This window comes from Stegastes partitus, unplaced genomic scaffold (genome assembly GCF_000690725.1).
Source record: "Stegastes partitus isolate 25-593 unplaced genomic scaffold, Stegastes_partitus-1.0.2 Scaffold204, whole genome shotgun sequence".
Taxonomy (NCBI): Eukaryota; Metazoa; Chordata; class Actinopteri; family Pomacentridae; genus Stegastes; species Stegastes partitus.
This window is the reverse complement of record NW_007577935.1, coordinates 2,982-75,070: the sequence shown is the minus strand read 5'-3', so window position 1 is coordinate 75,070 and position 72,089 is coordinate 2,982. Positions and strand designations below refer to the sequence as shown.

Here is a 72,089-nt window from a genome sequence, read left to right as displayed (position 1 = left end):
CTGGAACAAAAACGAGTGTCTATGTTTAAGTAACTACATTTTTCTTTAATTCTTTCCATTATTCTGTCAAAACACAGCCTGCAGTTCATCCCAGTTTAGCTGAAAAGTCCCAGACTTTTTTTAACGTAACTATCGGTCCCAGATAAGTCCGTCATGGCCTCATGGTTTTTACTGGTTTGCGTGAAAAGTTTACTATTGGCTTTTTTTTTTTAATGAGACTTGTAGAGAAAAGGGATTTTAATGACGCATCACAATTTTAAGCGTAGATTTGGCTAATTTTTCTGATGTAACTAGACATCATGGATGAGTAGTTCAAAAACCTTGAGAAAGTTAGAAACACAATGTTTTTTAAGATTTTTAGTTCTTACATTTTCTGTAGTTTAGCACTTGTTAAACTTGTTGCCTTTTAAACCTGCTGACAGGTTTTGTGTTCCAACAGGTTAAACCTACCTAGATGATATTGTGTAGATGCTCCTCATTGCGCCCAAAAACATCTAATCCATGGAGATGGAGCATGGAGCCTCTGGGTCCTGTGGGTTGTGAGGTGCGTCCCAGAGATGCTCGGTTGCATTGGGATCTTGGGAGATTGGAGGTTGGGTCAGGGTCTTTGGCTCTTTGTCGTGTTCCTTGAGTCCTTGCTGAGATGTTTTTGGGGTGTGGCAGGGCACATTGAAGGCTGTTGTCATGGTGCTTGATCTGCGACAGTGTTAAGTGGGTGTCACAGAAACATCCACATGAATGCAAGCATCCGGCAGATCTCTGAATTATAACAACGTGACTCATGTTATTCACGTTTTCTGTCACTGGTTTTAATTCTCTGGTTGATCGGTATATATATATATATATATATATATATATATTAGCAGTTTCATTTAAACAAGTCTCTTTATGCCGTCAAATGAAGTTCAGCTCTCCAGGATAATGATAACACTTCATCCTCTGCAATAATTGAGGTGATGCACAATTCATACAGTGGCATTGAGATCAGAGTAACAGTGTGCATATTAAAAGGAAAAATCCTCAGTGGTGAAGTGGCATATGTGTTTAATGCTTGTGAATAACAAGCATTAAACAAATGAAAGAAACATCTCAAGAGTGATATAGAATAAGTGATAAAGTATAGTAAGATACCCAGCAGTTCACAATATAATAAGTATGACCTAAAATTAGCTCCACCTCGACATCATTAAAATGCCTCTGACATCAAGTCCATTTTGCATGCTGACGCTGAGAGTTGATCTAAACTGCTGTTCAGCTGTAGTACTTAAGGTTAAATTTAGCATCTTCCCATCCTTAAAAATAGATGCATAATGAAAGCCAATGTTTCAGCAAAAAAAAAAAAAAAAAAAAGATAAGCAGAAGACTTGAACTTTACCTCTCGTCATTTATTTATACAGCAACACGGACCTCTTTGCCGGCATACCGTTTGGAGAGGGAAGAGAGTACATTACATTAATCTGACTAATGAGCTATCACATTGAATAAATAAATCTACAAGAACAATAATGTATTTTAATAAGAAATGCTAAAGGCCACTCAGATGAAAAATTACCTCTCAAAAGTCTTAGCCTATAGAATAAATCTGACTTCCCCGTTTTGTTGACACGTGGTGGCCATGTGAAGTTGATTTTAATAATTGATCACCACAAAGTGCTGGGAGAGAGCTTTGCTGATAAGCAAAAGAATAGGTTTTTGTGTTTGAATCACAGCATCCTATCGATCCTCTTTGAATAACGCTTAGTGGAAGAGTCACAGACTTAGGGATTATTTATGGATCTTTCTTGACCTTAGTATTTCCCTGGGAGATTGTGTTTAAGGCTATGAAATTGACTGCCAAACCTGCACACATGCAATGGATAAATCTAAAGTGACAGCAATAATCAGAGTGGAGAGATTAGCAGTTCTCCGCTTTATTTTTTTCCCATCCTACAAAGACATACATCATCATCAGCAACAGCTAAGGTGGCGCTGCCTCACCTGCAGGCAGGGTGGTCGCTCTTAGCTTGCATGTTTTTTGCGACACCATTCTCATTTGTCACCTCTGATCCATCAGCAGCTATTTGCTTAAAAATAGCGACGACACAGGAATATTTTGCAGATTGATTTCAGAGGAATTGGGTATAATACTAATGCAACATCCAAATTTAAAGTGATGTGTGAGACATTTCTGCATCCTGATTGTCTGCAGTTTAAAAAAAAGCCAAACCTTTTTCGTGCAGAATACCAATCTGCAGTCAGGAGGCATTTTTGGATGTTTGTAAAAATCAATAAATAAAACAAATTAAAAAGTAAAATTGTATTAGCTCTTAGGGGCCTATGGAATCCTCTCCTGTATGTGCTCCATAAAGGAACTTATATTGCCATTATTTCTTAATTTCCCTTGCTTGCCTCGCTTGTCTTTTTGCACAATCTGCTGATTTTTTTTTTTTTTTTCTGGGTCGAAGTGAAGATGCCCAGAAACAAAATGGTTTAAAGATTTGTTTTATAGAGTGGACTCTATCTGCCCGACGTGCCAAACTAATACGCAGCAGTTTGAGAGAGCAATCAAATGGAAATGGAAATTTGAGCAGCTTAAAGATGAAGCTCATTTTTCCCTTAAGAGCTCGAGAGTGTTCTGCCAAAATGTGTGATTCTCATCTACCGAGGGTATACTGGCTGCGTTCACAGCCTCCTTCTGTTATACATTGTTTATACTTTTCCTGTGCCCGAGGTTAGTTTACAGAACAGTACTGCTCGTGTGTCTCTGGTGGTTGTCCAAAATGACACAAATATCATTTAACACTTACTTTTTAAATATGTTTACTGAATATTCCCCACAATAGCACAGTTTAAATCAGCTAAATTAACTATATCAGCTTATATTACCGTCATTATAACATAATTAAACAATCTTTAACTGTAATTATGTTGTTGATTTATAGCTCTGTTATAAGAAACCGATGTTTCACTGAATTCTGCTTCCATACAGCCGTCGTTCAACCATAGTTTAATGAATTATAAACATCTGTCAAGCTTTGAATCTTCTCATAAAAGTAATGAAGAGCTTTTTTTAAAAACACTTTTCTAAAACCAAAAGCACAAGAGTGAAAGTGTAATGAATGGATCGGTAAATGTGCATAACATTAATTAAACGCTTGCATTATATTACATTTAATTCTGTGAGTAACAATATTCTGACTTATATTGACATCGGTTTAATGTAATTAAACAATCTTTAATTGTAAGTATGTTGATAATAACTTTAAAAGGCCAGTTAAAAATGATTTACCATTTTCAGATGACAAATAATCAGCAAATATTTGTAAATTATGGATGTTTTTTGCTGATTTATGAACTGTAAAACAGTGTAATTTTATATTCAAACATTATAAAAGCACAAATTACTGTTTACAGAAAATGACATATATCGGACAATATTTACAAATGTTGATGTTTTTTTGATATTTTAATGGTTAAAATGTTCATTTTTCACTCTGTTGTCTGCAAACTTTGTCAAACTAGTACAATACCTCCAGCAGTAACCCAGTGCTACATGGTGTTATCAGCTAACTGTGTTAATACGAGGTGTGTCAGAGAAGTTCCAGGACTGGTGTCACAAAAGATAGATTTCAAACCCAAACTACAAATTACGAATTTTCCCCATCAGACGATCAACCAGCAGGTCAACAAAGACATCCTTTTGCTTTATTCAGTACACGAGAAGAGACGAGAGTTGTGGCAGGACAAGTCGTGGCTGCTTCACCATGACAACCTGCTCACAACGCCCTGAGCATCCCACACTTCCTGGCTGAGAAGAACATCACCTCCCTACTCACCTCACCTGGCTCCGTGGGATTTTTTTCCTCTTCCCCAAGCTCAAGGGGGTCATCAAGGGGACCCGTTTAAAAGACATGGACGACATTAAGATGGCTGTGACGACGGAGCTGTGGAGGATCCTGGAAGAATCTTTCCAGGAGTGCATGGCAGCAGAGAAGGCTGGGGAAGTGTGTTAGAGTCTAGGGGGGGTACTTGGAAGGGCAAAACTTGTAGTTTGGACTTGAAATCTATCTTTTGTGACACCAATCCTGAAACTTCTCTGACACAGCTCGTCTGTTATTATGTGGGGTCACCGTGACATTAGCAGCACTGTCCTGCTGTTTGCTTGGATTTGTGAAGTTTACACTCCAGCACTTCCTGCCAAAATTGTTTTAGATAGACTTACGCTTGCCAAAATCATTGATTTCTCACAATAAAATCCTTCTCTCTAGTAAAAGTGACGCATATTTTATGAAAATATGACAGCCATCGCTGGCATCCAGTTCCAAGTAATACGTACCTCCAAACTTCAAACAGCAGATTTGCACGTGTGTCTACAATCAGCCATACGTGTAGCAGACCTGTTCCACACAATACCAGGAAAAGAGCTGCTCTGGTTACTGATTTTGGCTGGACAATGGGAAAAAGTCAAGAATGATGAAATTTGATTACGAAATTTGTGTCACGCCGACCCTAGAGATAAAATGACCCAAAGTTGTATAAAAAAAAATCATGTTTACTGCAAAGACGTGGACCAAAATGTAATTATTAACATCTTTTTAACATTTACAACTGCAGACAAGATGTATTAAACACATTTTATGTATAATTTGCCAACATTTGTACCTATATACTTGATTAAAGTGGCAAATTGGTGTGAATTTATTAAACAACAAGCAACATTTATATGTTTTTTATTATCACCACGCAGAAAGGATCAACACGAGAGAAGTCTTTTTTCACTAAACATCTACAGCTATACAAACTTTTTACAAAGCTCCTGTTGGAATGGCACTCTCATTATTTGCTATACATCTAAAAAAAAAAGAAAAAAAAAAAAGAAACGCCACATATGTTATAGTTTCACTTTCAAAGTCAAATATCACCCACTACTGTGATCACAAACGTTGCCGTTAAACGCTTGTTTGTGCTGCATCAAAGGTTCGGCGGCGGTTTGTAAAAAAGTTTCCCAAAAAAAAAAAACACAACAAAAAAAAAAAACTTTTAGCGCCTCTTCCGCGGTAAAGAACAAAAAAAGACATGCTTTGAAGATACATTTCCTTCCTCGCTTTATTTAGAAGTAAAGTAGTTCCTCTTTTTTTTTTTTTAAAACTATACCTTTCAACACGCAGAATGTGGAGGCAGAAACAAAGAGCTGAAGTGATGAAAGAACGAGACACCAAGAAGAAAAAAAAGAAGCAGACGCCGGCTAACAGGATAGTTGTCACTGTAGCTCAGCCGCTTATGGGTAATGACACTGATTTATTCACCAGATAATCCACGTGTATGTGTACAGATCCGGCCGAATCAAACATCTACGTGAGAAATTCCTGCAGCTGTACATTTCTCCCGGTTGAATATTAACCATTCCTCGCATCCATACAATGAATCGGAGTTGATATGCGCTTGTGGGGACCAAGTATTAGCAGTGGATTACAGGTGACTAGCAGGCTTTTGAATCTCTTTCCTGTGATACCCCTTTGAATGTGTTCGCTCCCTTTGAAGTGATGTCAGTTTTAAAATATCTCAACCCTTTTATGTTTAACCACGGGTGTTTGCATTCAAGAATTCTTCTTTTTTTTTTTTTGGGAGGGGAGGAGATGAAAGCATCACAACAGTCAGCATCCATCAAAGAGCGCCAAAAAAAAAAAGTCTGGGAAAAGTCCTGCAACATAACGAAGCATGACTTGTTAAAAGGCGGGAAAAAAAAAAAAAATGAACCCGTTGTTTCTGTCTGGGTGATTGGGGTGCAGCGGCGGGTTAAAGAGTTGAATGACAGGCGGATCCTGACAGAGCTCGCCTGCTCGCCGCCGCTGAATTTGATCGACTGATTGTGTGTTTTGCAGCAGTAATGAGCTTTACAGTATGTGCGTAATGTGCCAGGAGCCTGATTCGTATGCTGGATGAGCTAGCTAATTGTTCACAGTGCACATTCCCCCCCACACTCGGTCCCACGGCTCCTCTGATTTGGATTCATTTAGCCTTTATTTTACCTCATTATACAGGCCCCCGTGTTATTGCCAGGTTGCATGTGAGGTATTTTGTATTGTTGAAACCGACTCGACTAATTTGATTTAAAAAAAAAAAAAAAGAAAAAAAATCACCCTGCACCTCTCTTCTTAAATACCGAGCAGGAAGGTGCAAATTTAAACTGAAAGTGTTTATTTCTTTTTCTGTTAGATGAACTCAATACAAAAAAAAAAAAAAAAAAATCACCCTGCACCTCTGTTCTTAAATACCGAGCAGGAAGGTGCAAATTTAAACTGAAAGTGTTTATTTCTTTTTCTGTTAGATGAACTCAATACAAAAAAAAAAAAAAAAAGAATCCCATCTCTCACCTTGTCATTTTATTTTATTGCTTTCAACAACAATCCACAAAAAAAAAATACTCCTTTTATTAATTCTTCATATTGCAACAAAAAGCAAAACTCCCCAGCTGAACTTTGCAAGTGAACCGTGCCTCCTTCAACCTTGTGCACAAAATCGAACGTGAGGAGCGCTTGTGGGGGCCACTTGTTTTTTCTTTTTCCGAGGAGTTAAAGCCGGGCTCACAGCAAAGAGCGGCGAGGCTAGGGAAGAGGATGTAGAGCTGCAGTTCAGTAGGTTTGTAAGCCGAGGGATGAAAATGTTCTCTGATGCTGATCCTGCGGTTGCTCTGGATCCCAAACAGCAGCCCAGAGAACTGACAAAAGCGGGTATTTACACTGGCATTCCAGTGGCGCTCTCTTCCCAAAACAAACAATACCCTAAGTATAACCTCCATCTTTTTCTGGAAAACACACTCTCAGCAAGTGTGTTTGGCAAAAGTTCCCCCCGAAAACACCATTTTTCCCGCTCGCCAAAGCTCCGGGAATCTGCCGTATGAGAGGCACAACCTGAGACAGGAAAGTTTGTATTTAAATGTGAAAGAAAAGGAAACTCCTGAGTGATGATTCACGACTGCTGGGGAGTTTCCACCACTGTGACGGCGCTATCAGCCCACGGAAAGCTTCAGATGCTTTCTGCAGAGATTTCACAGAATTTTCCTTGTTAATCATCATATTCGATTCATCTTTATCTCGCGCAGTGTGACTGCGTGAGCGAAAAGTGCATGTGTGTGTGTGTGTGTGTGTGTGTGTGTGTTTGACTGCGTGTTCCTGCTCTGCAAGCTTGGCATCCACCGTTGTGTGGGCAATACACCCCTGAGGATAGTACCCCACAAAGCAAGTAATGGCACTAAGCATGCAGATAGGGGACTTATTTAGACGGAGAGGCATCTCTAATCTTATGAGGTGTCAGCAGTGTTGTGCCACAGCTAAGCTGACTCTTTCTCTTTATTTCCTCAATGATCATCATCTCTTCTGTGTTCATCACCTCCTCCCGGCAAGAACCACTGTGCAACATCTTACATTCACATTTTATTATTATAAGTAGCGCTGGTAGCGATAGCCGCTGGATGGCTGCTGTTATGGCGGTTGTTGTGTCATAACTGTGAGTTTAGTATTATTTCTATGGAGTGTGGAAGGAAATGGCAAACACTGGAGCTCAGTGTCAGAACTCATTGGTCTTTTGGTACCGGTGTCAGAATAAGAGTGTGAAGTTGTACAGTGATGGACTCAGTGAATGTCTGGTCTTTACTGTAATCTTGGTTACAGCTGCTTTTTCTCTTTAACTGAAATCAAAATAATGCCGATTTAAGCTGAATGATTTGCACAGCATTACCATTGGACCATGTTGGCATCATTGTCGAATCTTTAAGCCCACTATTAGTCTATTTCAATGTGTTAGGAGTTGTTGTTAGAAGTATGAGCTTGAGACACCTGTGCCTTCCTTGAGGATTTTTACATTTTTCATTCCATACACTACCCACTTAGTCTCCACACTAAGATTTAGAGTTACATGACACACACATATATTTATATTATGCATGTAACCAGGGTTTTTCCTGGCTCAGAGTGAACCTCTGGGGGGTCACTATGCAGGGCGGCAGTCTGAGTCTGTTTATGTTATTTGACAAAATGCATTTTCTTGCTATTCCAGAGTATTTGGTGAACAAAAATGCAAATTATGCTTAAGTAAATAAAGCCTAGAAATATATTTAAATTATTTTCATTTTGGCCCTGATGAGTTTCTTTTGGCACAAATTCAAACCTCTTTAGGGGGGGTGCACTAACATCCCTCCATGCCTGAAAAACGGCATTAAACCACCCAGTTTAGAGTATTAAATCACTCCACAGTGCGTAAAGCAGTTGTTTTAACTGTGAAAATGGGGATTAATAGTCTTAAATATTCTTGGTTATATTACTGCTTTATGCAAAAGCCTTGATTTATAAAGTGAAAGTTTCTAAGTAGACTTTGCACATCCAGCAAACATAAAGCAACATTTGCACTCTTAACAGTCAAGTTTCCTGCTACGTGATGAATATTCGCTCTTCCCCTTAAGCTTTTTATTTGTCTCCACAAGTTCCTGAAGGAAATATTGACTGTTTAGCTGCTAAATGCTCCGATCTGTTCGCTCTCTAACTTTATCTGACTTGTTCGTTGCGGTGGCGGCTCGGTTACAGTGCAGTTTTAGAGGGTTTTTTTTACCTGCTGCAGCTACAGCCACGTTTAACAGTCAACAAGAAGCTAAAAGACAATAAAGCTGAGGGGCGCTGCTGCTTCAGGTGATCATTCTCTGTAGGCTCATCACTACAGGCAGCAGGATACATTATTTATTTAACATAATGTCAGTGAATTTATGTTCCAGATGAACACAGGTGGAGGCAGTGACAGATTCACGTCTCTTTTATCTGAGGTGAGAAGTGCAGGCAGACATGAGCCAACGTTCTGTGATATGATCATATTAGTGTATTTGCCGGCTTTAGGGTACAAACGCAGTGTGCTGTAAAACCGCACAGAAGCAAGAAGCGCCTGTGAATACGTGTGAGCCTATATCACGCCGTCGGACTCCGGTTTGCGTGGCGCGCTCTTGATTGGCGAGGGGTCTTTGATGTTGTTGCTGCCAGATCTGAAACTCTGATCTGGTGCATGACAGAGATGACATTACCGCATCAGGAGATCGAGCGTACACAACGTTTCTTCTCGAATCCGCGCGCTGCATCACAGCCACATGTTTCCTCTGTCATATTCCCCCTTCCTGCTCTCAAATCAAATGGAATCATTCCCATTAGAATAAGCCGCAAACGTTCCGTTTAAATTGACAGAACAATGCATGCTAATGGTGTCGGTGCCGCGGTCGCACAATGTATTCCCGAAGTAGTTACAGAGGTGTCTTAGCTGTTTCTGAGGAAGATGTGGAAAAGCCATTACAACTTAAACTGTGTAAATTGCTGCAACCAAATGTGACCACCTTAAGTCATGTGGGTGGTACACTAACAACGGAGTCCAACTCGCCTGAAATAGAAACACAGGCGAACACGGCTCTGCATATAAATTTGTTTATGCTGCTGCATTATATTGTTCATTTGTTTACACTGTGCGCCGGTGGGGGCAACGCGAAAGATTAAAGAGGTAACTTTAACCTATAGAAGCTGGAAACAGTGGCGACAGAAAAATGAGAGAACAAGAGCAACGGGGACGGTGGCGGAAAAGCGACAAAGGCAGCAAAGGGTATGAGGATTTAGAAACTATTTGATTGATCATAAAGGTGCTGATACTCCCCCTAACAAGCTTTGCAAACCGAGCCTCAGAAGAATTTCTTTTGAAAGTGATGACCAACTGTTGTTAGCCCACAGATACACACAAAGACAACACAGCCAGATCGAGATACAATACAAACACTTTCAGACAGTTTCACTTTGGGAGCTGCTTAGCAAAGTTTAGTTTCGTCAAAGCCAGCCGGTCTCCGCACAGTATGGAGCCGGTTGTACTGCTGATGTCTTCGCAGCAGTAGCAAAGCTTTAAAGGGTCAGAATATCCAAATTCTGATCTGATATCTCACTTTGAAACTTTTTGCTTTCACTCAATAACAGTTGAACTAAGTAGTGGTTTGTATGCCTCGTTCACAGAAATATTCCAAAACCAGTCGGTTTATCAAGAGAAAACAGTCGACACCAATTTGTCTGGATGAGGAAAGAACATTTTATTCCGGTGTTATTTTATTTATTTATTTATTTTCATCTTTTCCAGCTCAGTATTCCTAGTAATTACATTACTATTAGTCTAATCCACAACTCACAATTTACTTTCAACGGGAAGTAAGGGTGTCTTTTATCTAGCGAGACAGATTGCGAAGGCTTAGAAAGTGGATTAAATGCTAGATACACGCAGGAGGTTGGAGTTTGCATCTGATCAGAGACCTTTTTATTAATAATAATCCTTGTTGCAGTTGCCCGCCCCTTAAGCACACATTAACCATAGTTTATTTGCTACAGCCAAGATATTTTTTCTAATCTTCACAGGTGTTGTAGAAACAGCCACTGAATGTCCCTGATGTGAATATTTCGAAAAATCTTTCCAATTACTGCAGGAAACTGAGAAACTGCATGTTTTTATAACTTAGTTGAAGCAGCTGATTAATGGTTCTTAAATAGGAGAAAAAACCTGATTATATTATCATCACTGTCATATAAGGTCGTATATGGAGGCCTGGATTCAAGACAAAGCAGCATTTTTTTTTTTACAATCCGTACTGTCATAGAAACAGAGTCAGGTGAATAGGTTTATTGACTGGGTGGCACAATCACACGAGGAAGGATTGGCGCTCACTTCCCCAATCACGATGCCGTCTATATGTAGTTGCCATGTCTCCCTGTTTGTCTGCAAACATTCTCAGCAGGTCGCAGGATATCCACAGTAGAAGCAGTAAGTCAAACAAATGAACTTGGACAAGTTTGTTTGCTTTTGACTCACTTCTAGATATGCTCTCCCTTTGATCACATGGGTTTCTTGCTTGTTTCCTCCCACATTCAACAAACATACAATCACGAGGATTGGAGGCTGAATTGCTCCGACGGTATGAATGTGAATGTGGACCCCAGCAAGCCTCGCAGTCACTGAGGCTAATTGGAATCCAAATATAGAATAATAAACCTGTGTTTTTGCCCACACTACTGGTCGTCATGGTTATACCTCCTTGGGGACGAGTCTGAATGCCGACACCAGTCAGACTCATAGCGGCGCTGTGGTTTTTTTTTTTTGTTTTTTTTTATTTCTTGATGTGTTTGCATGTGTGTTTCTGGCCTGTCAGTGCGGCGCATCAGCAGTCGTAACAGGCGGTCCCTGTGGAGGGCAGACTGACAGGGAGGTAATGATCAAAGAGGCCGTTTCCTGTGTTTCATGTTGGGTTCAGAGAGAGACACATCTGTACTGCCAGTGCTTCTGCTTTTTTAATGGGCTCAGGTTGCAGAAAGCTCATCTCCTCACCACACACATGTGCATGCGCGAGCACAAACTTTTGTCATTTTCCAGACTCCTCACATTAACAGCTACATTTCTCAGACTTGGCCCTCACTCTCCCCTGTGCCACACTCCCTCCCTTTTAATAAATCGCTGAACTCTCGCCGCCTGCATGCTGACTCTCAGTCATCTCGAACTGTCATCTGAACTGTATCGCACATCCATAAAATATTAACCTGAAGGGGAAACACAGCCAAAGCCACCCAGTCTGCCTCCAGTCTGACCCCCACCCCGCCTCCCCAAGTAAGCAGGACTATCTCTCTGACTCAGGTGCCAGGCCGCTCGCAGATATCTTACCCTCAATCTTGTGTCCACACTTGCCAGTGGCTGTGTGGACGGGTTTGTACTCCGCTCTGCTCTGTTCAGCCTGCCAGTTTCTGTTTAATCAATTGAAGCAATTCAGATTGTATTTGAAGGAGGCCAAATCTCATCTCAGGTTGGATGTTGTTGGAAATGAAGTGCATCCTTGAGGATGGGTGTAAAAACAGCTTCACTTTATCTGGAAGATTAAAACTTCAGGGTCACCGTAATCTGTCTTAATGAAACTGTCAAGTAATCCGAGAATCTGTAAACTCTATGTGTCACACGGATGTTTTCGGGTGCTCGCTCGTGTGCGTGTGTGTGTGTGTGTGTGTGTGTGTGTGTGTGTGTGTGTGTTTTAGCTGGCTGAATTTGTACACGATTTTTAAATTACTGATTGGCAGACGAGAGGGTTATGTGATTGCTATGAGAGGTAAATTAAATAGCAATTAACCAATGTTAAGGTAATTGCGTAGCCAATCAAATAAAACTCAAAGCAGGTAGGGGAAGCATGGAGAGCTGATTTAATCATCTATAAGAACTACTTCTCTATGCACTCAGGTTTGATCTCTTAACACTCTTAATTTTGCTGGAGACGTATTTAATTTTATTTTTATTTTTTTGTTTGTACAAAGGATTTTATTTATTTGTAGTATTCATACCTTTACCGGCCTTGGCAGCGGTCAGAAAGGATGTAAGCCTTTGTAAGCTTTTCTTTGCAGCCCCATCTCACAAAAATGATGTCCCCATACAGCTAAAACGCCTCTTCAATAACATTTTGAGTGAAACATATTTTCTCCTGGATTACATTCGTTTGTGATCCATCAGAGAATGCATTTCTAAACAGTGCATCTTTGCTGTCTCTCCTTGTTGGCCGACCAATCATGTACTAGATGGTACAGGACCAGAAAATGGAGCAGAAGCTTCAAACGTGTTGTGAAAAGCTGACTTTTAACCTGAAACACGCGAAACCTCACCAAGTGGTGCCTGAATCTAGTATAAGTGACAAATGAAGCTAAAGTCTGAGAATGATGCTCATCTGAAGAGATTCAACGAAATAAAACTGGACTTCTGATTTGGTTCTTGAAGGTGTTCAGGGTGTATATATTATCACATAGCAAATGGCACGTTAACAAGTCAAGATTCACATGTGTTGAGGTGTGAATGGCTGTGAAACTTTCAGGTCAGTGATGACTGATGATGTTAATCGTAGTGAAAATTTCTAAGGAGAAATGTGAAGATGGGGCTGCAAGGTGGAACAGTGGTTAGCACCGTTGCCTCGTAGCAAGAAGGTCGCTGGTTTGCGTCCCAGTGAGGACACTTGGGATCTTTCTGCGTGGAGTTTGCATGTTCTCCCCGTGCAGCATGGGATCTCTCCGGGTTCTCCGGCTTCCTCCCACACAGTCCAAAAACATGTTGAGGTTAATTGGTGATTCTAAATTGTCTGTAGGTGTGAATGTGAGTGTGCTTGGTTGTCTGTCTCTAAGTGTAGCCCTGTGATAGACTGGTGACCTGTCCAGGGTGTCTTCTGTCTTCGGCCTAAGTCGGCTGGGATAGACTCCAGTCGTAGGCCCGCTCCTCTGTTTGGAGATGGTTGTTCCAGTTTAACTTCCTCTCTCAAACCGTCTGTCTCCTCGGTCCAGAGTGTGAATATTGTTGTCCTTAAAGGAGTCCCACATGAGACACAAACCCTGTCTCCTGTTGCTGACTTATGCCTGCATCCTCCTTATGCAGACTTTGTGGCTATTTCAAACTCAAAGCCTTTCTTCCTATGTCTTAGTCTTACCTTTTAGGGATGTTTTTTTCTTAAAACAAAAAAGAGAATGCAGTTTAGTTGTATTCATACTTTTGTGAGACAGTGTTGTTATTTGGGACAGACATCATTTTAAATTAGTTATGCAAATGATAAATAACCTCAGTCTGAACGTTCCCCGTACACATGATTTAACACACATCCTATTCTTTTCTTTTCATTGACCGTTACCTAAAAGCTGCTCTGGAAACAAAATTCTCCTACATCTTACACAAACTCCTTATCAGGTAGACTTGAGATTGAAAATAGGTCACACAGTTGCTGAATCATGCTTGATGTGATACCGTCATCAGACACAGCATACTGACCTAGTTGAGCCTCTTCAACATCCAGTTTTATTTAACGTCTCCTTTTTCTTTATAAGGTTGGAAAGAAATCGCTTATTGCACATTATCAGACAGTTTATAATCATCATTGAAGCTGCATGACATTTACATAGTGTCCCTGTTTTGTGTGTATGCACCGATCGATTGGACATATCCTAGTCCTTTTTTCAATAATTGCTTTTTACCATAAGTGCTGAGCAGAAATGGAAAAAAAATATTAGCATTTTTATGTTTTGTATTTATTTGCGGTCTTTCCGTTGGCAGGTTCTGCATATATGCTGTATTTCTGTGTTTACAGAGAGCCCTGAGCACTATTAATTAGGAGAAAATGCACTGCTGGTGTGACTGAGAAAAAGGAAATCCACTTTGTATTAAAAATACCTCCAAAAAAATCAAAATCTGGATGTCCTCTGCATCACTTTATAGACGTTTCTTCAAAATTCAGCATGACATGCAGTAATTGTTACAGTATCTTCAGAAATGCTGGAATCCCCACTCGTGCTATGAGTGTTTTTCTGCTTAGCATGAGTTTTTCTTCACTCTCCCAACAGTGGAATAGTGGGATTTAAGAGGTGAGATAGTTCAAGCATCAAGCATGGTTTGATCATTGGCTAGACGTGGATCTGGTTGGTCTCCTTCCATTTTCGGTGGATGCTTTCCAGAGTTAAAAATCGTGAGGATAAAACCAAGCCCACAAGATGTACTAGAGTCTGTGCAAGACTAATTACTTTACTCAGTTTGTATTTGACCTCAGTTTTTTTCTCTGTTGCCTCAGAATGGTTTATTATCACAGCCGATATAGTTAATGTCTCCTGCAGACTGTGGGATGGTAGCCGTTCGAGTTCATTATGCTGAATGTCACACTGTGTGAAATGGGTCTTATATAAGACTTGGTCACAATCTGAATCGCACTGAATTATCAGTTTAGAGGCATTTTACATGATGCAGTGGATGTGTAATGAATTGTGCTGCTTCGGTACAGTGTAAATATGAAAAAAACACAAGTACTAAAAAAGCCAGAGAAGATGGAAATTTAGATTTTACAAAGTGAGTTGCAGGTAAATATTTTTTTTGCTTGTTTTAGCAGCAGCACTGCACCGGCTCACCAGAAATATATCTACAATTTTATTTACATTTACTCAAACCTGCAGTTGGACTCAGTCCGTCTCCCTCTTCCAGAAAGTGCTTGTCAACAAACACCAGTGAACTCAAGGTTGACCCTTTTTTACACTCTCAAGGCTGGCAGCTGATCCCGCTGAAAACCAACTGAATCTCTGAAAGGTGGTGGGTGGGTGGGTTGGACGGGGGGGTTGGGGAAGAGATGCGTGGCTGGCAAGCATGGAAAGCTTCAAATGATTGATAGCCATTTGTTTTGCCTGCTTAATACAACATAAACTCTCCAGCGATTCATCACCGGAGTGAGGGTTTTTCACGGTGCCTCTGCAAAGCCCACTAAAAATAATTCATTTTCTGCGAGCTACGAGCCAGGCACTAATGTTAAATATTCATGCGGGTCCAGTCTAAATGATGTGGCCATTGGCACACAGTTAGAGCACACTCTGTGGAAGGGAGGAAATGTCAAGCTGTGAATAAATGAAAGCAGTGAAGCCGTATATTACCCTGCCATTGTGAATTTACTATAGTTGCCATTTTGTCCAGCCACTTCAAATAGATCTCTTTTATAATCAATACACTCGGTAAAACATCGAACATATTGCCACGTTGGCAAAAAAACCTGCGCTCGTTCTGTTTGCTCATCCTGTATTCACTGTTTGTGTTTGTTGCCTAATTTGTGCCTCATGAATGTTAACAGAGGACTTTGTGCTATTTCTGTTGCAATCATCGGCGTGTTCAGTGCTATCAAAGCAACTAAGTTGACTCTCTTCAAGGATGTCGATGCACTTCGAGCTGTTCTTGTCACGCGAGATCAATATAGCTTGTGCCCGTGCAGCTGTTATGGTTTGATTCGTATTGACTGCCACATCAGTCAGCTGCATTCATTTTCTGAGATGTTTTCGCTGCGCGGTGGTGCCGATATGGAGACGATGTTGTCATGGTTGCACAGAAATTGTTTCGAGACGTTATAGGTCATCTTCTGCCATGATATCAGTAAGCACAGTGGAGGGAAAGGGCAAAATATAATAGAACTTACTGGGTTGAGTATCCATTTAGAGGAACTCAAATAGAGAGCATAATGTCCGCTGTGCATCATTTGGATGGAATAGGAAATGCTAAATGGCCTCATATTGACATACACACTCTACCAGTATTCATTTTTATCACATGCACACACATCCACACATGCGCTCACACTCACACATTTCTTCCTGCAGTCTCTGACTAATGAGGCCTGGGGCTGGAGATGGTTCCATCAAGGAACTTCCCCCTCTCTCTCTCTCTCTCTCTCTTTCTCTCTCTCTCTCTCTCTCTCTCTCTCTCTCAAACACGCACCTGATTGATAGCAGTGATTTGACTGAGAAAAGGGAAATGGGAAATTGAAAAATGGTGGAAGAAGATTGGAAACAACGTGCTGATTATAAACTCTGTGAGGAAACAAAAGGCCTTCCCTCTGCCTTTTCTCTTAGCTCTGAGGTAGCAGGTGTGTGTCTGACAGGTGCCTGATTGAGGCGCACAAAAGACATTACAACTGCAAACAAATGGACGTGTTTAGCGTCCCCGGATGCAGTTAACGTTTTGGGCTGATAGAAGTGATTATGAGTATATGAGCAGAGGCAGCCAGAGAATGGGCACAGGTGTTTGGGAGAGTGGAGCAGGAAAGCAGCCATGTTATTGTTGTGATGATAATAATCCATCTATACAATTAATGGTATGTCATCGCCAAGGTCATCAGCCTTGGGGGATGTATTTAATATGTTTCATATTGTAATAATAGAGCGTTTCTCTGCTGGAGACAGATACACAGGAGGTGTGAGACCACACAGATTCATCATTATAAAAAATAAAAAAAAATGGGAAAAAAAAGGGCGAGTGTAAAAATGAGAACAACAGTCATCCTGTTCCAAATTCACTGATTTACAAAATAACCTCAATTACCTCGATGCCATCGCCATTTATTTTGGTCTTTTTATGTTTATGTTCTCATGTTTCAGGATAAAAAAACAATCCCACTTTTATAACAGTGGCATAAATTAGTCGCTGCCTCCTTGTGAAAAGGCTTTGTGTATTCCATAAATGAGGGAGCGTCTTGGCCAAGGCCCAGGTGGTTTAATATTCTCTGAGAGCTTCCAGACAGTGAGTGGTGGTGCAGCAGCTGTCTCTTGACCCTGCTGGACCCCCACTTACCCCTCTGACCACCTCCTTTCCACTGGGCAGGCTGTGGCGATGACAAGCCTGTCAGAAGCTTCTCCTAATGTCCTAATTACCCCTCACACACACATATGTACAGGGGCGCTTGCTGCAAATGTACACACATTCCTAGTGTGAGTAAGCAGATATGCTGGCAGACAGGCTAGAAAGCACACCCTCACATCCACGGCATCGCCTCTGTGAACATTGCTCATGTGATTTTTTTTTTCCTGGCAAGAGACCACACTATAGGTGAGGCATTACAGTGTCACCAGAATAGCAAAGATTCCTCCCTCCAGACTCTTTGGGGGCTTTGATTCGAAACCTTGTGTGCGCGTTTTGATCCGGGCTGAATCAGAGCGTCGGTTTCTCTCCTGTGGTAACAAAGGCAGCACTCCTACCGCAACTTTCTTTAAAAAAAAAAAGAAAAAGAAAAAAACGAGACCGGGCTAAAAGAGATTTCTGCTGCCTCTGAGGTGGGAAAAAACACAAAAAAAGTTGCAGCGTCACCCGAAATAGACAATCTGAATGAGATGTGATGTGTCACTTTGCCAGAGGTTAAGCTTTGCCTCGGCTTTAAGCAGGAATCTCTTCCCTGCTGCATGGTTTTGGGGTGCTGCTGCTGCTGCTGCACTTAAGTCCATGCTCAGTCAACCAGTCTTGTTAACATAACAGAGTGGATCATAGTGCCTGGTAGGAGAAGAAAATCATTGTACCTCCCAGCAAAAGCAGTTGCTTGGTGATTTATAGGCCTTTATAGTTACTGCATTTGTCACAATCAGCATGGCTTAATAGTGTGCTACTGTAACGCTCTTCCTTATGTTGACGTGAGACGTCCTGCCGAGTGAAATAGTGTTGTTTCCTTGTCAGATTACCTTTTCTGATAGATGTGCCCGCCATAATCTTAAGCAACTGCTGCCTTTTTTTTTTTTTCTTGCACTTTTATTTTCCGCTGTTTTATTTGTGTAACAGGGAGAGCTGGGTGCCTATCATGTGAGTCTGTGCGCAACAGCAGCCTGGCATCTACAGTCGTCAGAAATGTGTTAACGCTCGCTTTTTTCTTGACACGACTGCAAGAGATGAACACTACCTGAGCTGTGCAGAGTTGTCATTTAAGTGGCTGGTTGCTGTTTTTTTTTGTTTTTTTTCCCCCCCACTCTTTTGCATTTTTTTTTTTTTCTGCAGAGACATTTTTATGTGCATTGTGAATGACAGGACCCAGTCTGGTACACAGCGAGACTACACACCTCTTTTTGTTTTCAAAGTCATCCAAATGCTGACATATCTTAATTTTAGCCTTTTATTCACAAAAGCACCAATCTTTTTTTTTTTTTTGCTGTTTATGTGCAATTGTAGATACCCGTAGCACTTTGCTAAAAGGAGACAGGGCACCAAATTCAATATATCACCTTTTATCTGCCAGCATTTCTGAAGGATTACTCCTTAATCTGCCGACGTAAAAGCTCTCCCCAGCTACATGTGTCCTCCTGGCTTGCACGTACATTCAAGCCATAGATTGGGGCGTTCACAAAGCATATCCCATTAACAGAGAGCAATTACCTACCTCTTTAGGGGATATTTGCAAAAACCTCTTTTTTTTTTCTTTCTTTTTTTTTTTGTTACAGTTTATCAAGCAGAAACTTTGCATCTCCTGTAAGCCTACCTGATTAATATGTCTCAGTCGACCCTGGGGAGAATTAATCGGAATATTCCCAGTTGTGTTTACAGGTGAGCGTTTTCTGATATCTTGCTGGCTGGATTAGGCTGCACCTGGGAGCTGATAATAAAAGAAGTGGGTCAAGTGTGTAGAGAAAATGTAACTGAATTAGTGCTGCTATTTTTAGAAGAAAGGAAAAATAAGCAGAAAACATAGATTGTTTTTTTTTTCGCGCAACAAGATCACACCAACCTTCAGAGGCTTGTGTAAATACATGATTAGGGACGTCCATCGCAGATTCCAGCTTTAAGTCATGCATTTTTCATTGCTAGATGGAGTTTGCTCTCTTGCACACTCAGCAGCTGTTATTATTTCATCCCCAGAAAAAACTTTAAAGGCTCCTCATGTGTTTTATTTAAAGTCAGGGCCCATTTATTAGCTTTTTTTCAAGTGCTTAACAATCAATTAATGACTTTTTTCATTACAGATTAATTACTGGTTGCAGCATTTACTTGCCCGATCAATGAAGTAATGAATTTATGTTTAAAATAACTTGAATGATTAGTTTTTACAGGTATTTTTTGGGTATGTTGCCTTGATTTTGACAGTCTCAAGGTTCCTTAGTTGGGTATTAAACCGTGGACATGGCGGTTATGTGGTACACAGTTTAGCTGTTATCAATTAGGAGAGACATCATTTCAGCTCCAGTGTGAAGTTTGCTTAGTTGTCGTGATACCTAATATTTTGTAATACAGCCATTGCCTGTACTGATGAATGCTGGAGGAATGATATGGCAGAAAACTCTGAAGAACGCTATTAGGTGGACAATGAGTTAGGATCCGCAGCACTAGTTCAAAGCAAAAATAAAGGCCATTTATGCGGTATATCTGTAGGAAAATATATGAGCTGTTTAATGTGGATCTGAAAATGATTATGCCTGACAACAAAGACTTGCGTCAGGTGTTGGACACAGTTTTTTTTTTTTTTTTTCCTTTCCTCTTCTGTCTTTCGATGAAAGCTGAAACTTTTTGATCTCTTTCTTTTGTGAAAATCCTGACCTCAAAAGTCGTCCCTGTTTATTGGGTCCACTCTGCAGGAGCTCGCTTCTCCATCCGATTTCCTTGAAGAGAAAAAGTTTGAAGCTCACCTCTGATCCTTCTAATTAAATGAAAACACAGTGGGCTACCCGCAGTAAGACAGCTTTTCTCCACACACACACACGCAGACACACAGTCACGAAGGTAACCGATGTGGGTGTCTCTATGGGGAACTACACAGAGCTCCAGCATCCTGCTCTGTTGTGTCCTCTTATGCAGTACGATCACACACGAGGTTGACATGCAACACGCTGCAGATCATGAGCATAAATAAGCAAGGGAATGTTTTACCTGAAAGGAAGAACATTAATTCAAAGGCATCACACTCGTACTGAGAAGAAATGTTGCCTCATTAGTGTTACCCCACTGCTTTTACTGAGCAGTAGCGAAAGAGAGAGAGAGAGAGAGAGAGAGCGGGAGAGAGAGAGGCTATGTGCCACTCTTACCACACAGACATCTTGTCTCCAGAGCTCTCAGTTTTCTCAGTGATGAAAAAATAGTGCACAATAGTGTATTATGGATTCATCGCTGTGGCAATGGGTTGAACACAGATCCATGAATACCAGAGCGTTTAGAGGCTCTCCTCTTATGGAAAATGTAATGTAAGTGCAAGAATATGCCCTTTGAAAGGCTCGCGACGAGCAGGAAAAGTAGCCTCGCTGTAGGTGGAGAGCGCGAAACATTCCACTTTTCCCTGTTTCTAAACATTATGCCGCTCATCGTGCAGAACAGGAGGATGAGACTCGGGATGAGAAGGAGAAAACGGGGGTGAGGAGACAAGGACAGACATTATTTGGAGGACGGCTGGCCTGCCTGCTCTCATCTCGGGTGATTGACAGATTGGTGCAATGGGTGCACTCGCACGAATGCCATCGCACGCGTTTCCCCCAGAAATCTGTCTATCAGCACTGTCTAAGCAGAGCGACAGCCATGACATCTAATCACAGGCGAGCTGGCACCTCATAACTTCTACCTAATGTGCTGCAGGTACGGAGGGGAGACGGGGGAGCACGGCACGATGCCTGCCGCCGCCGTCGCCGACACCGCAAACGCTATTTATAGCCCCTTCAGAGGCCACCAGCAGGAAGTGGATCATACTGAAGGGTTAGGGAAGGTGTCACCACACTATATCACAAGTCTGTGTGTGTAGATATAGGTCTCTGTTGACAAGATTAAACACTGAGATGCTCCGGTATCAGGGTGATACATTTTTCTGGGTTACACCGCTGACAGAGTAACATAAAACGAGGGCAGATATACTACACATACAAGATGATAATGAGTCATTTACATAATGTTGCTACAACATTATAATTACCTGGCAATTAAAGCAGCTCAAAAGCCTCATTATGGGCTGTCCTGAGGGCTGGTTGGACTGGGACACATACGGTGTGCTCATTGATGCTCGAGTCTGACTATCAACCTCCATCACTCGCCATTTCTGTTTCTGCTCAAGTCACCCAGAAGCCTCATTACGCTGAATTACCACATAATAAGGATAAAGTTCTGACTGACACTCCAAGTTTTTCAAGAAGCGTAGGCTTAAGCTGGCGAGATATCGTAGCGGGCTCCTGGACAATGTTCAAAATTTGTTTCGCGTCGTGTGTGATTTGTCACTCACACTTTTTTTTTTTTTTTTTTTTGTCCTGAGGGAAATGCTGACACGTCGAAAATGCACAAAGGAGCATAACAAGGACATGTGTCATACCTTACACCCTTATTACGGCGGCAATGACAAGCGAGACAAGCAGTCACTTCAACATACTGTACGTTTGGCACTGAAGCCTCTATTGCTCACAGCCAGAGCAAAGAAGCCCCAAAGTCTGTGTGAAATGCCAATACAATAAAAGGTGGCGTGTGAAATATAAAAATGTAGATGTGGATGTGCAGCGGCAGCAGCAGAGGGCAAGGGGGGGGGGTGAGGTGAGTGAGGAGGAGGGGGAGTTGTTTATGAATAGCAGACAATGAATGATGGGAGCTCTCCCGAGGGTACGGGCCCTGAGCAATGCTGCAGGGACTTGGGAACACGCCAGTCTCCCATGCCCTGCGAGATGCCAGTTTGGGTGGGCACCGTTCCGAATGGGTGCTCTCTTCTCCAGGATACACCGCGGGTCCCTGGGGAGCGTCTCCAGGCAGTGGCTGCTCCACAGCGGGGCTGGCTGGAATCTCAATCAGGGACATGAGGGGAGGAAAGAAAACAAAGTCCACATATTCCCTCTGTTCCGCCATATGAATATGGCACTCAGGAAAATGAATGAAGGGAAGGAGGAGGTGGGGGGGGGGAAGCCTCATTATGTCGGGATCGCACACACACCTGTGGAAAAATAGAATGGCTGGATAGTAAAAAATTACTCATTATGAAGGCTTTTGTATTTTCCTTAATTGGTGGGAAATTACACAAATAGCATATGGAGCTTGAATTTAATGAATTTCAGAATGCCTATTTAGAAATTGTGAATAAGTTTTTTTCTTCTTCTGTTACCAGTGGAATATGGCTCTCTGCTTGCTTCCTGTCTGCTCACAACCTGTCTGTTTTTCTCTCCTCTGCTCTCGTCCTCGCCTGCGCTGCAACAGGAGCTGCTGAAACCGTGACAGGTACTTTTTCTTTTTGCTACCTGCTGTTCATTTGGACGCGCTCGCTTCTGTCTGTGTCTGTTGATTGGCTGTCCATCGCAGTCTGTTCATCTGTGCATATTTACATGAATGGCTGATTATGTTGGTATTTCCTTTCAGGAAGGAGAAGATAGCCATGCTCTCAAAAGCACTGATCCACTGCCTTCATTTGTAAATCTCAAATCAACATTTCGCCACATGCAATGGCAGATTGCAGTTTTTTGTTCATACTATTTAATGTCCCCTCCCTCTTTTCAATTTGTCCATTTTGACACACTTCCTCCTGACTGTTTGCTAACCTCCTCCCTTTGTTATTTTACCCTTTCCAAAACCAAAAAAACACAATGGCAAAATTGTAAGGATTGGATTAGACAGCGTGTTTGTCTCCGCTGCGAGCTGCAAGCGTCAGCATGTTCGGCTAACTTGCATGCTGGCTGCTGCTACTTCTCATTCCCAAGGACCACATCATCAGCTATTTTGCGAGGTTACATGTTATGTTAAGAAAAAGACCTCTCATGACAGGAACATTCAGTCCATAGCATTTCCCAGCAGCTCCTGGGTGCTACCATTTCAGGGGGGTTAGATGATGTCCTGCTTTTTTTTTATTAGATTTGGGGATGTTTACACTCCAGCGATCACAGTCAAGCACATCAGTTAGTTGTCGTCCCAAAAGCTTTTTTCTTCTGCAAATGTTAAAATATAAAATTTGGAAATACAAACTCTTAAGCATAAATGTAACCTTGTCGCAGCTAAACAGAGTTAAAGTGGAAATATTGCACTTCTTTCTATGTGTGACTAACAAAATGCTGTTTGTTCAGGCTACATCACATCTTCTACATACATTATTAGTTGTGTTATGTGTTGCTTCAGCTTCAGCCTATTACATGATATCAGGAGTGTTTAGTGTCTATTAGCTGCAGCTGATAAGATCTGCTAAAGGCGGCTCTTATTTCAGTAAGAAGAAATGCTCAAAATGATAAGTTTGATTTTTTTTTCGCCTCTGTGTGAAAACAATGCTGGATTGTTTCGGAAATTACAAAAGCATGGTGAATCATTGTAAAATGCACATGAGAGCCCAGAAAGCTTGAGAGGCGAAAAGGCTATAAAAGCCAAACTAACAAACTGCAAAATTATGAGCTTTTTACACCTGACTATGACTAACCTGGCCATTCGAGTAGATGTACAACATTTGGCTCTTAAAGCACCTATTGCCGTCTTAGAAAACCTTCCAGGTAGATGTCTGTTTCCTCCTTCCTCTGATCTCTTCACTTCAAACTGCAGCTTCGCCTCAGCAGCTGTACTAACCCTTCATTTTCTCTTTAATATAACGTGAAGTTACTGTGTATTACGGAAAGCAATTATCAGGTTTCAGCTGGTGTTGCTAATGAAGCCAAATGATTCATAAAACCAAAATGCACTTTTTATTATTTGAACCAACTTTTAAGAAATAACCAGTGTGCAGAGTACAGTTTAGCTGTAAACACTAAAGGAGAACCAGTACCATGTTTCACTTCATTGCGTTCGTAATTCTTCAGATACATTCCTCAGTAGCTGACGAATTTGGAATCCAAACTTTTTCTAATGGTGTAAAACATTTAATTAAGAGGGGGTAATTTGGTTAGAAATTGTCATGTGAAGTTTTGGAATCCAATCGCAATCCACTTAATAAGTTTTTAATAAGCTGCCCCTTTCTGGAAAGGAAGTGAACATCATTTAAAGGGATTTTTCACAACCTTCACAACCTTATTAATGGCTTAAAACTGTTCCTTAAAGCCACTGCTAAAGCTGTTAGTTGCCCACTCATTAGCTATGCCCGCTTTATTCTGCAGAGGATCGTCGGGGGGCTGGATGCTGCTCCGGCTGACATTGGGCGAGAGGCAGGGTGCATCCTGGATCGGTCGCCAGTCCATGGTTCAATTTAGAATCACCAATTAACCTACAGTGCATGTATTTCAATACAAGCTGGAGTAACTGGAAAACATGCAAACTCCACATAGGAATACCCCGTCCGATCAGCTTTAGGGCTACGGCGCTAACCGCTGTGCTGCTCCACCGTTAGTTGATTTGTAAATTTCCTACACATCAGACAAACAACACCTTGTTATATTTCCTTTGGTAAAAGATGCTTTCTCAGGCTGAGCATCCTTATTTTCTAGTTGTGTTGCAGCATCATTATACAAACAGGCACACTGAGCTTCTAATAGAGCTTATCTTTAGTAAGAAAAGAAAAAAAGATGTTCAAATTAGTGGGTATGAAATTTTTGAAACCTATCCATGCAAAGGGTCTAGGAGAAATGGCACGACGCTAATTATACCCTGAGACACAGACCTTCTTACTTGTGATGTCCTTAAAACAGCATTTCATCATAAGGATCAGGATTTAATGACTGAGGGGGATAAAGAGTGGGAAGGCGGCATCAGAGAAGGAGAGGCAGAAACTTTTATTGTTAATGACTGTCTATAGTCCTGGTTGTTCCTTGAAAGGACACGACTGCTGCAGACAGCGGTGACTCAAGGGAGAGGAATTGGGGGCTGGCTGTCCTGCTTTTTGCTGCCTCTTTCATGTCTTTTGATGTGAAAACAAGAGAGAAAAGTTCAAAGCGGGAGCCAGCTTGATTCAAAAGGTACCTGTCTCCGAAAGTTCTGATGGAGAAGCCGGTCCACTAATATTTCCTGATTTCGTCAACTTTTGTTAAAATTGGTCCAGGTTGGTGCCGTTTTGCATTTTGAGTACGGCTGATGAGCCCGAGCCTCCATGCCAGACACTCGATGCCAGATTGTACATCCCCTTGGAGAGCGCACAGACTTTTGAAGGTCTGTATTTCCCTCTGACTGTTTCATTCAGTATGTTGTGATGCAGGAACAGGAGGGCAGCCATGTGTAGAGATACAGGCACTTTACTCTCCCAGACAGCTGCTGGAATGAGTGTGAATTTATCAGCCAGTCATCTGTGCCATGCCTCTGCCCACTCCCCCTCCATCCCCACCCACCACCCAGAATTAATGACTGCCTCTCCTCATTTGCACCCAATCATGACCAGGATGCCGAGGCAATTGAAAATGTTTACTTCAATTGCGAAAACCCTCCATGTTCCACAAAGTGGCCTGTTTTCACTTTGATGGGATTGCTAATCACAGCGACGTTATTTATGTGTGTTTTGAATTGGAGATGAGCCTAGGCTGGGATATTGGAGGGGGACCAACCTTGCTTGGGGCTGCTAAACCTTATGGAGAATTTATCTTTTGCGTTCCCTTTCTCTCAGTCCAACAGATTGGGAGCAGAATAACCTTGCTTTGAGGCTGCTCTATGTTGCTGTTTTGACTGCCAAATATATTACTTTTACAGCGATGAAATAAAACAGACATCAAAACACTTCACATTACTTTCGCCTCGTCTTTCGCGGCGCTCAGAACATGTACAGAGGAGCTCCACTTGATTACACTCATTACACACATGAAGACTATTTTTGATTTGATGCTGACGACTATCTTCCTTTTATTTATTTTATTTTTTTTCCAGACGGCGTGCAACTCACGCGGCGAGAAAGCAACTAATGGCTCATTGTAATTATTCCTTAATTCAGTGGTTCCCAATGCAGCACTGGACCTGGCTGCTAACGGGTCAGGAGCAAATTATATGATTCAGGAGAAAAAGCTGAGTTGTTGTAAAAGCTATTATTCAGGTTTATAATAGGCTTTTTGTGCATTAATAACTCCCTGTGGAGCCCACAAGAATAAGACGCTGATTTTAAACTAATGTAGATCATCAAAACTCACACTAAATTACATCCTAATTCGGTATCTCACAATGCGCGGTGCAAAAGTAAAGTGAGGATGCTTTAAAAAAAAAAAAAAAAAAAAGAAAAAGAAAGAGTTCTTATTGATCAATTAACAATCCACAGTTTTAAAGTACTTGGCAGGCAGCTTTTTCCAAGCTTTTTGAAGAACTTACCACAGCTTTTTTTTTTTCTTTTTTGTGGACTTAAGCTGCCGCAGTGTCTTCTGTCTCTTCATTTAATCCCAGACTGACTCTATGATGCTGAGATCAGGGCTCTGCAGGGACCACAGTAGCTCCCCGTCGCAGGACTTCTTCTTTTCACCGAAGATAACTCTGGCTCTGTGCTACTCGAACTCCTGCTTTAACACAAATTTATTTGCACAGTCTTGCCCTGTGTGCAATCTTTGTACAAAGCAAGAAAATTATTCAGTACGAAAGTTCTTGTGTGAAAATCAGAACACGAGGTCTCGGGTTCATTAACACTCGGTTACCTTTTGAGTCTTGACGTGCTGTCTTGCTCTCACTGAATAAACTCACATAATAGTACTACGAGTGTGTGAGTTTTTAAAGAGCAGGTACATAAAATAAAAAGGCCACTTGTGTGTAATAACATCCAGATAATAAACCTTCATTACATATGTGATATAACAGCTGTTGAAAAAAAAAAAAAGATTGAGGACCTCTGCATTTCTATCTATTCTGTACTCCCTTATTAGCATCTAGTGTTTGTTTATCTGCCCCTAGTGGCTACTTGGAGGTACGACCTAGAATCATGAATATCACCGTCTATAATTCGGTTTATGTCTGCGTACAATTCACCAGTATTTGATCACATTATGGTCAAGCATATTAATAAGCAGTAAATATAAATCGCATTAAAATCTAGCGTGGATTTGCTATCAAGCTTTAATTGGCTGCATTGTGTACTTTTTGGACATAATCTGTGTCTGTTCTTACCTATTACCGTCCTTTTGTCCTGAACCTGAGCCCTGGCAGCAGAGTGGAATGAAATGGGTAGTTCATTGCATCAGACAGGTCTGAGGAGCTTTTCTCCACAGGAGGTTAATTTCTTATTGCTTGCCGCATTCACAGAGTTCATTTTGAATCATGTTAGTTTGCCTGTCTATTCCCATTATCACTATCTGAAAATGCAGGCGTTTTTTTTTTTCTCTCTTTTTTTTTTTCCTTTTTCTGTTTCTTTTTTTTGCTTTTTCTCCCCCCCTCCACTTTGTAAATGTCAGAATGCAATAGAGGTGTCTGACAACTCGGGCATGCAAATGTGCTTTTGATGTTTTCTTGGGGGCTGTGGCTGAGAGTGTTCCTCCACTGGTGTGAATCTGAGGCATTAGAACGTATTCTTCATTCTCCTTACGCTTTTTTGGCTCCTGCCAGATAAATATAGCACAAGGTGACTTTTGATTCTCTTCCTCTTTCTCTCTAAAGACGAGGCAGGAAGGTGGGGGTGTGTGGGGGGGGAGACAAAGCCGGGCTTTTTGTGTCGGGGGTTTGGTGTGTGGTGTAAGTTACGATGACAAGGTCCAGGGTCTGTCGGTGGCAACAATGCCAGTGTACAGAGAGTGACTCAGATCCTTACAGCACTTTTATTCCTCGAGATACAGAACAGAACCGCTGAGCACACTGAGCACACATTGGTCACATGGAACCTCAGATGGAGGGCTCTGATAAAGCTTAACCATAAACAGCATCCAGCTCGGCTCATCTATCTCCTCTCTCTCTCTCTCTCTCTCTCTCTCTCTGGTCTCTCGTGCTCTGTTTAACTCGCCCTCTCTTCCTCACCTCCTCCACCCCGCCCATATCTACTACTTGCCACTTTCTTACACTCGCTCTTTGTCTCTTTTTTTTTTTTCTTCCTCTTCCTACCCTCTCCTCGCTCTCCCTCTACCTTCGTGGGCAGCAGAGCTTACAGCCCATCTGGCACTGACTCACAGGGCCCACTCTGAGCTGGGGGAGATCAATAGTGACAAACATTGCACATGGCTCTTATATTAAAAGGATTAGACATGGCTGCAAACAGACAATCTACACAGCCCTATTCACGTATCTTCACTCTGTGCATGTGTTGACATGCAGTCCCGGTTGTAAGCAATATAAATATTTAATAGACTGTAAATATCCCGACAGGAATGTTTGCTCCTCGTTTGAAATTTCATTTCTCCTTGTGTGCTTTCTGCCTGTGCTGCGAAGTCGAAGGTCAGAACCTGGCAGCCGACAACGTGTCGGTGATCGAGGGGGAAACGGCCACCATCAGCTGCAGAGTGAAGAACAACGACGACTCCGTCATCCAGCTGCTCAACCCCAACAGACAGACCATCTACTTCAAAGATGTTAGACGTAAGTGCCTCAGACACGATGACAACCACGGCTCCTGCAGTTTTAAGTTCATCTAGTCTTGAAATGCAAAGTCATGGTCAGTGTATAAGAACTGAGAGCAATGTGGATGGAAATGTGGTTTTCTGCCAATATGAATGCTAATCTGGATTTGATTTCTATCTAAAACCAAGAATATTTCCATAATGACGTCAGTAAAAAAAAAAAATAAATAAAAAAAATAAAATTACACATAATTTCTTGCTTTTATAGTTTTTTAAATATAATCCTGAGTAAGCAAAAGGATGAACAGCTTCTTCACCATTCTTAGTCTGTACTGTAAAGACTCAGCAGTTGACCTCTGATAGAAAACACTTACTTTACATTTCAATTTACACACAATCAGAAATGTTACACTACAACAAAATGTCAACAATTACTACCAATTAGATCATGCTAATTTTAGATTTACTGTGAGATAAATCTCACCCTACCGTTACCTTTTCCTCAGTAGCATACCAGCACAGAACTGTATGTTGTAGGCATCTATTATTTGATAGTTAAATTTCCTATTTACATGCCAGTGATGAAGCCATAAGACAACAACACGAGGCATTCTGCTTATCAACCACTCTTTCCCACAACCTAATGTCATCATTTCTGCCATCCGCACTTTTTACACAACATTTATTATGTATGCTTAAGTAGAGCAGAAACCTGAATGAAAAGGAATAATCAAGTAGTGTTCCTCAAATGTGACGACCCCAGACGTTTTCACAGTTTTTCAGATCAAACAATTAATTGATTGTCAAAGAGCATAATTTGCGGATTAATAATGAATAGCTGCAGGCCTCAACAGTCTATGTTATTACAGGAAAAAAAATGGATAAGAATAGCGGTGCACCTCTATATTCAGTGCCTTTTTACATCGCTGTGTCCACAACATCTACATGTCAGACTGTGTGCTTGTTTCAACGTATTTGTGCGATTGTGTTGCACGAGAAGAGCTGCTACAACTGTCAGTGCATCCTTTGCAAAGGAATCACTCTGGTTGTTGCATTACAGTGGAGGTATCAGATATCACTACAAGATCCAGCTCCAGCTTTACGTTAGATTTTCCGTGCAAACATGATTCCATCTGTCCTTGACTTTCTGGCTCTTTTACACAAGTCATTAAGCTCAGAATGCTGCAAGATTACTATGAGATAATTCACAGTGCTACCATAATGGGAATACTTTTGTGTCCTTGTCACTGTTCGATTTTACGATAATCTCTTAGATTAGGATATTGAACATTATGATTATGCATGAGCATATGGGCTACTTCTACTTTGAACCGAGTTTTTGTCTCTGCTTTTTTACTTGTTTATATCTGGGATCTGAGCCAAGATTCAAGGTGAACGTGAAACACCCTTCATTTCAGTCTATATTGCATCCCAGCTGTTATTTCACAAGTCTAGGTAGCGAGACGTGTGTTCCATTTTCTCACTTGCGAGAAGCATCAGGGGAGTTTGAGTACACATCGTCGTCATATTTGTACAAAATACCCAAAGCTGCCTGAGAGTATGGCAGAGAAGAATGGACTGATGTAAAGCAGAGAGTGTGTTGTGCTCTGCACCTTAAAAAAAATAAAAAAATGTATTCTGACACCCCGGAGTAGATAGAAAAGATATGAAGTAGATAGAAAACAATGAATAATTCGCTCTTACATTGTAGTGGCAATCAATATTAGCTCTGTACTGTTAAGGAAATCTTTCCACGAGGTTAAGACAACCTTTTTTCCTCTTCAGTCGTTATTGAGCTGCTCCATGTGGGCCTCTAAACATGTCATTTTCTCTGCCTAAGTCAATGCAGCGCCTTTGTCAATTACAAAAAACAAACAGTTTTGTTTCTCTACAATTAGATCTGACTATATGTCAGACTTTGACAGGCGGCCGAAGTGTTATTGGGCTGCTGCTGCGTATTTGTGTTTCTGGTAATGGGGTCTAGTGAACCCCATGGCAGCACTATTCTAGGCTGTGTTCCTAAAGGACCGCTGGTTCTGCGGGGACCCCCCTCAGCCAGTGGCATTGTTACCTGTCAACGGGGCCGCCCGACACAGTGGCAGATCTTTGTATACAAGGAAGTAAACAGCAGTGACACGGAGACACACCAGGAGCTACAAGAACAGCAGCAAAGAGGGAAGCGGCAGCCACAGAAACAGATACGCACACAAATACCGAAATGATAACAGCTTTACAGTACCAACGCAGGCCACATAAACAAATTTCTGTTGCGGCAAATAAAGATGAATTATGTCACAGGTAGAAGCCGAGCGAGTCTTGTTAGGACGAGGCATTTATTCTGCCAGATATATGCGAAATGACATGCAATTTGGCAGAGTTGTCATCTGAAATGGGAAAAATGAGCCTTTATCAGCGAAGGTGGACCTCTTGGATGGTGATGCAATAGAACACCATTATTTATTCACTGCATCTTTCCTCAGGAGTTGTCTGACTTTGTGCTACAAAGGTTTAATGTTTAAAGTGATACCCTGTCAAAAGGCTTTCCTCTCAGCATTAAACCCCTGCAGGTTTAAAGCCTCTGAAAACCCGAGCAGTTATAATCATTACTTTTGTAGTGAAATTGTACAAGCTCGACATTGTGGGAGAGTTCGTTCGAGTTTCAGTTTATCGTTTAGCTGTCTGGCCGCACCTTTACGGTTTGCATTTGCTTTCACATGGCGCCGTTTGTAGCCGCAGCAAGCTGGTGTTTACAGCGGAAAAGACAAAAGTGAATTTTCAGGTGTCCAACCAGACCCCAAATTGATGACAATGTTGCTCCATGCCAGTAAGCAACTATTGCTATTCTGCTGCGTCCAAGTGGCCAGAAACGTCGCTGCGGGTTTAAATAATTCTTCACAAGGTTACACTCATGGCTAAATAAGACATATTAAAGATATTGTTTAAAAATAGAGATAGTAGGACTTTAAAACACATTTTGAGCCAAATGTTCCTAAATTGTGACCGGTGCAAGGAAATACATGACATTACATCTTTAAACTGGTATGAAAAGTCAAACTAAAAGCACAAATACAGAAATTGCTGATTTAAAATAACCACAACCATGATGAAACAATAGTATTCATTCCCATTATTTGGAATCATGGTGTTTCTGAGCTCCTGGTAAATGGAAATCAAGTCCTCATTTTCTTTTTTTTTGCGTGTTTTTGGGCTAAAATAATTCCAGTAACCTTACGTTAGCAGCAAGAGGGAAGCAAATTGGTTTTATTGTTATTTTTGAATGTGAACTAGCTACTTTGGTGGAAATCTGTAGAAAGTTTAATGTGTTATTTTGATGGAAATTGTTCATTATTTTCTGACATTTTAAAGATCAAATCGTCAACTTAGAAAACAATCAGCGGATTAATCACCTATGAGTGTCATTTTTAGACGTACTTTGATGAAAATGTGCACATTCTAATGAAGACGAGGCACTGTGCACCCTCCGTGCTCTTACGTAAGCAGTCAGTCAGTTATGAAACAGCCTCCTATAAACTGCATTCAGCATCTTAGATGTGAAGGGTTTCCCTCCCGAGCAGGTGCTCCGACACTCAAAGTGCATCAGTGTCATTGTTTCCCTTTGAGGAGAGACTTCCAAAGAGCTCTCAAATTATATCGGGGGATGAGGTTTCATGTTGGAACTGCCCCGAAGACCTTGGGTAATGATCATGATGCTAAGTGTAAAGCCTGATGGGAATAATAAACTCCCCGTGCTTTAAACAGAGGCTGAATATAGTTCGTTAGCTCGGCAGACGCAGAGAGGACTTGATAAAGAAGGCAGGTCAAAACATCAAAAGGGCTCCCAATCAAATCAACCGAAGCTGTTTATGTAAAAGAGTGCTCAGGGATGAGGGCTGACCCAAATGAAAAGCACTGAGTAAAAACTGAGAGACAGGGGCTAACCCAGTTTGATGACATTTATAGAAAATTCAGCCAATCTCCACCCGCATTAGTATACAGATTCCTGGCTACTTCTGATTTGGAGTCTCAGACATCCGAGCCTCTCTACCTCCACACTGTGATTTAATTCATTATGTATGTTTGAATGCTTCTCCTTTTTCTGGAATATGTGAGTTTGATGCATCCATCCATGACCAGCCGCAGCCCATTTTAAGAGTTCCTAGCTTGTTAGGAGTCCTCATGAGCACTCTTCACACTTTCCTGTCTTTGCAAGTGCTCCGTGGACTGTAAAGCTACTTTATAAATCAACTTGTATGAATCATTTTGAAACTCACTTTTCTTTTACTCAATTAAGGAGAAAGCCCAGAAAAAAAAGGGCAGCACTCACCCCCACTTTCTCTCTTCCTCCTCCTCCTCCTCCTCCTCGGTCTCATTTTCTCCCGGTGTCTCCTTCCTCCATCCATTCTCACCACTCTCCACTTCCCATTCTCCCCTTTCCCTTTCCCTTCTCACCCCTTGTCTCGTGTTTGTGTCCCTGTACTCTGTATCCTCACTGTCTCTGTCTCACATGTATCCCCACAGCTCTCAAGGACAGCCGGTTCCAGCTGGTGAATTTCTCTGACAACGAACTGCGGGTGTCTCTGTCCAATGTGTCACTCAGCGATGAGGGACGCTATGTGTGCCAGCTCTACACAGATCCTCCTCAGGAAGCCTACGCAGACATCACTGTCCTGGGTAGGTGTGAGGACGCATGTGTGAACCTCACACACACACACACACACACACACACACGCATGCATGCACTTTTATTGTATTTCGCTCCATTATAGATAGTGAATGTGAAATAATAGTAATCTTTGATCCTGTTATCTTTAGCAACTGAAACAAAATGTCAGCCAATTAGGCTCTCGCGGTGCTCAACAGCATAACGAAAAGGAGCAGATGCTGAAACTGATGGCTCAGACCGCATTGGTTCTGGCAGCTGTGTTGACTCTGTGAATCCCGGTGAATGTTGACTTGGCTGCTCCAAACGATTCCCTATTGAGAGTCAGCTGTGCCACACTTTGATGCTTTGGAGTGAAATTATTCTAGTTAAGCTTTATTATACATGCAGACATCCTGGGGGATTGAAAGGAATTAAAAGCACTTTAAAGTAATTACTCTAGTTGTACAATTGAAACCTAGCTGCAGTATTTCTGAACCAAGGGTTGCATTGAAGAGTCCTTGAAATAAGCACCCTGCTGACTTTTTTGCTTTCAAGTAACTGGAGTTCAGCAAGTTTGCTGTGATGACTAATACAAGGGGAAGAGAGTCGGGGGGGGGAACCGTGACTTATCCTGCTTTTGCACCCGTGTCAGCATAGGTTGTGATCACGTATACTTCTGGGCATCAAATTTTTGGGTAACTAATGCTTAATTATGCACAACTAATTGATGATTTTATGCATGAATTATTGAATGTATCACGGATTCCTTTTGCTCACCTATTAGAGATGATGACTTGTCCAAACATGAGATATTACTGATGGATTGCCGTGACATTTTCTGCAAATATTTGTGATCTGGAGCCGACAGACTTTGGGGGATTCCTAGAATTTTTCTATCACACCATTATAAGGTTGGCATTCATAGTTTTTGATTGAAACATCTAGACAACCTTTGGATGGACTTCCCAGAAATGTAGGATGAACTTTAATAACTTAAAGTGGCTGTAAATGATATTTTTCACGAACCATTTATCAAATGACAGAAAGAAAGAGATCTAGTGATTAAGTCTTTACCCGTATCTGCTGCCCGCCTCGGCTTTACAGCAAGTTTGAGCTTTTTGTTTAGTTTGGCTCACACGCATCAGCTTTTATAGTGTGTCATTTTCAGCCAGACGTGGAGAATTAGGTTGTGTTTACGGGCGAATGGCACAAGTAAAACACGCTGCCTTTATACACACCTGCAGGAGCTTATCTGTTCCTTCAGACGGGTCTGAACAACTGAAAATTGCATGTGAGACGCTTTCTGTATACACAAGTCGAGAACATAGCGGAGCATGTAGCAGCTAAAGAGACAAATATTTCCCTCAGGAGTTGATAGAAACCATGGATGCCAAAAATAGAGCTAACAGAGAGAGATACTGGCCCTGCATTCACCTGGTGGCATATCGTGACCGTAGCTGCTGCATGTGTAAGTACGAACGACTTGTTTGTGTTTCTCGTAAGTGATCAGAATGGTAAATGGTAAATGGTCTGCACTTAAATAGCGCTTTTCTAACTCAAAGCGTTTTACAATGTTTCTCATTCACACATTCACACACACATTCACACACCAGTGGCTGCCATGCAAGGCGTTAGCCTGCCACTGGGAGCAACTTCGGGTTCAGTGTCTTGCCCAAGGACACTTCGACTGTGGAGGAGGCGGGGATCGAACTGCCAACCTTACGATCAGAGGACAACCGCTCTACCACCTGAGCCACAGCTGCCCAAACAAAACAAAAAAAAAAGTGTAACCTAATGGTTGAAATAGTAAATGAAATGTATACTTAATTGATTGCAGTATCAATTGAGTGTGGTCACATTTATTTCAACAGAAGTTCCAGCCATACATTATCTAGCCTCCCTGGAGTCCCCGGGGGGGCTGGAGTCTATCCCAGCTGACTCATGGTGAAGGCAGGGGACACCCTGGACAGGTCACCAGTCTATCACAGGGCTACACTTAGAGACAGACAACCAAGCACACTCACATTCACAGCTACGGACAATTTAGAATCACCAATTAACCTCAACATGTTTTTGGACCTTGTGAGAGGAATCCGGAGAACCCAGAGAGAACCCACGCTGCACGGGGAGAACATGCAAACTCCACGCAGAAAGATCCCGGGTGTCCTCACCAGGCTCTTCCTGCTGTGAGGCAGAGGTGCTAACCACCGAGCCACCTTGCAGCCCACAACAGATTTTTCTTTTTTCTTATAGAAGATTCAGTGATTCTCTCTTAGACTCCCCCAAAAAATCTCTGAAAAATCAATGACCTACCCCACAGGGCAACATCATGTTCGCCCTCCCACTCTATCCTCATACACAACCGTTAGCCGTGTGGGCTGCAGGAAAGATTGAGAGTGCAGCAGTTGTGGACATATTAGATGTTGCATATGAATTTGTGACGAGGGTGTGTTCAAGACAAAGCAGGGTGTTAAGTGGTTGTTTGACGTCAGCGTGTTCCCATGTTTGGCATTAGCATTCAGCAAACACAATGCATCACAGTTGTGAGTTTTTATTATCTCGCTTCATAGATTGAGCATTCATTCATACAGGAGCCCAGTCTCTCTGAAAGCACAAAAGTGCAATATTAGTCACCTTTTATGAAACTGGTAGTAAAATGCAAACGTGTAGATGTCGGTGCATAAACCAGAAGTTCTTGTTTATTGCATTTACATGTAGTTTTTTTTTCTCTCACCAAAGTAGCTGTAGATGCTTTAACAGCATCTTGGTAGCAGTTGACAAACGGAAAGATAGAAAATGGAGCAACAGCCAAGAGCAGGCTTTACTTTTATTCTACACATAAGATGATGGTTTCTCAGGTTATCTGGTTGATTTGTGTTTGTTTTGGGTGAAGTCATGTCACAAGACTAACTTGCAAATGATGTAAAGTCAGTGAGAGTAAGTATAAATAGGTACCTTTCTGATTTCAGAGAGGCGGATCAAAGTGCAAAACGGCTCTGAAATGAGCTGTGGTACATAACTTGGCGGCATATAAATTCCGATTAATGACTGCTTCAGCATTTGTAGCATTATTATTTAAAGGTTAACATATTTTGTGTGTGTGTGTGTACAAATATTGCCATGTCTTCCTGACCGTTGCCATTGCTGTGGGTCAGTCCCGCCAGGCAGCCCAATCATCGAGAGCCGTGAGGACGTGGTCAGCGAGGGGAACGAGACGGAGCTCACCTGCACAGCCATGGGCAGCAAGCCAGCCGCCTCCATCAGATGGATGAAAGGGGAGGAGGAACTGACAGGTCGGTAGAATAACAGCCTCTCCCAGTTTGCTTCACATGCTCCAGGCCTGTCCACTTCTCTGCAAGTCCTGCTCTCTGGAGGCGCTTCCTCTGCGAACAAAATGTAGTTTTACTCTGAAACATTAATGCGTGTTGTACTGATTATGTTGACTGACACGTATAGGAAGATAATCCTACCTGGCATATACAGACAGAGGAGTACATTCTTTCTTTCTTTTTTTTCCTCTTTTGTGTTCTGTATGTGTGTGTGAACCTCCCCTGACCTGAACGCTGGGCTACTGGCTCAGTTACAGTATGTATTTTTATTTAATGTATAAGGGCCATATGTAGCACAAACCACTGCCGCATACCACAGCTAATTTGCAATTGCATCCCTAGATGGGCCTGTAAAATACATGAAACTCAACGATCAAATTACAAAATGATCAAACTGTGCATTCACAACTGCAGGAGCTGCATATTCAGGCGGCTCATGTTATGTTTCTTATAAATCTCATCAAACATTTGCCTCGAAGGCACTTTCATTCTGTGGCTTTCATTTCACAGATGCATGTTTGGATTTAAAATTGCTTAAATATTTACCGTGAACATTTAGTTACACCGCCACTGCTGATAAGATGTGCTTTTAAAACTATAAATCTCTTGTATATATAACCATCTATACATGGTAAACATGGTTATGAACTGGGATCAGCGCATTTTGTCTTCATTTCAGCGCCTTTGGCTGGCTGCAGGCTGTTGCAGAAAGAGGTATATAATCTGGGGTGGTGAAAAATCCTTATTACCTCTCAGTTATGATTAGGGGTCATCAATTATTCATTATATACTTATTGTACAGCAAGGGGGATATTCATTTTAGTCATATCGTATTTACTCAGAGTGGATGTCTCTGAGCTTGTTGTCAAATTATATATGTATTAGAATGGAGAGGATTCATTTGGCTTGTTGAGAGATGAAATATTTAGACAAGAGCGAATCTGAAGCTAAATGCCATCTGTGCCTCCAGTGTTCCCTACAGGAGTCGAAGTCAATTTCTGTTTATGAGTTGTCGAGTGTTGTGTAGGGGAGGGAGAGACAACAGGATGGTTAGATCAGCGAAATGCCACTGACATGCTGAGCAGGGCTAATCCATAGTGGCAGTGGATACATAAAGAGAGCCAGAAAGTCACGTCCTCCTATACCCCAGGAAACACAAATCACTTCTCATTATGGACGTGCTAAACAATTCATTAGCTCCTGCACGTATTGAGATTCAAAGGCACACGTCACAGCGGTTTTACAGAATCTCTCTGATCATGTTTGTCTTAACGTCCGCGTGCAGGCAAGACGGTCGTAATGGACAAAAAAAGAAATTCGCTGTCTTAATTTAAACGCGCCATCAAATTGGGCGAATTGGTTTTGCAACCATTTATCATGCTGGCAGGTACGGGACTGATGGGCTCCGGCCTGCAAGGGACTCAGCGCACAAGGTGGCAAAATGCTTGTTAGCATAAATGACAGCTGCAATATTATTTAAATGTAGTGGAGCTCGGTGCTCAGCTGCTGAAGTACAAGAGGAGATTTGTTTCGTCACACGGCTACATTTAATTATGTGTTTTTAAAGTCTGCATGTGGTCGTGTGAGGCTGCATGCTTTGCAAAGTTAGGAATCTTAGAAATTAGAAATTTTTTTTTAACTATAAATATTAAGTTTTGATTTGGTGCAGCACTGCCTAAAACTTAAAGCTAATTACAAATACAAAAAATAATACTGCCGCTCAAGCATTAAAGCTCTAATTTCAAATTCCGCTTTAAGAGATTTCGGATCGTGGCATCAATCAATAGTCAGTGAAAATCATTTTGGGACTCTCTTTGCTGATTACATTTATTTTTTAAAAATGTTTTTAGTTTATTTGGTCTTATTTTTAATTTGAAGTAGCGTTAACATGTTTTTTTACTGGACCTTCAGAAATCATATTTGTGAATACTGAAAAGGAATTTTTCAATTTTGAACAAATACTCACAAACAGAAGAATGACCTTTCTTTTCCCATTTATACATTTTAGATGAAAATAATTACATTCTACTCACCCACTTTTTGATTCTCTGAAGAACCTGTATGTACATTTCATCTTACAGCCATAAGGTCAAGTTTGTGATGTTTGTTGCCCAATAACCAGTGTCCTCTGTTGCAGACACAAGGTCTTATGATAGCGTGGGTTTTATTAGCTTATGCGCACACAATTCATGCCTTTGTTCAGATTCTTGTCTTTGAAGTGTCAGAACAGGCGAGTGGTTAATGCACACGTCAGTGAGATAAAGACATCATCTGTGCATCATAGAGACACCTGCACAAGGGTAGCTGGGAAAAAAAATACGTGTCCAACATCGCATGAGCAGTTGATGTCCTAAATAGATCATAAAAAAAGAAACAGATTACATGAGTATTACATCAGTAAATGATCAATCCATTCACCTATACATTATCTATATACCGCTTAATCCTCACTTGGGTTGCGGGTTTATAGATGATAAACTGAGCAATTACATGAGTAAGTGATACAAAAAAAAAAATGCCCTCACAAATACATATTCCAATCTCAAGGTTTCACTGAAATTCCATCCCCTGAAGAGGATACAGTTTAATAAATAAATAAAAATCAAGTAATTGACAGTTAATATTAGATCGTCTTATCACATTATAAGGCTTAATAACCTGTAAGTAAATCTGTGAATTCAAGTCAGTATTTTCCGGTTTTTAGTAAATCTGTAATAAATGGCCCTGTTGATATCTAAAGTAATTAGTTAAATAATATACACTGATTAAAAGCCAATAATATTAACTTTCAGGTTGCAGAAAGTTTTGTCTTATAACCAAGATTTTATTATTATTATTATTATCATTATTATTATTATTGGTTTATAATTGATATGTTAACAATTTTGCCCTCTCATGGCTTTGTGACTTTCATTATTATTCTTTGTCTTACTTTGATTTTTTTATCCTCTAAGTGTCGGGAGCTTTGTGTGAAATGAGCAGAAAGCAAAATAGAGTCAGTTGACGACATCTTGAACTTTTTTTTAGCTTATTTGTATTTACCTTTTAGCAGATTGATTTCATCAAACGTAGGCCAAATTAACTATTATCTCCTCCTTCATTACAATATTCTCAAGGATGTGAAAATCACAAGCGTATTTTGATACACTGGTAACAAGAAGCGCCGTTTTTTTTTAATGTTTTCTAAGCAGATTTATGGATGTTTATTCACAATGACATTGGAGTTAATGATAGCCTTGGATAGTATAAGTCACACTGAATCCTAAAATATGTGTCACGTCTCCGAGATGGAGTACCAATTTTGACAAATTGCGGCAATTGAGGAGCACTTTAATCACCTCTAAGAGCCTCGTGTCACAGCAGCTCCCAACTGCTCACCACGCTGGTAAACAGGCCAAATCAGAGGCCACGACAGCAACCAACTTTCCCTTTCATTTCACACACACTGTCTTTTTCTCACATCCCTCCTTGCGGGCCACAAAGCGATTCTCAACAATTCATCTCACAGTTTGCAAACCTTTGGTCTAATGGGAAAAATATTGTGGGTGGAGCGAGTATAAGATGTGTATTATCTTCATTTGAGCCTGCTTTACTCGCGGTAATACCAGAGCTCCAGCAGTTTACTGTCTAAGCCGTGTCGAAACAGTTTGATCATCGGCGGCTCGGCAGTGTGTTGGCAGGCAGAAGACTCGGGTTAGAAACTGACTGAAAGAAAATGTCACCCTGAGAAGAGGCTATGCTTGATTGCACTGGGATTGATCAGTGCTCGATGCTCACAAGAGCGTTTGATTTGACATCTCTGCTGCAACTCTCAAATCTCCTCTGCATTCAGATTCGAGTCCTTCCTTGACCTGATCCACAGTTGTTTTCCTCATCTGGGCCTGGATGACACTGATAATTGACAAGCGTCGGCTGGCCTGTACATCGGTAATGGCTCCGTCTTTATGAGTCTGATCTTCAAAACGTGACTCAGAACTTCTCAGAAGTTTTCTCAGTCGTTTCTCGTAATAAAACAATTCAGCAAGAAGCACGGCGACCAAAAATAATTGATACTAGAAGTCAAATTAAAGACTCTTTCTTGCCCCCCTCCAACAATGCAGAGACAAGTGCAAGCTGTGCTATTTTCCTGACCTTGAATTGTGTTTTGCTTGTCCCTTCGGTATTTTGCACAGCGCAGAGGTCGAATTAGAGACGCGACATCATGGGACTTTCTTGTAGATGAGACACTACAAGACAGGATGGTGCTAATTTGCTGGAAACTGTCTCTTTGAAATTGTATACAGTCAGCTCGTTTTTTTTTTTCTTTTTTCTTTTTTCTTTCGGAAAGTTCGCAGTAGAGCCGTCCACAAACCTGCCACTGGGGGGAGTAAGGTCATGACATGGCACATGAAGCATAACCAAATCTAATTAAATCAAAATCAGATGTGTTTTTTCTTAATTTCTACTTGCTTCATACTACAAAAACAGTCTGTAACTGTACATTACATTAAGTACAGAGGACATGATTGGACTTTCAATACCTCCACAAACAAACTTTTGGAAGTCACATAAGTGCCTCCTCTGCCCTCGCTGTGTATGTGGGTGCACAGCGATGCAGCGAGCAAGACACACTTCCAGCAAAGTTGGTCGAAGCACTTGGTTGTCGCTGCAGGTCAATAGAACCAGAATAGAAAATATAAAAATATGATGCTATCGCTGCAGATTTATGTTGTCCAAATGAGTGATTCTGAGCGAGCTGTGAATAAAAACTTCCTGCTTCGCAATAAATGAAAATGTGTGAAAGGCCTGTTATGTGTGATTATGTGATAGACTTGCCAATATTTAAAACACTAACTAGTCACATCAAGTGGAACTTAATGCATTTAAGTATGTAAACATGCTCAAGAGGAACTACTGAAGCATCAGAATGGGACATGGTTAATGGAAGCGCTCTGATTATTTTAAAAAAAGGGAAAATAGGATGGTTTGAAAAAGAAAAAAAAAACATCCAGTGAGCAGCGCTTCTGTGAGCAGAAATACCTTGGAAATGCCAGATGTCAGAGAACAATGGCTGAGCTAAAGGCAAAAGAAGTACATGTTACAACCAAGGTATGCAGAAAAGCATCTCAGGACGCACAACACACCAAACCTTGAAGCCGATGGGTTATAGCAGTAGAAGAGCACATCAGATGCTAATTCTGTCGACAGGGAAACAGAGACTCACCAAATTTTTAACAATGAAAGTTTGGAAAAATGTTTCCTGGTCTGATGAGTCTCGATTTATGCTGCAAATTTCAGATATAGGGTTGGAATTTGCCCTAAACAGCATGAAAGCATGGACCCATCTTGCCTTGTATCAACATTTCAGGCTGCTGGTGGTGTAATGGTGTTGGGGATATTTTTCTTGGTACAGCTTGGACCCCTTAGTGGCATCATTTAAATGTCACAGTCTGAGTACTGACCAGTAGCTGGCCGCGTCCATCCCATTATCATCATCTTCTAATGGCTACTTTCACCAGGAGAAGGCACCATGTCACAAAGCTCACATCATCTCTGACATGAAATGGGTTCCACACTCACCAGGTCTCGTATCAGGAAGACGCTGTTCACAAATCTGCAGCAACTGAATGATGCTGTCATGTCAACATGATGTACCAGAATCTCTAAAAAAACGAAGAATTCAGGTAGTTTTGAAGGTGAAAGGGGGTTGAATTTGGTACTAGCAAGGTGTGGCTAATATAAATATGAACATCATAGATTTTCCATTCATTCACTACACAATGCCTGAAATGTGTATCACGCAGTCGAAAAGAGATGGAGAACAAGGATTTTGTTAGATGCATACAGTGCGACGTGCCGTACACTTAGACGATCGTTGGTGTTGCGCGGTCCAAATGCAGCGCTGTGATTGTTATGAGGCAATTAGTGTGACTGGCCGAGAGAATTATGACTAATCGCCACATCCCTCCAATTCACACTCCACTCCATCCAACTCTTTGGCTCACAGGGCGCTGCTTCTGGCAGGTGTACTTGGAAATGCCCTCATTGACCTTACAAATGTGATCTAATGCGCTGCGCCGTGGTCTTGTGATTGCATGGTGACAACACAGCTCTTATTGTGAGGTTTCTGTTGGCAAGGACGAAGTTACTGATGTTTACAGGACTCCCACTAAAAGTGTTTTGGCTTGAATTTTGATGTTTCTACAGTTAATGGCGAAAAATGAACAACATCAGATACGTGCTTTTATAGCTACAAAACAGTTTGCATTCTACATCCTATAATACCTTCAGTCATTTTGGACAAAACAGCGAGATAATCACAGTTTCTGAAATGAAAGCCATTTATTTTTTTTTATGCAGTCTCTTCACAGTGTCACACTTTTTTATCCCTGCTGTTATTATTATTATTACTGCTACTGTTATTACTCACTTACCCTTCTCACATGGCCAGTGTGCTTTTCAAACAGCCTGTTCTCTCACCACAGTTGGCCGAATGGTCAAATTTAATGCCCACAAGTGCACTGACCACTTACTGATCCCAGTACTTTAAATTTTATGTAGGCAGGTCTTGGGTGAGTGGGTGTATGTTGCATGGGGTTAATATCCATCAAGAGGCCACATATGTGTGTGTTGGTGATCATCAACTGTGGAACAACAGTGTTTTGCCCTCCCAGAGTCCAGCCGGGCTCCCCTGTGACAAGGCTGAAATGGAAGTGTGCTGCAGGTCAGTGTGGGGCTGTAATTATTTCCTCACTTCATTAAGTGCGAGTAAACCATCACACTCAGCACTGCGGCTAATGCGATGCCCCTGTGGCATTGTAATGCTCTCTAAATGAATGCCCCTCTGACAGCCTAGGGCCTAGTGGGCAGCAGATTACTGCAGGGTTAGCCCCAACAATGCTCAACCCTCAAGCAGCAGAAGCATTCATTATCGGGGGCTTGATATGACCCAGGCGCTCCTCGCAGTTCTCGTCAGAATCCAAGGCCTTGGGCCCGTCTGAGTCCTCTAAAGTCTTGTCCGGACGCCACACCATCGAATCATAAATTAAATGTAAATGCCATCTGAAAGTACCCCGCTTTGACAGGTTATGTGCTCTTAATGGCGATGGCTGTTTGCCTCATTATAGCCGCCGCGGTTGGTGCAGTGCAGGATTTGAGGTTTTGTTTTGGAGCTGTTTAGGCATTAACTGTTTTTCCTGTCGTGCTTGTGATGGTTTTTCTAGGTGAGACAACGGTTGAAGAGATCGATGAGAGGTTGTTTGCTGTCAGCAGTCGGGTGAGATTTTCTGTCACCAAAGAGGATGATGGAGTGTCAGTGGACTGCATCATTGACCACCCGGCTGTAAAGGACCTCCTGGCTCAAAGACACTTGGAAGTGCTGTGTGAGTGACCCAGAACTGTACGTTTTCAATCCCCGAACTAAACCAAAGCCCCATACAGTGAGGCTATCTCATGCTTGTGCAATTCGGGGGGCTTTTACTTAGTAGGGGGGCTGTGGTTTTGGTATAATAAATCCCATTACTACCTTTCAGATTATACAAGGGACCACCCACTAATGAACACAATTACACAATATTAAGCCAACAGAAATTCTTTAAAATTTACAGGCAGAATAACAAAGAAAGTACACAGACAAACAAGCAACACAGACGCCACACAGAGACCACTGACAGACTCCTTTGAAAGTCACCAGGTATGCATTTATGCCACTTGAAGAGAGTCAAAACATACTCCAGAGTCTTAACTACTGTGTCGACATTGACGACGAAGAACAGAATTAGGCTTTATTGATTTTCCAAACCCATAGGGAGACATGTGGAACTGAGACTTGCACATTACATTTTTTTTTTTGCGCACAATGAAAATCGCTTGTGTTAAATTAACCCCTTTAAGACCTACGCTTTTAAAAATATATATTTCCAACCAGAAAAACATCCCCAAATTCACTCAGTACCGTTCCTCAGCTGTAAGGTCAAAATGAGCTACCTTGGGCTCGAAGAATAAGAGACATTGGTGAGAATTTTGAAATAAAAGATGTCTCCCTATTGGAAATGAGGTTGTGAAAACTCCAGCAAAAATTCACGGTTCTACCTTGACCTAAGCAGAACTGTAGATTTGAGAGTAAATATCAGCCTCGTAACACTGAGTCGACGCTACCGAACTGAAAGCAACAGAAAAGAAACTCGATAAATGCTTTCCATCTGCGTGTGTCCTGAATGTTCTACACTTAATAACCTTCAAAAATGGTTGCATTTGATACAGCAAGGGTGGAAGGAGTTAATGCACCAATCTAGGTGATTGTGTGTATCGTGCGCAACAAATAAGTGGAGCTTCTCTGTAGATCTTTGAGCAAATATCATCCTAGCCTCAAGGGGTTGTGATTAAATTATGTTAAACTCTTTGTCTCTAAGTTTGACTGAAAATAAATGCAGAAAGCAGCCATCTGGAAGGGCCATCGTGGTTAAATGCAGTAGGATCTACCTTCTTTCTTCAACTCTACAATGGAGTTGGCGACTGCAAAGTTAGCATTAACCACAGAGTCGCAACAGCTGCATTTATAAGAAATATACCCGAGATTTTGAAGCATTGCTCCACTGACTTCTGTGGCCTAAAATCTCTCCTAAACCCAACTTTATACTTGGGTGTGGTCAGGTGTAGTTTGCTGCACTTGTACTAAGCTGTAAATTATAGGATGACAATACATGACTGCTGCCCAGGTTGTGCGCAAGTCGGATTACCAACCAAGCAGGGCTGCTCTTTAGGATGGTGAAATGTGTCTTAGGTAGCTTATCTCCTGACCATCGGATCATAGATGTACTGTATGTTTTTTTCCACAACCTTATCTATAGATCATGCAGCTGGCATTTAAACCTCAGCAGTGCCTTGAACCCGTGGGGATACAGTCACCATCAGGGGAAACAAAAAAAAAAAAAAAAGACAGAACATTGTGCTCAGGTGTCAAATAATGTTTAGGTGTTCTTTTTAACAGTGCATTGATTGAAGAGCTGAATCAAGCTCGCTTACACTGTTAAACATCAAAGAAAGGTTAAGGTATCCTTTTGTAGTCTGTGTAGAATATTAATTTTTTTCAGGTAGATAACTGTTTTGTTTGACCTTTCAAGGAAAAAGAGAAAGCTTGACTGGAACCGCTTGACATTTTGGTAATCTTTGGCTAGCATTGATAAGAGAGAGAGAGAGAGAGAGAAAAAAAAAATCATTCCGCTGTAAGGTACTGCGGGCCGACTGGATGATGCCGAGCACATAGGATGATCATTTCATCTTCCTCTATGTTTCACTCGTGGCTGTTTTTCTTTCATTTGGAGGACTGTTTCTTTCGGCGCTTCACTTTAGAGCGTAATAATGATTTAACTTTCACTATGGCTGCAGGTTAAAAAAAAAAAAAACGGCTGTCATGTTTAAACTTACAACCCCACAGTACGATATTGTAAATACTCTCATCTCTTTTATTTCCAGATAAACCCGAAGTGAAGATCGTGGTGACATATCCTGAAGGTTTAACCAGAGAAGGTGACAATCTGGATTTGACATGTATCGCCGAAGGAAAACCACAGTGAGTACTCGCGCAGATGGATGCACTTCAACACTTGACATTTCTGTTTGGTTTCATATTTTCCACTGTATATCCCCCCACTTTTTTTTTTTTTCCTGCCAGTCCAAACACCCTCTTAACCTTTGCATTTCATTGTACCATTTAAATGTTACCAGTTGTTAGCATGCTGTATAAAGTACATCATTAGACAGGGCCTGCCAATGGCCCTCCTCGGACGATCTCAGATTTGACCTTTATTTCAGATTTCTAGCGTGGATAGACAGCGCCTGAGTGATGTGTGTGGTATTTGTGCTCTCCAGTCCCCATCAGATCAACTGGCTGAGAGTAGAAGAGGATGTGCCGCCTCACGCCGTGGTCACCGGCTCTGATCTCTACATCGAGAACCTCAACAAGTCCTACAACGGCACCTATCGCTGCGTGGCATCTAATGCAGTGGGGGAGGCCTACGACGACTACATCCTCTATGTATATGGTAGGTATTACGCTTCATTGCACTTGATGTTAGGTTGGAGTCCTCCATCACCCTTTCACATCACCTCTATATATTGCTTACATAGACAGCCTGCAGTGGGTGGTTAGGACATTGTATTGGAATGATAAGGACAGAACAGAAACGCTTTTTTTCAAATGTATATAGATGTAAGCCATTATCGGAGGGGTTTAAAATCACAGAAGGTGGCTGCTGTTGACAAATCCACAAAGCTTCGTATTTATGCCGAAGATCTGCGCTGCCGCTGTGCAAAGTAATGAATAAAGTTGCTGTTGACTTCGGACTGGCATTTTACAAAACCCAGCAAGTCAGATTTTATATGGCAGATTTATGTTTTTGAAGCAAGAGAGAAAAGTAGAAAAATGAATCAGATGGAAAAACAGCCTGCGTCTCCATATGCTGCGGTCAGTGAAGAAGCCCAGAGCCTGGCTACGTGTACATGTCACGTTGGACGTACTTATCGTGAATGTTTTCCCCGAATTCACCAGTTTTCAACTCAGAAATATGGTTTATTCTACTCGTTACCTGCTGCCTCTTCCGTTCTGTGGAGCTTGCTTTTTCATTTTGAAGTTTTGCCCATATGTAGGTACTTTTAAGAGAACACTCCACTGATTCAGCATTACACTCATAAAACGCTGTCTCACTCATTATCTGTCTTATTGTAGTACCTGCTAATGTAGCTTTAAGTTCTCAGCAGAGATGAGGTCTTTTCATCTAATGCCACATTCCCAGTTCATTTTTCTGATATTTATTCATTTTTCAAGGCAGCTTATTGGAGTTCACAGCTCCTTCACAAGTCTCCCTAGATATGAATGCAGCATTTTTTCTTTCTTATGTGCTGATTGTTGCATTATATATTAAATATTTTCCTTTAAATCACTTTGACCATCACTTGTTTATGGCTGCACCGTGTCTGGGAATAGACATGATTCTAGTGATGCCACCTTGATTTGCACCATATTAAACTATCACACTTCAAACTGCAACTTTGCACTTCTTACACTTTGTGACCGCTCCACTCCAAATGGATTTTTATTTTTATTTTTTGTATATACCCGCTTTTAAACCATTATCACATCCTTTCTTTCTTTGTGTGTTGTGCCCCGTGCACTTTACACCATTCGCTAAGATTATGCAGACATGCATTGCCACCCTTCACATCATGAAGTTCATGCACATACAGTATATTCCTAAGAGCGAAATTACCCTAAATCATCATAAAATCGTGGACTGTATTGGCTATTACTATTCGACTTGCTTTTTTTTATGATCAATTGGCTTTGGAGCTGTTGACTTTCATCGAAGTGGGTGGAATTTCAATGTGTCCTGCAGCCAACCAGTAAAGGGCAATAGAGGGACCATCTCTCCCAGGACTTGACTTTAAATGCCACAGACAGTTTGCTGCTCTTGGTTAACCTCTCTTCATAGAGGCCGCATTTTCTTTTTACCTTAACATGACTGTCAGCCATTTCACACTAATTGCTGCTTCTTTGTGCTCTCTTTAACACATCACAATCCACAACAACTACAAAATAAAGCCAAAATGCATTACATTTATGACTAACACAGCTATTGCTATTGCCGGTGAATTCACTTGGATTCAATCTGAAAAAGTTTTTTTCCTCCCCAAACAACTGTTTAAAGGCACCAGGCATCTTTGCACTTGAATCCCTAAGGGGGCACAGCAGGAGGTAACTGTTTGAAGTTTTTAAAGCTCCAAGGACTTCATCATTTAGAAATCTTGTAACGTGACGTCAGTGAAGCACACTCTCCTCGGACCTTAATTTCCTATTTTTGGTGGCTGGCACAGCGGATGGGGATGAGGGCAAAATAAATTTTCAGCAGGTGCAGCCATTGTTGGTGAGTTTAGCTTTCTCTCCTTGGAGTGCTTGCTCCCTGCTGTTTAGAAAAGCATTTTGTATTTCACTCCCAAGTTTCAATTTGTTTCTGCCTGTGTGCCAAAAACATTGTCTGCCAGTGACCAGACCCGCAACCAGGAATGAGGGTGAATCTGATGTTTAGGCTCTCAAGCAATATGTGCAAAAATGTATTTCTGGATCCCCAGTGTACATATTAAAATGGATTTTTATTTTTTACTTCTTACTCTAGTGCTTGTAAGGCTTTGTGTTAAACAAATATCACTGTTTGGAATAGTAATATTTCTTGATTGTAAGATTAGAGTTTGCTTGTCCCTATTTATATTTAGATTTAGACATACCTGTCACTGGAGTCACGGCAAATCCAAGATGCAGGAACTGAGGCTCAGAACTTAAAAGTCTCCTTCAGTCGAAAATGTGTTTCGCTCCCTTTTTTGTCACTTCACTTGGGCCTCACTGTGCAAAATGACAGTAGAAGGATGTTTTCACACTCATTTGCTGAAGTCTCTCAGAGTTCACCTTAAATCAGAGTTTCAGATGTCTACATACGGGCAGGTTATGGTTGCATTGCAACTCGTTCTTATAAATTCTGGTGCAATAGGCAAATAATACACAAGTGAAAGTGACCAGAAACGTAAAGAGTTCAATGGATGTACACTAACAAGAGCCTTTTCACTGAGGGTTTACAGTTACAGTTTTGAAACTACTAATACTCATTTAATATCTCTGTATTATCACATCCATCCATCCATCCATCCATCCATTATCTATACATCGCTTAATCCTCACTAGGGTCACGGGGGGCTGGAGTCTATCCCAGCTGACTCAGGGTGAAGGCAGGGGACACCCTGGACAGGTCACCAGTCCATCACAGGGCTACACTTAGAGACAGACAACCAAGCACACTCACATTCACACCTACAGACAATTTAGAATCACCAATTAATCTCAACATGACCAACATATCATTTGGCTGATATTATGGGTAGATATGGGCCTATCACACATATATTGATATTGGATGTTTTATAGCAGTTGTATATATATATCGATATGAAAACTTTCTTTGACAGAACATCATACAGAAATTGATGCTTTGATGCATAGTTTCACAAATCACATAGTTTGTCCAGCAGAGATCCTCAGACTCTATTGTTCACTATCAGCTCTGTCTGCAGCGCATACAGCAGAGTGCATATCACAGCTGAGCAGACTGTGTTGTGGAGTCACGCAGTGTCTTTATGGTAAATTGGTAAAAGTTAATTAACAATGACCCGATCACTCGATCAATCAAGCTTTACTTTACATGTGACTGGAGGGAAACTTTGAGATATAATAAATTATTGCACCTCAGCACTTTGCACTTCTGTTCACAATACTTTTCCTATTGGCATCAAAAATGTACAAAAAATAAATTGTGAGCAAAAAATTTCTACATCTTTCATCTTGAATATTACCCTAATTATTTCTATATATGTTTGACATCCAGTTTCTGAGGCTTGATTTTGAGTTTCACACCCATAATGTTCTCCAGTGAGCTTTTTCTTATCGTAAAATCTCACTTCTGTGGTATGAGGAGTCACACTGATTGCAGAACAACAGCAGCGGCTAAATATTTAAATGAAGCGGTCTGATCTCTCCAGATAAATTCTAGAAAGAGACAGGACAGCTCTGTTTAAAACATCCATGGTGGTTTATGCTATAGTACGCAGCATGTCATTATATCTGATTCATCATGTTGATGTCAGATTTATCCTCTGAAACCATCACTCACATTTGAACCTAACGTGCCCAAAGCAGCGGCATCAGATGAGAAGCGCCGAGGCTCCAAGTGTTATGCGAAAATGGGCTTTTTTTTTTTGTGGATTTTGTGCAAGACCTGATTGCAGGTTTCAGACTGGTGATATTGTTTTGATTATTACTCAGTCTGCTTGTTTAGGTCATGTTGACAGCCATGAACTGTGTGTCAAAAACTAGCAATGTAACAATTTTATTATTTTTTCTTTTTTTGGGTCGGGCTGATGAGCAAATATTTATGGCAGTTGCTGAAAATGTGCATTTGCGAAAATAAATGCATTTGTAATGGTTTTCACGTCAACACCATTTCACCAATTGTGGGCCAAGTAGTGAATAGGATTTTAATGGAAGGACAAGGTCTTGGGCAGAGGCGGCAAAAAACCTGTCAGAGTCAGGACGAATTAAAGAAGAAAAACAGGGATGTTGGAAACGTGGGGCCAGTGCATTTTTTTTTTTCCAGTTTGTAAGAGGAACCTGGGACTGAATTTCTACACCTGGAAACTTTAAAAACTTGTGAAATAACTGCCTCCCGAATGGTTTACTTGAATTTACAGGAAGAATAACCATGTGGGGTTTTAAGAATGCCTTATAAACTGGGCTTCGATCACAGCAGGACCTCACTAATCCAAATCTCTGAGGTACAAAGCATTCAGAGAAGCACTGGTATTCCAGTTTGTCATTGAAATATTTTCAGTTGCACGACTAAAAAAATAACTCCCAGGGTGCGGTTAATGGAACATACACAGATTTTCTCATCATCATACGTCTGGCGTTCAGCGGTTCTTTAGGTTGGTTGATGTTCAGAGGAATAATGTGTTTCTTTCACCAGCTGACATGTGTGACTTTGTCACTGTGACATAGGTTTCCTGTGACTCTCATAACTCTGCCGCCCCATGGTTATTTATCATCATGCTCTGCCAGGCAGATGATGACATCTGCTTGTTCCCAATGGGCCCATAATGATCACTCCCAAACAAAAGGACAGCATATGCCGGCAAATAGCTCACTCAAGGCAGACTTATTCAAGCTATCATGACTAAATTTCTAATTGGTGTGTAAAGATTCCTCTGAAACTAAGATTTACCGTCCTCCCTCTTTGAGTAAATCCTCTCAGATTCCGAACAAGTAGGAAAACCACTTTTTTTTAATTCCCCTACACAGACCTTTAAAGTAGTAATATAATATTCTAATAGTTCAGAAATTTTCCCTGAATTGCCTGCAGGCATTTAAGAACTCGTGCATGATGTGTGTCTACTGCTGTTAAATTCATGTACCATTTGATTCGTGCTGTACACTTGCATGAATGATTGAATGCAATGGGAAGCGAATGTTCTCTGGTCCAAAATGAAACCTACACTATCTATATTATCAATGCATGTGCCTTTGGCCATGACTTCTTCAATTAGCAACTTGATCCACATATTTTACCAATTTCCATTAAGCACTATTTCTCCAGTGTGCGAGCCTTGGAAGCTCCATGACTTCAGCTCTCTGTAATGAGACACAGGAGATTGGTAAAAGGTGCTCAAACTGCATATCATTATGCCTGTGACTCCCCCTTCCTCTTTTTCTGGAGGATTTAATGCCAGACAAAATCGCGTTGTGGTCCACGCGGGGGTTTGTTGTCCTGCGGTAATCGTTTTTGCAACAGTAGCTTAATTTGTGTGTTTCTGCCAACAAACATCAGTCTTATAGCGGTGATAACCTTGTGCTATTTTTGTGTAGCGTTTCAGCAGCAGCGCACAACCTCAGCTGTCCACCGGTGCGCCCCTCTTATCCAGCCTGCTAACTTTACTCTCACATTTTTCTACAAAATTACCATTTTTTCTTCCCCCCTACTCTCTTATCTGGCATTTTTTTTTTTCCTCTTCTTTTTGCTGTTTTGTTTTGCAATTTATGAGCTCCTGTTAAAGCCACCACACACCTGTCAAAGGAAGCCTTTTGTTTAACTAAGAGCAGGCAACAAATAGTTTCATTTTAATGAGTTGTTTTGTTCTTGATAAATATTTGCTTGTGAGAATTATTGATAGAGCCAGGCGGAATTGTCCATCAATTCTCTTTTCATCCCGCCGCCACTCTCTACCGGTGCTGGTCCTTCGGGCTCTTCCTATTTCAAAAAGACTAATGACCTTTCACTGTGCGACAGCCCAGACAGGTGTGAGGCCGATGTAAATCCACGTCAAATCAAGTCCTATTGTGGCGACCGTATTGTATGTGGCCGGTTGAAAGGCTGAGAAAGAGGCTTGTCATGCTGGGTGTGTCTGCAACAGGCTGTGAATTGTGCCCCCTGGCTGGTGGTGGTGTTGTGGGGGAGAGTGTCGGCCAAAGACGAGGCCTTCCTCTCTCTCTCGGAGGCGACCCGGCGTTATAACTCACACATACGGCCTGTTGGCAGGACAACAACACTCCCTTTTACCACCACAGTTGACTTTTTGACCTATCAATCTTCCGGGGGGACAAAAAGTCAAAAGATTCACAAGCCACGGGAAAATTTGGGGTTTATCAGGGTTTTGACATAACACGAGCAGACAGGACTCATGGGCCTCGCTGTTCTTATGAAAGGCTGTCAGGAAGCTGCGTCCTTGTGAATCACACTGATTTTATCAAACATGCAACACAGTGTGGAGCCATTTTCGACACTTCAGCTTGTAGATTATTCTTTTTTTTTTTTTTCACAATATCATTACATGAATTATAATAGCCTCTTTTACAGCCTTTGTTTATGGAAAAAAAAACTTTATGCAAAAAGAACTTTTAAGCAAGAGAAATAAATACGCTAAAAAAAAAACAAGCAAAATATCTTCCCTGCTGTTGTGTTGGCAGGCAGGTTTAAGCAGGCATAGATAAACAATTTCTCCTACATTGTTTCACTTTATGGTTAAATTTTCTCATATCAAATTCCTCACTGATACAAATGCTCCCTGAAAATATGGCCCCTCCAAAATACACTCATATTTCAGCCCTCATAATGCTGAGCCCAGAGTCATCCAGCCTGGAAATTGCCCATGGAGAATTCTTGTTCGTCTGGATATTATATGTGCCACATCCTATCCCGGCCTTTGTGAAGACCCTCATCCCTGAATGGCCAATTTCCCTCTTCCAGACACTGACATTTCAGCTATCATACCGCCTTCGGTCACAGGGAAAGAAATCTAGCCCACCCCTCTCTTCAAATACTGTCAGTGGAGAATCTCTTCCTGATACCCTGATCCCCCCTACCACCATCAACACCACCTCTGCCATACACTCCATCCCCGGCGGCAACATTATGCTGTCCTTGATGTTTTATCATTAGTTTGGGAGTGTGTGGTCCCCCACTGCTGTCTTTTGATGGAGTGCAGACAGTAAAGGCATGGAGACAGCCAGCCAATTTCCCCTGCTGCGACTCTCCCACAGCAAGGGGTCGTGCTATCTTCCCCCTGCACCAGCGCCTGGCATATATTCCCCTGATGAGGGAAGCTTTCAGCTCTCCTTAGTACCATTGCATACCTGAATTGCCCTCCATTTTGTCTTTCTGATTATTTTGTTTGGGGGGTTAGTGACAGGCCTAATCAGTACAGTGTGGGGCAGGAGGATGCTGCTCGGGGGCCGCACCACGCTGCAGCGGGAGACCACCAGAGTGGTTTAATTTGCAGTCTGACTTAATTATTGAGACCGTGGAAAATAGCAATACCTTTCCGTGATTTCCATTCACATTATTATTCATAGTTAATTAGAAAATTTATCAAAAAAAGAGATACAATAGCTGGCCGTAATTAAATATAATACACCCCCAGAACAGTGAAATGTTGCTGTCTTTTTCTTTGTGTTTTTTAGCCATGATAGCTGCATGGGCTTTAGGTATGAAAGGGTTGATGTGCTGCTTTGCTGTCGCTTTGGTCTAGACTGGAATATCAGAACAATTACTGGATGGATTACCATGAAATTTGCTACAAACATTCAAGATTCCCAGATGATGCTTTGGAAATACCTTGGTGATTCCTTGAGTTGTCCTGTAGCGCCATCATGAGGTTTTGTTCTCAGCGAAATGAGCCAGCAGCTATTTGATACACATTCATGGTCACCAGAAGATGAATCCTAATGACTCTTCTGATCCTCTGACTTTTCATAGACAGCCTCCAGGTTTTCACTTCAATATCTCAACTTTAACTGATGGATTGACACAAAATTGAGTCCAGACATCCACAAACTTCAGATGATGGATGTTAAATGCTTTGGTAATTCATCAACTGCAGTGCAGCCGTGGCATTGAAACTTTTGGTTTTTAGTTAAATTCGGCACGCTAACTAGCTAAAATCAGATGTCAAACATGTTAAGCATGTGGACATCACTTTAAACATGTTAACATGCTGATGTGAGCTGTAAACAGGTTCTTATTTTATCTTAAAACAACAGTCTCAGATGAACATTAAAACATGGTTTGCTGTGTTCCTGTTCATGTTGGCTGTTAAAAATATTCATGAAAGAGATGTTTCCAGTGGAAGAAATGGCACACAAAACCCACAGTCCTGATTAAGTGTTAAAAAAAAAAGGCTTCCAAAATGTATCGTCAGTGGTCTGACCTAATCAAATTAAATTGGTAACTTCTTTCCAGAACCATATTCCCTCTGTTATTTTGTGTTTCTGTGCTGAGCTGCAGTGGATGATTAGTACAAAAAGAGTTCCTGCTAAAAAGATACTCACTTGAGCTACGGCTAAAGTTTGACTTTTTTTTTCCCCTCCAAAAAAATAGGGACGGTGGGTTTTGTCCCACATCTCTTACACTGATTTGGAGACAGTTTTTCTTCATTTATTGACCCTCGTCACCTTTTTTTTTATGACCAGGAATGATCACAGCAAACAAATTCTTTCCCAATGTTCGCTTATGCGCCTCAGTTTTGTTTTAAGGTCGATATTTAAGCCTCACAGCTGCAAGCATGGGCTCACGGTAACTCACGCAGCGGCTTTAACATGTGCATGTTATGATTTTTGTAGTGCAGCTTCTCATCTTCAATGACTTTTGTCTCTTTCTTTATTCTTGTCTTCCTTTATTTCTTATACATGTTCTTTATTTTTTTGACTCTTTTCATCTAGATGCTCCCACTACTATCCCCACACCCACCACCAACCCAGTCAACACGCAAGGTACTGTATGCCCCCACTGCTGTCCCTCTCAGCTATCATGTGTGTTTGTGTGTGTGTGTGTGTCGGCTTGCATGCACGTGTGATCGGGCGATTCGGGGGAAAGAGATCCAGGGCTTGTACCTACAGCTACGAGAGACTGTGGATGGCCAGTTTTAATCAGATAGCGCTGCTGATAGGTGACAATGAGGACGGGAAGTGCAGGCCTGTCAGAGACACCTGTCACAGCCTTGTCCAGTCACATGTTTGATCTGAGAAAATTTAGAGACTCTGCTTTGCTGTTCTGCTATCTTATCAGCATCTGCAGCTATATCTCGCCCCGGCCCATCCATCATATTATAATGCCCTTTACATCTCCTCTACAAATGCCAGTCACATTTCGTCTTTTGCAAGGCCGAAAAACATCAATAACTATTTTCTCAAAGACATATGAAGTGAATGAAAGGCAGTTCATTTGCAGCGTTTCTCGCAGAGCAACCTTTTGGCATCCTCTGTACACCCGGGTTTTTAATACTTTGATTTACCTCTGCAGCACAATTTCATTTCAATATCAGCCATTTAAAAAAATTTTTTGCTATTATTTCAAAAGCAGCGTTAAGGCTAGGCAGATGGCGAGGCAACCTTGGGAGTTGACATTTGGATATGCCAGAATGTGACATTTCAATACAAAAAAAAAAAAAAAAAAAACTATCCTTAAAGAATAGATCGGTTTATCAATAGCTGCTTCAGAGATACAGCAATTTTGCTCTTTTGTCATGACCACTCTGCAATTCATACAAAAAAATCTGCAGCGACAGTATACTTTTTAAAAGGTTTGAAGCTAAGAATGCGTCTAAAAAGCTCCAGTATTTCAATGTGGCAGCTTTTATTTAGATAGCAGCCATTTGATCAAACCACTGGCCTTTCAGTAGTATTTCTGTGCACGGTGCATTTATATATTAGAAATAAGGTCACACGTGTGAGGTTTCCTTTTTCAATCCGCTCACTATGACACAGCTCCTCCCTCACTGCATGTTTAAAATTACCCTCTGAAATTACTTCTTCAGACCTGCCTTTTTTATTTCTTGCCTCCGCTGAAGTACCTGCAGCTCTTCACGCCACTGATCTCGCCGCACGTTTACAACCTCATCTCGGCCGCTCCGACTCTCTGGGCGTGGCGCAGTCAAAACAGGAAGTTGCAGAACTGTGCATTACTCGGCATCTTTCCCCCCCCCCACCACTAAGCTCTCCTCCTCGGAGTTGCACTGATGCATCCGTCTCTGTGTTTTCTGCTGTAACATTCCAGTAATTTCCGAAAGACAGGCTTGAAAGAGGATTTACCGTGATTTATGCAGTACATGCTGGGAGGATGTAATTGAGCTTTCTTGCAGTTCACTACTCTTCTAAATACCCTGTCACAGGGGCAATGTTAAGCTGGCTTGCGGTAGATTGCTTTGCACTACCTTAATCAGCATAACAGCACAGTAGAACGTTTTCCTCTCACCAATAAGGACGTATACAGCACAATTTCTTATTCGCTCATTATAACTACAGTGTGAGTTGGAATGGCCACTACTGCCGCCAGCTGCGATTTTCTGTTGTAATCAGAGGCCGCTGAACTACGACTGGATGTGATCCTGATTTTAAATGTACAATCAGTAAATTTTGGATGCATAAATCTTGGTTATTATCACATCTGTTTTGAAGAGTCTGAATTTATTACCCCCAAAAAAAATTGATTAAAATTGAAAAACTGCTCATAAATTGCAAATCACGAATAGCAGGGACGGCATCCCGCTATTAGATGTGTCACGCTTTTATCGCCTCATGTGGCCAGTCTCACTGTTGTAATTATTAGCTGTTATTTGTCTGTTCTTGTGTGGCAATTTGAAGCGTTTATTCATATTATTCATGGCTGCGTTGTAGGAGGATCAGTGGCTTTGTGTTTGATCTATTTTTATTTTTATTTCGTTTTTTTTTTTTTTGAGTTTGGATTTGCTTTTACCGTTAACAGCGACAGGCTTTTTGTGCGCATTTTAATGTGTTGACACTGGAAAGATTAGCAACAGCTATGGCAGACGCTAATGGGGATCCAATGAAATAAACAAACATACAGGAATAAATAAATGCATTTTCGTGGTGGGACTCCCACCATTTCTCCGCACTTGGATCACAGACCAAATGTACCAACCTTTAATCATATTTTTTACCCAGAGCACTTATGACGGGGGATAAAGCAACTGAATGAACACGCTAAGCCTTTGCAGTCATTCATTAATCCACATAAGCAGCACATCCACGTGGGCACACGATTTTCCCTCTGTAGTAATAAAGAAAACATGTAAGAGGGGTTTCTGTATCTTCTCAACCCACTCCTGCCCCCTTTTGTGCTTCATAATTAATGTAAAAAATAAAATAAAATTGGTTATTTCCAAAAAATGTAATGATTTCATTTGGTAGATTTTCTAGTTGGTGATGTTTTTTTTTTTTATTCCCCTTCTTGCGGTAGCTGCAGAAGCGTCAGTCCAGGGTTTAAATAATGTTTTCTGCTGTGGGGGAGCAAATGCCACGATGAAGTACAGAGACTCACAGTTGTTTGTCTTCTATTCTGTTTCATGTTCAGAAAGTTTCACAGGATTTCATATTGTCAGGTCTTTCAGTGCGTTAAAAGATGCAGAGGGTGCGTTCGTCCGTGTTTGTGTGCGCAGACCACTGGGGAGAGATAAGTCACTGTTTCATAAGAACATTTCTTTCATGTGTTTGAAAGTTTTCAGACCTTGTTCCTCTCTCCATGTGTGTTTATTGAATATTTACACCCAAACTAGAAGCTTTTACTTGGCGCATTGTACGAGGGAAAGAAAAAAAAAAAAGTTGCAGCAGATATCTGTGACCTTCACTCTCGCTGATCGAAACACTTGATCCTGACGTGGCGCCGTGTTTATGGAAAATGAATCATGAATTTCAGCTTGAACGCGGCCGAACGCTGTCCTGTTGGGATGGACGGTAAGATGGTTGCGGAGACAAATAATAGAACCCCACTTGTTCTTTGTCATTTCTTCTGGGCAGAGGGGGGAATTTACCCAGAATCTCCAGCTCTGAAGGAATAAAGGGAGTCTGTGGCGATAATGCTCCAGCTCGTCAGATGCTCAGAGATGATCCGAGGCAGGGACATCATATCCTGGCTAAGCCTCCAGTAACACCCCCTCCCTCCTCCTCTCCCCCAGCTTGTCGGGGGGGGAGCCAGAAGAAAGACACGGAACAAGGAATTATGCTGTAGACTTGATTGAAAGCACCCTATGTTTCCGCAGAGCTGCGGTCCAGGGTAAATTGTTGTTTAGCATGCTCTGGTAGGATCCTGTGCTGATTAATCTAAAGGCAAATAACGGGTGTGTTAGTCTTGTTTTTGTCACTTTTATAGTTCTGTGCCGAAGTCTGTCTGACAAGAAAAAAAAGATCTGAGTTGATAAAAATGTTGATGCACTCGTCTGAGTCGCCTTCAAAGCAATAAGCTTAAGGAGCAGAAGCGAGCGGGGCTCTGAGTGCTGTGTTTTCTCTCCCGATCTTACCTCTCAGGTTACATCCAGGCTGCTCTACCTTGTTGCTGGAGGTTGTTGGAAGCCTGAAATTAATACCTGCAGATGCTACTCAGGCAGGAAAAGGTTTCAGGCTAAAAACATGATGTAATTATCCAAAATCTGTAAAGTATAGAAGTTTGTACTGTAGGGAAGACTGAGGCACAGCATGTTGGTTTTCGATTAACAATTTTTTAAAAGAGTTAGTCGAGGATATTTTATGCATCCTTGAGTAAGATAAACACACTGCTGGGTTGTCCGTAAATGTATTATTGTTAAACCTTATGACATAGTGGGCCCTCACCGTGTAAGAAATGCTTTGTCCATCTTTTGACAGACAAAAACCTTTTAGGGGTGTAAACGTATCTTCTCTGGTTGGCCTTAACCTTTTTGACCCTCTTGGGCAACTCTTCTATAATCAAGCTGCGTGAAAGTTACTCTAACATGAAAATTGTTCCCAGACATCAAAGATACACATACATTAAATGAACGGATCAATAATAAATGATAACCGAGGGGCTAATAATTGATTTTAGTTTCTGTACAAGCAACATACTCATCTCTGTTACATGTGAACCCTCAGAGTTTGTTTCTAGGAGCTTCTTTTTTTTATATAATTCCACTTAATTTGGCCAAAGTGAAATGTATTTGTAATGTAATTTACCTGAAGGATGTTAATTGGAACAGATGGATGGAAAATTCCATTTGAATGCCATAACTTCAGTATTTTCTGCTTATGTGTTGCAGGTGGATCTGTCTTTGACTGATCCATGCGACACATCTGTCAGTCCCTCGTGTAATTATCCATCGAACATGTATGGAAAGATCTATGTATAGATGATAGGTACGTGTGGATGTTATCTATTCATCCGTCTCCTTCCATCCAGAACTAATGACGTCTTTTCCTCTATATCGTGGATCAATAAAGATCTACTAATCCAGCATCTGTTGGGCTATCTGTTTAGTCTTTTCTGGTCCTCCCATAAAGGCTGTATATGATTCAGGGGTGTGATGAGTTAAAAAGGGGATTTCTCAGGTCGACACCCTCACAGTTTGTAGGTAGTACGAAGCTGTAAATTAACTGCCAATAAGAGCTTTGGAAGCAAACATTAAACTGTGCACGAACCTGAGTCTGGCCTCTATACTGCACCCTTTAGAGTTGATAATTCTACTAACAATAATATCATTTTTATTGCTCGCTCGGCTAAGCTGTGGGGGATTTGCAGATCTTTATGACTTTAACATGCGGCGCACAGAATACATACGTGACTCCGGGGTTAATCCCGTGTCTTTGTTTTGACACAACGCATAAGATTTTTCTTTTTTTTTTTGTCTCCTTTTTCTCCAAGTGAGAAAACCATGTGATTTAGTGCCAGATGGTATTTCAGGAATCCATTTCTGGCAGGTTTTCAGACATGTTTCGTTTTCTGTTTCCTCCCTCAGCAGTGGTACATTTTAGGTGTTGGCAGGTTTCCACTGCTGTTTAGTCTTGGGATTCAAGTCTTAACGCCTTGTGCACTATTGACTTCAACAAAGACTGTTATGAGTGCATTTAGTATTCAACATAATTAGTCATTAAACATTTACCAGCGTTGTTTTAACTCTCGCATGTATCATTTCTCTTTGATGTATTTCATTGGAAAAATTAAGGAATCATTTCGAAATGCTAATTCACTTTTTTTTTCACATTTGTTTACTCTGATTCCCACTCTGAATTTTTTTTTTGTTCTGACCGGCATTTTTTTTTTTCCTTTATCTTCCTTTTCAACAGTTATTAAAGACAGAAAATATTATAATGGTCCATTTTAATTGGTCTCCAGGGAGTAGGTTAGTAATGCCAGCCCACCCTGAAGTTAAAAGAGTATTTCACAGCAGTAATATTGTTTTTTTCATGGAGCAGTTGTAAATGATTATGGGAGCTCTTCTCAGCGCATTAGGGTTTGAAGATTGAATATTATGTGCCAATGAAACCGTACCGCGTCCTCATTTTCGGCTGATAAAGAGTATTTCTGTGGCACCTTACTTCACACATCTTTAGGAAGGGAGCAATGATTTCTATTATTTTGTCAACCTTTTCCCTTTGCCTTGATCTCCACTGGAAGTGAAAGCGCATTGAAGGGGAAGGATGAAGTGCAGATGAGTGCTACCCTCCTTTTGTGTGGAGAATTTTGCCAATCTGAAAAGATACAATAAACTGCCATCAAGGAGTTCAAGTTCGCTGTCAAAATTTCCATTCGGTTGCCATTTTATTAGTCGTAGTCAGACCTTCACTCGCATCTCCACTCCTCAGTTAAATGTCATTGTTGAATTTGCACATCTTCAAATCATTGTTTGGGTTATTACAAAGGACTCTGGGAATCTATTTAGCCAGCGAGCAGTGGCATTGGAATTCAGCCGAGGACAATGTTGTGCTCTGGTCGGCTACAGCAGCAATACAGAAATGATTTGGTGGAGATTGCCCGCATATACTCATTTCATTACATTCATTTCCTTTTCAAACAGCAACAAATGCAAAAGCCACGGATGTTAGTGCTTCAGTGCTGTAAAAATGGCTATTGACAGTCCTTAAGTTCATTCTGCAGCTCTGCCCCATTGTCCTGCCACTGTCCAGGAAGGAGTTACTGTGAGTCTATTCAGTGCAAGTGACGTTTTGTTTTTTTTTTTCTGTATCAATGCAAGAGAGTCATTGTTTCAATTATACCCATGTAATTACATCTATAAATTGTAATGTGTTTGCGCGTGGAGGAGGGGGACGGTTGGCGCATGTGTTGCTGATATGCCTCGTTATGTGAGCGGAAAACTATTAAAGGGAAAAGAGAAAAAAAAAAAAAAAAAGATGGGAAAACTGAAATTATGTGTCCATGTAATCAGCCCGGTGACAAGCTGGCAGCAGCTCTGATGTGCACGCTGACAGCAGCGGTCTGATAGGATGCTCTGTCACTGAACACCAGCAGCAATTAGTCATTCCAGTACAGAAGATGGGAAAGGTGCGACTGTAAAGCATGTGGTACTGGGAGTTCAGCGGAGCAGATTTCAACACGGCGCAGACACAGGCATTAGTTGCAAATCCTCTTTATTCCCCCATAAATCCCCACGGCTGTGCACATCCTGTCAGGACGCCGGTGTGGGCATGTCAGCACTCCCCGATCGAGCCGCGAGCAGAGCTGTGCTGGCGGTATGGACACCAGCCACATTACAGACATAATCAAATTCTACTTAATTCAAGTGAGGGGCCACAAAGGCTGCTGTAATAATACTGTCTGTCATTTGGAGGCTTTTTTTTTTTTTTTTTTTTTCCTACTCCAAGAACCTTGTGGTATTATAAATGCATATATATTGAGCGTGGACGGCCGCAGGGATTCACACTCTTGATCCTGGATGTGTTCGAGCGCCGGATGACAAACTAATCCACGCAGGAAAAAGAGACGAATGGTAGTAATGACAATACAACACTTTATAAAGAAAGTCTGTTCCAGTTGAGACACGGATCAGCATTTTCCAGAGATGGAAACTGCCTTTTCACTCTGACAAAACACCATGAACACAAGGAGGTGTTGATTCAACTGAACCTGCTGCTGTTGTTGTTGCTGTGATGGTGTCTTATGATGTTTCTGCTATTTTGTCCACCTTGTGACCAAAATAACATCTTACAGGAACATAAACGGAACACCTGAGCAATTTATGACTGCACTTCCACACAGTTGGGGGTGGGGGGGGACTCAGGTGACAGATTTAGGGTCGGCCGTAGCTCAGTGTGTGGAGCGTGTTTTCTAATAATCGCAGGTTTATACAATCCGATTCGATTCCTCGTGTCCACATGTGAAAGTGTCAGACTCAAATGGCTCGGCATGTGTATGTGTGGGTGTTTGGACGCGTGAATAAAATGTGTAAAAGCACTTTGAATACATTTAATATAACAATGCAGCCTATTTACCATTAAAAAAGGGGTATTTTTCACAAAATATTTCATCAAGATCCACGTTCACTGGTTTGTTTTCTGAAGCTTTAAGCCACTTGTTGGGAGAGGGGGTCTTCCTCAGACTTTAGTCAGGATACCTGAAGCCACAGGTGTAAAGACACAAATTTAATTTCCAAAAGGCAGCTACGGTATAAATATTTCCTTTTAGCCCAGAAGGTGTTCAATCCTTTTTTTAATTAAGATTTTTTTAGCAAGTACGTGTCAATTTTTGCTTGATTTCACCATTTCTAATCGATTAATCCAACAACTGACTGTTGGTTTCACTGCATGTTGCATTAATCAAATCATTGTTATTTGGTATTATTGTAGAGTAGGTCAGTGTGATTGTGAAACAGGTATGCAACTGTACTAGTTAATGTTATAAACAGTCTTTTAGTTGCTATCATGACCTATATCACCTTTTTCTGCTGCACCAAAATGATTCAGTTTTGCTTTTTAGTCCCCAAATCCTACATTTCCCATAATGCAACCATCTTTTCATGAGAATCTCCCTGTCTGCATAATATTCACATCTAAAACTATGACTGTGTTCTCGTAACTACTGACCTTTTATGTCTGAAATGGTCTCACAAATTGAAGATCTCCACGTTGCATTGCATTATATCACATCTCCAAACAGGCAGAGTGAACGAAGATGCACAACAGAACGCACGCCGGCAATATTTATCGCGTGTATATTGAATTTGAGCCCATGTTTTTTGCAGCCCTCCTCTGAAGTAAATACAGAAGTGATAAACAGCAAAGCGGTGTTCGGTAGTGTCGCGTTCAGTAGGCAACACGAAATGCAACCGACCATAACAGTTGATACTGCGGGTGTTATGGGATTTTTAAGTTTTTCTCTCTGACATTTTTGTGATAGAGTCTTGGTGCTTACTCCGGGCGAATTTTTCTACCTGTTAAATAAAAAACTCTCCCTCGGCGAGCAGAGGCGGCCGAGACCCTGCATGTTTCCTTGCGGATGTGTCAAACGGAAGACAGCAGGGGAGCAAGGTGAGGGCAGGGAGGTGTTGGGGTGTGGAAGTGGAGGGAGGAGGAGAGGAGACAGGGGCTGTGCACAGGCCATTTAGTGGGTGCATGTTCATTAGCATGGAGCATGGGCCGTTCCCTCTCCTCGGGGAATGAGCTGTGCTATCTGACATCCCTGATACAGTAAACAAACTGCTCCTTGCACATCCCTGCTTCACACACGCCGACGCGCAGCAGCTCGCTCCGTGAAGGCCGAGTCCATTTTAAGAGGGCGCTCAACTGAAACAAAACTTTTCTCTCATTAATTAGTTTCATTGTAGCCCCCACTTCCAAAGATGTCCCCGTGCCAAACGAACGCAACTCGAGCAAGGTGTTGTTTTGTTTTTTTTGTTTGGGGTTGAGATGTGACCGGCGTCGCTTGTCTCGGACCCCCTCAACTCGACTTATTACGCCCTCGCAGCGTTGAGAAATTCTGCACTCTCCGCTCGTCTTTTATCAAAATCATTCAAGTTCAGAGCATGACTAGTGAGATTGATGGAAAATTGAGCTGCTCTCTCATGCAGCAAAGAACAGTGCAGCCATTCCCTCACCCGCCACTCCTCCATCAGTCCAAATGTGCACAGATATAGACTATTGATAAATGCCTCTGAACTATTCTGAGACTGGAAATTTAAAGGCTTCAAATTTTTTTGCCTTGTTCTTCTGTGGTGCACGGATAAATCTGGCTAAGTGCTAGACAGCGATACTCTCTGACACCTGAGGCAGCCACGTATTTCTCTGCATGGGGACACCGGGCGCCAATTTATCTCCAGACTTGTGTCTATTTCTGATGATTGAGCTCTATAACTTCCAGAAATGGCCTCTTAAATCAGAGTGTATTTTACAGTGTGTGAACTCTCGCTGAAATTGCAGACGGTGTCTACTGTTTCATGGTGAAATAACTGTCTTAAAACATTTTTCAACATCGCTCACTCAAGGGGCGCGGGCAGCCATTTCAGCGATAGAAGCCCTGCAAACGTTCGTGTAACGAGCTGGGTTCGACAGTATAACACCGCAAATGTGTGCTTTATTACTCGGAGAGACGTCTGGCTTCATTTAGACATGTTCAGGCAGTTGATAATGTTTTCTTTTTTTTTATTATTTATTAAAGGAACGTGTTTTGGCAAATATGCATGTTCACGTCTTGCTAAGGGATAGATGAGAAGATCGATACGACTCTCACGTCTGTATAAACATGAAGCAGCTAGTTAGCTTAGCATAAAACAAGAAAGTCACTGTGGCAGGCAAAGAAACAGTCTCACACACTGGCTGTAATATTTACCTTAAAATCGCAAGAGTGGTATTGATTTTCTCATATAACGCTCTGCAGTAAAGCAAATAAACCTGCTCCTTAAAAAAATAAAGTTAAATGTGTCACTTATTTTTGGTGAATTTGAATTAAGTGTAAATTTGAATGGTGTCACAGCCAGTGGAATGCACATTAAGGTGGGAGGAAGAATGAAAAATCCCAGTGAGTAAAAGCTCATTCTGGTTATTATCAGGCTCAATTATTGGCAGTTGTCTGCAGGATTTGTCAGTAAGCGCTAAATAGTTTATTGCCAATTTGTGAGATGTATAGTCGCATACTGTGAATCACACACCATCCTTCATGGACCAGCTTGTGCTGGGGTATCATCTCATTTTTTATTGGTAAACAACAGAAGCTCGCATTTCCTTCTCAGCAGCTTTTTTGAAGTGTTTCCACTCTGTGGTTAGGTCATGCTAAAATGCTCTGAGACAAAACAAACCAATTTAGTTTATTTTGGCAGCCTAATGATTTAATGGTCATAGCTTCCAGTGCAGTCCACATCTGTGTGAAGGTATTAGTTTTGCTCCTGGCTGAGAGGGTTTGCTGTTCATGAAATTATTTACGGTTATTGTCCTGTTTTTAGACTCCAGAGCCGGCGAGGGGGCACCGCAGAAAATTGACCATGCTGTCATCGGAGGAGTGGTTGCCGTGGTGATGTTTGCCATCCTCTGTGCACTCATTGTTCTTGGTCGATACTTTGCCAGACACAAAGGTAAAGCACCGGCAGTGCAATCATACTTGATCATGAACACATCTTGGAGTTCAAGTGTTTTTTGTTGCGAGTGGAGTGCAATAGGATTGAAGTGCACACGAGGATGAGGAGGCGTGTGGCTAATTTGTCTGCACTCTTTCGCAGGAACTTACTTCACACACGAAGCCAAAGGGGCGGACGACGCTGCCGACGCCGACACGGCCATCATCAACGCCGAGGGGGGACACAACAACACAGACGAGAAGAAGGAGTATTATATCTAAACTGGACAGGCCAGGAGAGACGGGTGGGGATGCTGATGGTGGTGGTGGTGGCAGCGCTGTGGGAGCATTATGTCTAACTCTGATTGGGCAGGGAGATTGAAAGAGGCAGAGAAGAGAAGGAAAAAGTGGAAAGTAAGACTGGCGTGGCCAAGTAGTATGAAGAGGCGTTGCTGAGTCTCCTATCCGACCCTTCCTGGACTGCTGGGGCCTATTCTGTACAGTTCAATTATTTTACAGACAATTTTGTGCCTTGTTCTATTTCTTTTGTTTGTTTTGTTGTTTTCCCTTCACATGCTTGTTGGATTGGATTTATTTTATTTTTATTTTTATCCTATGTACACCACCAGATTCTTTGTTGCATTTGGCTTTCGGAGGAGATTAAATGGGTCTGGTGTTTTGTCTATGTGTGCTGCAGCTAGCTTTTAGCTCATGTACCCAGATCTGAGGAGCCAGCTCATCCGCACCTTTTTTTTTAATTTTATTTTTGAGTAATCTACAGAGTTCGGTAGCTGGAACACAATATCAACACGTTTTCTCCCCACAGGGTCGCCCAGCTCCTTCGAGGTCAGGTTCACTGTGTTGATTACTTATGTAACAGTTGTGAGTAATTATTCTTCATAGAATGTATTTGTTCATGAAAGTGAAGTAGGAGTGCCGTCACGTATCATTTCAAACCCAACAGCGAGGGCGGCCGATTGCCTCGGTTGCTTCAAGATCTGACAATTAGTAGATGTGAGATCAGTTTAGTATTTGTGTAGGCTATTGTGGTGCGCAGTCTAAAACATCTTGACAGCTGTCATGTGCCATGGAGTTAAAATTTCTAGAGAAAAAAAAGAAATCTGAGCTTATAATTTTTTTTTTTTTTTAAGGCCTGCATCAGGATTTTCTGACTGAGAGAAATGAAAGCAGATTGCATAGAGAGGACTTTGGTGATGATGATGATGCCACTGTCATGCCTGTTTGATAAATATGAAGCTACAGCCAGCAGCCGGTTAACTTAGCTTAGCATAAAGACTAAAAATGGACACTCAGCTAGCCTGAGCTTCACTGGCGCTTCTTATCTTTGGACAGAATCAGCCGAGCTGTTTCCCCTCGTCTAATAAGTACAGGTCCAGAAGACTGGCATTAAGTTGATTGTGGGGGTCAGACTTTACTCTCACTTGTATGCCCCCCCAAAAAAAGTGATTGGTCCTGCTGCGTTGATGGTTAAAATCTCATTAAAATGTGTTATTTGTTCGCTATCAGTACAGCTTGCTGCGTGTGCTTTTGGTTCAAACATGAAAGCTTTCACATTTTCATAGCACCTACATGGTCAACCCTGGACCAAATATAATAATTATGCCAGTGTGTGTATATATACAGTAAATATTACTTGTGTACAGCAAAGGCTCAAAGTCCACATTGCAGAAGACCTCCTCTCTAAATAATTGACTTTTTATCTGATAGTACAGTATATTGACCATTTAACCGGGAAATGTTACAAGGACTTCACTTTATTCATCTTTCAAGGTTTTATCTTTTCATTTGGTTGTGCTGTGTCAAAGGGAGGAAAGACAGAATGTTACACTTTCAAAGTTTCCTTTCAGTGATGTATAAGGTATCAAGGCAAGTCTGTGTGAATACCCATAGCAAGTAGAAAAAAAAAAAAAAAGAATTCACAGCTTATTTCCTGCCTTAGAAATCCTTGCTACACAGACTTTTTTGCCCTTGCCCATACACAAGTTTAAAAAAAATTAAAATTATTAAAAATGAAAAAAAGAGGAAGGAGGAAAAAAAAAGCGTTCAATCACTGCAAACATGAATCAGTTATATTTCCTTGCCGTCTGTAAAAGACATTTTACCTTTGGGCTGTCTTTGATAACTTGTAAGGGGCTCTTGGCTGTACAAGTTATCAAAGATTTGCGTATAGCTTTAGACTCGGTTTGGGGAAGATCATTTTCTTACTGTCATCCTGCAGCCTCAAACCTTCACAGAGGAGCTGTCTGCTGTTACAAATTTCTCTCTTTTTGTACACAAACACAAGTCAGCAGTGTGCAACACCATGCATGCTTCATGCCTCTGACTCTGTCACAGCTAGAGGAGTTGAAAAAAAAAAAAAAAAAAACCTGTTTGGTAATTAGCGAGTGATCTCATTGTATTGCCTGAATAAGAAGAGAAAAAAAAAAATCTGTAAATGTATTATGATAAAGGATAACCACTGCCTTAAACCCACCTCTTGATACTTATCATTATAAAGGAAAAGACTGAAGGACTTAATTTAGTGCCTTCTTCTTCTGATTTTGAGGCATATGGTTAGTATCGTACAGTATCCTCATGTACACTCTTACAGTATATCTTGTATATATCCGTCCTTTCTAACTTACAGGGCCAATACTCATCCAAGTTGTCTGTGTTCTTGCACCATAGACTCGCATCACAATTACAACCTACAGCGTTCAAAAAAAGCTGATTCAAATGTTTTATAAAAAAAAACAAAGGTATTTCTTTATTTATCGGGGGTGGTGTGGCAGCTTCCACTGACTAGAATGTCGTATGCCAGGATGAAATACTTTTTTGTCTTAATTAACAATCACAAAAAAAAAAATATATCAATTTGATCATTTTCTCAGTTTCACTTCATTTGTTATTTATTTGGATCTTTTCAAGGACAAGGCTCACTAGTATTATCAGAGAGGAATACAGTACTAAAAGCTCTAATAAGCTACGATAAAAGTGATTTTTTTTTTTTTGTTCTGGATTGTAGGGTTTCACTGTCATGGAAACAGTTATGTGCATGACAAATTTTATTCCTGGGGTTTGATATTTATCTTAAACGGTGACTGCTGCTGCTTTTAATGGAGGAGCATTAAAAGAAGCGTCATACGAATCCAATTTTTTATTTTTATTTCTTTTGAAATACTTGATATTTAGTATGTTTGTTTTCACTCTCTCAGGTTCATGAGTGTTAATAGTTGTGTTTTTTTTCTTTTTGCATCTCAGGTAGAATGCAAATCTAAGGCCCCAAGTATATACTGTAGTACCACAGCTATTCGAGAAGTAAAGAAATCACAAGGTGTACATGTTTTTCTCAGTTGTACATGTTTATGTGTTCTTAAATATGGTGCACTGTTACGGTAAACGTTAAATATTATTTTGCATAGACCTAGTTCACAAAGAAAGAAAAACTAGATTTGTTAAGCAGACGAAAAACGATGTACAGTCAGTGTCAACAAAATCACAATGATGTTCATGAAACTTCTTCTTCTTCTTCTTCTTCTTCTTCTTCTTCCTCCACTGTAACACTTTACTCATACAGTATCGGTTATTTAGTAATTATAGGATGTGACCACAGACAGTCAATCAAGCATCTGTTTGCATTCAGTCGCCTCATGCATAACTTTTCATAGCTGAAGATGGTGTATTTACTGTGACATGAAGTTTTATGAATGACCTGTAACGTCTTGGATATTTGGATGAAAACTCATGTTTAAAAAGCCTGGGGAGGGAGGGAGGGGAGGTGGGGATGGGTTTGTTGTTTTATAACCTCCTCCCCAAAAAAAAAAAAAAAAATTGTTGGGTTTTTTTTGGTTGTTGAATCTTAAATTTCCCAGGTGACTTTTTTTTTTTTCTTTTTTTTTTTTTCTTTCTTTTGTGTAGTGAAGAGGATGTTTCTCATATGACCATGCATATTTTGTATTGGTTCACACCAACATTTTTACAAAAGAAAAAAAAAAATCTGAAGAGTACTTGTCTTAATAAAAAGATATCAATGTTTAAAGTGGTGTGCTGCTGTGACTTGGTATAAAAAAAAAACAAAACGTGTCTTCACTTTGTAGCCCGGAGACGGAGCAGAATTTATTAACTTGTATTTGTTGTCAAAATTCACTCCTCTGCCTGTTTAACGCGCTGAATGCATTAGCCGGATTGAACTTGCTCGCTTCATCCCGAAGCAGCTGATACTTGTCAAACTCCCGGAGAAGAAAGATCTCGAGTTGAGGCAAAAATACTGTACCGATGTAGATCCGATGTGGGTGAGCAGCAGCAGCAGCAGCAGCAGCAGCACAATCTGAGCTCCCCATCAGTGACTGACATATGCGCTGCTGTACAGATAGAGGCGAGAAATGTTTTAAATGACACAATGACTGACACCGACAGGCTCCGGGGCCCCTGTTAAGGTTTTCCAGCTGAACATGTGGATGTTAGTGATTTGACAAATTGATAGGCATTTTGAGGAACAAGACCTAATTCATAACTATAACCTATTCTGTCATCATAATTCTGTCAGTGCCACCATTTCCCATTACTTTAAGTGATCCATCCCAGGTAAAGGTCAATAACATTATTCAAACTTTAATGGGAATAGTTTAACCTCAGAAACCAGCCACTTTTCTCCTTTACTCATGCAATCATTGAAATATAATGCTTCTCTCAAGGAACATTAAATAGCTGTGTATTGATTTTTTTTTTTTCCCTTTGTGCAGATTATGAAAATTTCATGGGATTTATTAATGTTTCAGCTCTCAAAGTTCAGCCGTCTGAATTAAAACGCTGTGGATTCGCTGTTTTGTCTGCAGCAGCTGTCAGCGCAGCCGCGAACGCATGAATATAGAAGGATGATGTTTCAGTTAGATGCTACTAATTCCATTTAAATGTTCAATTTTAATTTACAATGACATGTTTAAGTGTAATGAGCACAATGGGAAAATTGAGAGTGAACGAATGTCTGAGCATGGCTTGTTTAGTTGGCTAATTGATTGATTGAGATTGATGGCATGTAGCACTTGGCTTGGCTGAGGTATAATTAAATGATGTGGGATTAAATAGTGGGTGAACAAAGGCAAACGCAACAGGCTCTATCTGCACACTTATCTCCCTTCTCTGTCACTGCTGTTTAGCACAAATACTCAAGGACTCGGGATTTTTTTTATTTTTTTGAAACTTATTTATTGTCTGATTCGGTTATTAACGAGAGGACAAATCCCTTCAGTGTGCCTCTTTTTAAATTACATTTTTTACTCCTTGGAGTGAACAGCTCAAGGGCTTTTTGTGCCGCATCTTATTCTTGAGTTTCAGTTTGTGAAATTGTGGCCTTGAATGCTGCATAGCTTACAAAACAAAAATGTCTGTATCAAATTAGGTAATACGCTGCGAAGTACGTTTATTGGGGCGTCACAATGTTGTGTTTTTATCAGATTTTTTTCCGTCGCTGCTGCGTTTTTAAATGAAATAATCGTCGTTAAATAATTCTGTCAAACAGCAGCTAAATCCCACGAGTCAGAGTCTGCTGTGGTTGTTTCCTTGAAGATTACTCAAACAGCAACGAGGGGAAATGTGAGATTTATGCAGAGCACTTGAAATTATGTAGAGCAGCGGTTCATCTTTTCTTTATCCTCTTCAGATGAGCACAGATTGTGATTTTAAACGTTATTGATTACATAAAAGTTGATATTTTTACTCTTAATTTTTCATACAGCTCAATTCAAACTTCCACCACTTGCTTGACATTTAAGTTAATTTTATATCATTTAACCATCACCATTTGTTGAATATTTCAGCTGTTATTCCACTTTCAGTCAACTGTTCACGCGTTGCTTGTTATCTGTCCAATGCAATCGTTCATTTATTACATTTGGTGAAGTGTTTACACTGCTCTGCTAACTATCTAACAAGTTCACTGGCTGTCAGGGCAGCTGCAGTGTTTATGTGTCACAGCTGACCTGGCTGAGGTCTGATTAAATGATGTGGGATTGAACAGCGGGTTGAACAAAGGCGAAAGCAACAGGGCCGGCTCAATATGTGCACATTTTGTCTTCTTTTAATTGTAATTTCTGTTTTTTAATTTAAAGTGGCTGAGACACAATCTTCACAA

General features: G+C 41.2%; 1 protein-coding gene across 1 annotated transcript; it reads left to right on the top strand.

Moving 5' to 3' along the window:
• Nucleotides 1-23,659: 23,659 nt before the first annotated feature.
• LOC103356494 (cell adhesion molecule 1-like) lies at nt 23,660-67,999 on the top strand. The gene is made up of 10 exons (XM_008280650.1): nt 23,660-23,738; nt 28,489-28,635; nt 33,135-33,287; nt 36,414-36,551; nt 43,790-43,948; nt 46,041-46,137; nt 46,437-46,609; nt 55,375-55,425; nt 65,850-65,978; nt 66,123-67,999. Exons 1-10 carry the CDS (start codon nt 23,660-23,662, stop codon nt 66,239-66,241), a joined length of 1,245 nt encoding a protein of 414 aa, XP_008278872.1. The 3' UTR covers nt 66,242-67,999.
• Nucleotides 68,000-72,089: the final 4,090 nt, after the last annotated feature.

Excerpts from the sequence above, each read along its gene's own strand:
- LOC103356494 (XM_008280650.1), top strand. The coding sequence starts at position 23,660 with ATGACTAACCTGGCCATTCGAGTAGATGTACAACATTTGGCTCTTAAA. Across the intron at positions 43,949-46,040 it reads AAGACACTTGGAAGTGCTGT|ATAAACCCGAAGTGAAGATC; the intron begins GTGAGTGACCCA and ends TTTTATTTCCAG. Across the intron at positions 65,979-66,122 it reads ATACTTTGCCAGACACAAAG|GAACTTACTTCACACACGAA; the intron begins GTAAAGCACCGG and ends ACTCTTTCGCAG.